Below are 72,089 nucleotides of genomic sequence, written 5' to 3'. Positions count from 1 at the left end.
TGACTGAACCAAGCCAGGCCAGCCCTGGGGAGCCCAGGACTTCATCAGTCCCACTTAATGCAGCAACAAACAGGAGTTCCCTCCCTCTCAAAAGCCCTGCTGATGCTCATGGAAATGGGCATCCCAATATTAATACCAGCTGGGCAGCTAATACAACAAATATCAGTTATCCGGGAAGGCCATTAGTATTGGCTACCAGTAGGGAAGGGGACCCAGAATAAAGCAAATAAACCCAAGGGAGGAAAAATGTAACACTTCAGAAGAAATATGAGCAGTATGGGTAATGCTAAACTACTTGATCATTTAACTAGGAAAGAGCTGAATGCAAGATTAGTGAAATTGGTAAAGTGGTGTGTTTATGATTCAAAGGCACATTTTTTTTTCCCAACAAAATGGCACCGGCACAGAATCTTAACTTTCCAATTTAAGGCGGATTGGAAAATACCTTTTTTTTTTTTTCCCAATAGTATTTGCTACAGGCTGAATCACTGTCCTCTCATGAATAATGCCTATAGTTGAGAGATATGGGGCTTCTTGATACTATATGGTTATCAACTTGGGAAGTATCTGATTCTATTATTTACATAGCCTTTAGAGATTTCATGCTGTGATAATTCTCTGGCACTTTGATTCTCTCCATAGATGAGTTTAAATATAAATACACAGCCCAATCCCTGCCACCACCCCCATGTTCAAGAATATAGTAATAGCAGGCAAAGTGAATGTGGAGACTCGGTGGAGAAAAAAAAAAAAAAAAAAGATTTCCCCCTCATTATTCCTAGGGAAAGACCACAGCTTTCTGTTGAAAGGCCCTTGAAACCCACAAAAAAGGGGATAAGTTTCCTTGAACAGATTTTTGTTTGTTTTTGTGTTTTCACAGATTTTTTTTCCAGCTTTATTGAGATACAATCGACATATAATATTCAGTAAGGTTAAGGTATAGAACGTAATGATTCGATATATGTATATGCTGCAAATGATTACCACAATAAGGTCACTTAACACAGTCATCCCTCAGAACAGATTTTAACCATATTTACCCACACAAAAAGAACGTAATAAAAAATCAAACAAAACCATTTTTAGTATCAAACCAAATAATATGATGATCTTTTAAATGTGTTAATTTGGTTATTATCTAAGCACAGACTATGTGAATGATAAAATATCAAAGGGATTTTTTTTTCCTTGCCCCCAAACTGGGCTCTGTGCTCTTCACACCTTGGTTCATACCAGTTTCCACAATTCAACCGACACATTTTCAGCCCAGGATCTACCATTTTATCACTGGTTACACAACAAATCCTACTACCTAAACCAATCTCTGCAGCCTCATGTCCCACATGTACTGTTACAGACCCCACCTCATTCACCTGTGGTCCTGCCTCCGTAGACCACCTGACATTTCCCAGACCTGCCAGACTCTTTGACACCTCCCCGTGCTGCTTTCCACACCAGAAACGTCCTCCACCCACCCTTGAAAGTAGTGAAATCCTAATAAGATCCAGTAGCAGTTACGCAACACAATTTCTTTTAACAAAACCTGGCAGAATGAACAGCATTCTCCTCTCCATCCTTAAAGATGCTCTTCTTATACCTACTCTAGGAAGTACTATAAAACCATGTGCTCCTTAAAGATAGATCATTCTTTAGCCATCATCATATCCTGATCAGCTAAGAGAGTGCTATATTAGTTATCTACTGCTTCAAAAAAGTTACCCCAAAACCTAGTGACTGGCTTAAAATGTCATTCATTATTCCACAGTTTTTGTGAGTTAGGAATCCGGGCATGGGCTCGGTCTTCCAGCTCTGGATCTTTCATAGACTACAATCAAGGTGCTGGCAGGGGCCATAGTCTCATTTGAAGGCCAGCTGGGAGTGGACTTGCTTTCCAAGCTCACTCCAGTGGTTGTTGGCAAGATTCAGTTCCATGTCAGCTGTTGACTAGAGGCCTTCCTCAATATCTTGCCACCTGGGCCTCTCCCTAGGGCAGCTTGCAATATGGCAGCCGGTTTCATTAGAGCAAGCAGGTGAGAAGGGAAGAGAATGTCCGCAAGAAACAGAGGGCTAGCAAGACAGAAGTTAGAGTTTTTTGTCATGGTAGCAACATCCCAGTAGAAATGTGCCTTATTCTATTTCTTAGAAGTGAGTCACTAGGTCCAGCCCACACTCAAGGGGAGGGTATTACACAAGGACATGAATGCAAGCGTTTGGATCATTGAAACCTTTGTCAAAAGCTACCTCCCATAAACATGTCACATAGTAAGCCTTCAGTAACAATTTATTTATAAAAGTAGAAAAGAGACTTTTCTTCATATATCTTTACTTATATGATCAATTCCATGAACTTTAAGTTTACATAATAATAAAATTATGAAAAGTTCATTTACAGAAACACAGTTTCAAAATAAGTACTTGCATGCAAATAATCGATTTTGAAGGGGGGGAAAAAAAAGACTTGCCAATTCTACCAAAATCCTCTTAACCATAAAATTTAGATCAAAACTTTACAGATCTTGATGGCTATGACTGACTTGCTTTCTAGAGGTTTGGAAGAAGAAGAAAAAAATAGATAGCTAAACAGGAAAGATGCTGAAAATGTAGCAAAATATTAACAACTGGGTAATTTAGATGAAGCGTATATGGAACCAGAATCATTGTTTGATTCTTTCAACTTCTCTGTAGGTTTTTGACGTTTTTCAAAATAAAAAGTTGAGGGAGGATTTTCAAGAAATGTTGTATGCATTTCTTTAAATGGCTTCTATAGCTCATGGTTATACAAGCGCTCCCTCATAACCTAACAAAAGCATCTCAAAGGTCATTGAATGAGAAATTTTAATAAGTAATACCAGCTGTTGTAACTAACAAACCCAGCCACTCAATGGCATCACGTGATAAAAGTGTCTTTCTCATTCTTGTTATCGTCAGTGTGGGACAGATGTCCTCAATGACGCCCATCCACACAGTATGACATCTCCAACACATTTCAGAAGAAGGTGTGTGGATGATTACAAAAAAGATTTTTATGACTAGAACTGAAATTGGTACCCATCACTTCCCCTCATATCCCATGGACCAGAAACCGTTGAAATGGACCCAACCCAACTGTAAGCAAGGCCGGGCCATGTGGTCTTTCTGTGTGCCCAGGGAAAGGGGGCAGACAGGTGACTGCCTAGCCAGTCTCTGACAGAAGAATGCGGTCATTCCAGTTACTCTCTTTGTAGATAAAGAACCAAACCTTCTTTAAATAAAGCTTACAGTACAACAAGTTCCTGACAGAAACTAAAATACAGGCATACTGGCTCTCAAGTTAGTAGTTTGACAATGATTTCCCAGTCCTGGTTTGCTTAATGAGCAAACTAGTAGCTTGAATTAAGTTGTATCATGCTCTCCAGGCACTGCTTTCAACTAGTTACAATTAAACCTAAACAGCATCACTGTCTTCATTCAGGTATGTTGCCATTTGAGGAGGTTGAAGTCCGTCCAATTCAATCTTTTTTTTTCATTCAGGCTAGATGAAGCAGAGTTCCATTAAGAGCCTCGCTTTGAAGCAAATCTTTTTTTGCTTATATTGGCTAAAAATATTTAGCCAAGCCAAAATAGAATTCAATCTCTATTGATGAGAAAAGTAACCACTATCTGCTCTGCATTCTGAGTCCAAACTCTCTCTTATTTGTACCAGAGACTCCAGGAGGGGGGGGGGGGGGGGGGGCGGGGGTCAGGGAGGAGATGAGAGGGAGAACGTGTGGAAGGCAGCCAGAGGAATAATTAGAAGACCTGTCCAAATTTACACTTGTCTTTTAGCTGATGTGTTTTCATTTCAGTCCAGATGCTTTTAACAGATTCAAAAAATTTAGCATTCTCATGTAAGTGGGTGGGGAAAAAAGTATGAAAATATTATGCTATGTCTTTTTATATGCTTACGGTAGAAATAGTCAATGCAAAAAAATTCATGGGTGTGTGTCTGTGTGTGTGTGTGTGTGTGTGTGTGTGTGATGTGTCCAACAAAAGAAACCTTGTCTGCTAATATTGAACAGACTGGTGTAAAAAAAGAAAAGCTTATAGATAACAACTCTACCTTATGGATGGTGGACATTAGCACAGCAAGAGAAAGGGAATCACACCTCTGCCTCATGAATAATGGATACAACCTATTGAGCAATGCAATCTTTCTTTAATTGTTAGCATCTCTCCACCAATAGAAATATCCGAGACAACCAAACACATACAAAAAGTGATAGGACTTGTGGTTATACACGTGGATGGTGGAGGGAAGGGGAAATTGGAGAAAGGTGGTCAAAAGGTACAAACTTCCAGTTACAAGATAAATAAGTGATAGGGATGTAAGATACAGCAGGATAACTGTAGCTAACACTGATGTAGGATATACAGGAAAGTTGGTAAGAGAGTGCATCCTGTGAGTTTTCATCACAAAGAGAATCTTCTTCCTTTTTTCCCTTTCCCTTTATTTTCTTCTTATCAATATCTATATGAGAAGATCAATGTTTGCTGAACCTCTTATGGTATTCACCCCACTGTATATGTAAATCAAGACATCATATTGTACATTTTAAACTTATGTGGCAATATATGTCAATGACTTCTCCAAAAACTTGGGGGTGGGGGGAGGGTGAAGAAATATCAGAGACAAAACTCTAGGACCTAGTAAGTACACATTTTGTTACATATGGAAGAATTTGAGGCCAAGGGTATCATGTAAGTATTAATTATGCTTGTACCTTCTCAATATCAAGGGTACCAGGCAAAAAGAAGACTTTAGCAGAAGGGCAACTATAATGTTATCAGTGGGGGTGCCTGGGTGGCTCAGTTGGTTGTGTCTGACTTCGGCTCATGGTTTGTGAGTTCAAGCCCCACCTCGGGCACTGGGCTGACAGTTCAGAGCCTGGAGCCTGCTTCAGATTCTGTGTCTCCCTCTGTCTGTTCCTCCCTCACCCATGCCCTGTCTTTCTCTGTCTCTCAAAAATAAATAAATGTTTAAAAATCAAATAATAAATAAATGAACAAATAAAATAATGCCAGCAGTGTCACTGCATTACATCAGAGCATGAATTCTTTGTCACCGACTTGGATCCCTTGGTTTAAGTGGCCGAACTCCAAGAGGGTTTCAAAGATAAAAAGGCAATCATTTATTCCATATTTTTCTGTGCAAGGCATAAACTGAGACTATTTTGCTATAATTCATAAATCCTTTAATTTGCTCGAGGAGCAAAAATACATATCTTTTTATTCCGATCTGATCACAAGTATACTCCTATTTATTTCCAGTTGTATAGGAAAGAAGGTACATAATTAAAAAGACCTGAGACTCAGAGACATGAAAACCAGGGTTACTTGTAACCGCCATAGATATGACTTAAAATCGTAGGGAAGGTTCCATGCCCCTAATAGTTCTCCCACACTTCTGAGAAGTGGTACTTCATCCCTATGCTTCCCAAATTCCATTTATTTAGAGTAGAGCTTTGTAAACCCATAAATCTCCTGAAATTGTATGCAAAAATGTGTGATTTTTTTATGAGCTTGTGACATTTTCCTGGGGAGAGTATCTAGGGCTCTCATCAGATTCTCAAAAGGATCTCTGAGCCCACTAAAACTAAGGCTCTGGACACTTCTTTGGTTAATAAGCTCTTCAAATGCAAATCACCCTTGGAAGTTTTAGCGATGCCTTTGACACAAGCAGTTCCCATAGGCAGGTCAGCATTTGGCACATGCATGTGGGAATTTTTACCAATCGTCAGCCTCCCTCTTAGGTACATTTCTGATGACTCCAGGTTGGGTGAATGAGGCGCTCAGGTTTCACAGACCTGGATGCCAGCAGACGCTGCATGGTTTTCACTCTGTAGTCTCTTTTCAGAAAATTTGCTGACCAGACACTCTGGTCACATTTCTTGGGTTTCTCACCAACCCTGCAAAGTAGCACAAAAGCACTGGGCAACTTAAAGCCTACAGTCCCTGAGCTTCTCTGATAATTGACCTAGAACATTTCACACAGAATGGACAAATCAAAAAGAAAATTTAAGGCTTTGTCAAGTTTCTCCATGTGAAATTGGATATTTGACAGAGTAGGCTTAAAAATATTTTAAAAGTTCCAGATAGCGTTAAACAGCCTTGGTCTCTTCATGTACATTGTGCAGTTGACAATTTTACGTGTAAAATGGTAGAATAAAAATGAATGTTATAATATTAATGAATTGTATCTTCTAAAAGTATATCCCATTTAAAAAATAAATGTCAGTATGAAGTTGCCAAGTGTCCTGAATTAGGCTGGACTTTTTTTTTTTAAGTTTATTTAGTTTTGAAAGAGAGAGAGGGAGGGAGCGTGTGCTTGTGTGTGCCCAGGCAAGGAAAAGGCAGAGAGAGAGAGGGAGAGAGAGAATCCCAAGCAGGCTCCACACTGTCAGCGCAAAGCCCAGCGAGGGGCTCAATCCCACAAATCGTGAGATCATGACCTGAGTCGAGATCAAGAGTCAGACACTTAAACCACGTGCCCCGAAATCCCTTTTATTGTAAGACTATATATATCATACTTTAAAGGTATTAAGCTGTCCTTTATTTTATGCAATTATTGTGGTAGAAACTGAATAGAAAAGATAGCAATTCAAAACTTTCTAAATTCCCCTGATTCATAAAATTCAAAAGCCTAGCATTGAGTTCTACCATAATGTGACTTTACTTATCGACTGGATTTCCTACTCAGAGGGCTAAGTGCACTAGAGAAGAAAGGGGACAGCAAGGGAAGAAAGAATAAACAGAGGCAGAGATGTTTTGAAGGCTAGAACCCTGAGGGAGGGCTGGCACAGGTGGGGCATTCTTGTGGTGTTAGAGAGGTCAAGGGCAGTGTGAGGGATCTGGGGACCTGGGGACGTGAGTGCCAAAAGGGAGGTGAGATGTCCCCCCAGAACAAATTCTGTCTCTTTTGTCATGTTACCAATGACCTTCCCCGGCCATCAAGGTATATTTGTGGTAATCGCTGCCTAACAAAGGTAAGAGCCAGTGCCTTCATGGCAAAGACATCTTGAAAGTGTTATATTTTATATAAATGTAGAAGTTGTATTCAGAAAAGATAATTTGATCTGTTTATTTATAAAGACTTCTAACAAAATTATTTTTATTTTACTTTCATAGCTCTATCCCTCTGGGGACATTTTAATATCTATAGAGAAACAGAGATGTTGCTTAGGCACAGTCAAATCGAATAGAAACCTAGAGCTTAGCTTCACAGCTTACTTGGGCCCAGAGACATGGCCACATTGCATGGAAAGTCCCCGCAGACATCATCCCTGCCATTCTGAGGATTGTCTCGACCATCCCTTCATTCCTTCAGCAAATAGTTATTTAGAATGAGTTGGATCTTTCCCTACAATTCAAGTGACTCATATTCACCAGCTAAACAAGGCTATTGGGTCTTTAAATATCAAAGGCTATATTTATATTAAGAGGAAAATATATTTTTACATTTTTAAAAGAACAGGCAGAGGCCCGGATTTTTTTTTTTTTTTTTTTTTTTTTTTTTTTTTAAGAATTGTGACCATCCGTCTGGGAAGTAACCGATCACCCAGTGGCCTGCTATTGAAATCTCTCTGGGACACTCAGTGCCTTTGGTTTACAACAAAGAAAGCCTCATTCTACCACTACATAAAAGGATCTTCTAATAAAAAAAAGTGACTTACCTGTCTCAAAGGAATATTGGAACAATGAATTAGATAATACCCTCAAAAAAATATGTTTAAACAGTGCTATAGAAATAGAAGATGCTATCACTATTGTCACTTTTTTATAGACAATGTTACTTGTTTTTCTTGGAAAAGCTGCTTTTCATCAGAAAAAGTCAAAAAGAAAATATCCTTAAAACAGCCATTTTATGGACTTAAAAATGAATTTGTGGCTGGATGGATATTTCCCTTCTCCCTTTCTGCCCTCCAAGTCCAAGCAACCCCATGGGACCTAAGATTTCTACAGTCAAGGTTGGGAGAAGAATTGAGACAGGCGATAAGCAACATATAAGCCAAGAACAAAATTACAGAAACTTCTCATAAGAGATCTTTGACAGTATATCATTCAAACTCTTTGCTATACTAGTGAAAGACTTGAACCCAGAAAAGTTAAGCAGCATTCTGAACATTTCACAGCTAGTTAAGAACAGACCTGTGGTAGTTCTTTAACATAACCAAATGGTTCGAAGGAGAAAAAGCCGTCTCCAACGTCTGTTCCAGCATTTCCATGGTCCCAGAACCTGACTCAAGCTCAAGTTCATGAAGAGAGTTGGATGAACCCCTAGGACCCAACAGCAGGGGGATTAGGAGTTAGGATGCTCAAGCCTGGTGACCCGAGCTCCTTCCTAACCCCACCCTATTCCCTGACTGGATAACCTTAGGCAAATAATCTCTCCAAGCTTAATTTCCCTCAGCTGTAAAAGTGGATATTACCAGTATGTACTCACCATAGGGTTGTTGAAAGGATGAAATGAGACTACATAGACACTGTTTAGCACAGTGTCTAATGATAATTGTTGCTTTTAATGTCTCTAGATAGCAAAATTAAATGAGGGTTAAATGAGAAAATGTATATAAAGTGCTCAGCAGGATGCCTGACACTGTAATAAGTGCTCAACAAATACGGGGAAGTATTATTACTTCATACTCCCACGCAAGCATTCATTTAACAAGAATTTGTTGAGTCCTTCCTAAGCGCCAGGAACTCTGTTATGTCCTGGGGATGCCACTCCTTGAGCTCAATGTGCTTACAGTCAAGTGGAAGAGACAGACACGTGGTCAAATACGGGCTCTGTAGCAGGGGTGGGCAACCTGAATCCATGCCTGTTTTTCACATGGTCCTTGAGCTGAGAATGGTTTTTACGTGTTTAAGTGTTTGGGGAGAAACACCAAATAAAGAAAACTATTTTGTAACATATGATGAATGTACGTAATCCAAATTTCAGTGTCCATAATCAAATTTTATTGGAGCGCAGCCACACTCATTCATTTAGATGTTGTCTATGCTTACGCCCTACAACAGCCAAGTTGAATAGTTGCAACAGAGACCATATGGCTGGCAAAAACAAAAATGTTTCCTATCTGGCCCTTTACAAAAAATCTTGCCAACCCCTGCCCTATATCCTGGTAAGTAATATAATATATATGGGCGCCAAAGGGTGCTGTAGAATCACGTGGTAGGGGACAGGGTGCACCGCACTCTGTCTGGGAACTAGTGGAATCTTCACTAAGAGCTAAGTGTTAAAAAATGAGTATATGTTTTCCAGAAGAAAAAGGGGACATGTATGGATAAAGGCTCAAGATCATGGCAAGCAAGGGAAGTTCTGGGAAAATACCAGAACACGGCGTGCTTCTTTAAGCGAATCCTGACCTCATTGTCCTAGCAAAACCCACAAATGCCATTGCTGTTCATTCCTCTGCAGGAACACACTAGGTTTTCAACCGTCTCGTCATCTCCGGAACACTGCCCTGAATGCCAGAACAATCCTCTTCCCTCAGAAACATCACACAGAACTTTTGATCCCTCTGAAGTTTTCCACTTTCTGATGGAAATGAGATTTAACGGTCTCATTATGAATTTGCTCCTTCCTGGTGTCCAAGTCCGGCCTCATTAGCATGTGTCACAGGACTAATCTGTAACTGTGACTGGTTCTTACTGCCGGTGTGAAAACCACCCTAGGCTATGGGATTTTAAAGAACCCTGAGACATGGTCCATGAAAAAAGGAGAGAAAAGAAAACAAACAGAGAAGGGCAGGACTTAGCAGGTGGTATCAATATAACTACTGGTAACATGGGAACAGCCGGCAAGAGGAATGTGAAAGTCTTCTGCTTCTGGGGCCAGAAAGTGAGCAGCACTGACAACCAGAGACATTCCTGAATCTTGAGACACGGAGAAACAATGGCAAGTGCATAAGTGACTTCAGTCACCGAGGCCTGGGGCATGGCACTGGCTTCACTCAACAAGGTCATTCGAAGGCTCTGCTCTTGCAAACTCAGAGGCTGCCATAAATGTGAATCCACATAACAGAAACTAAGACAGACTCTAAGTGCGAAATGCACAATAAAACAATAAAAAACAAAAATGAACAAATAAACAAAAAGCCCAAGTATCAGTTTACCTTGTCATCTCTGACTTGGAAGTGTCAGTTAATGGTTGGTGGACAGCCCAGGGTAGCTCTACTCTCCGGTCCTCCCCACTCCCGTACAGTGAACATGAGTTCGCCCCCAGCTCTTCCAGGAACCCCCAATGTAGCTTTAAGCATTATTTCATTCTTTCACCCAACCTTCATCCATCCAACAGCATGTTAACTGAGCTCCTCTATGAGGTGAGCCCACTAGTGTTGGTGATACTGTAGGGAACAAGACAGGAGTCATCCCTGCTCTGTAGAGCTCTATGGAGCTTTCTGTAGAGCAAGGATGACAGAGGTGATGGTCAATGGACTGAATGTTCTAGAATGAGATAATCAAAGGACCTAATAGAGCCAAGCTGAGCAGTAGCTTACAGTGAGAAGAGACGAAGAATGGATAGCTTCCCTCTGTGGATAATCCCCTAGAGATGCCTAAGCGGTAAGACTTGTGTCCATTATTTGATAGTGTCAATTAAACAAATCTGGCTTTCATTTACAGCCACAAGGTCACGGGGGCTGTGTCAAGGAGACAAATCCAAGTCATGTGCAGCACACAGTACTCAAACATCTCCATTTTCTCCTGACTCACCCTATCATGTCTGGCTCTCTTCTCACTTAAGACAGGTGCTTTGCCAGAAGTCTCTCCATGGTCCCCTGCAAATAGACTTCAGTGGGTGTCTCCACCAGGTCAGCAGACATGCCCAGACACATCAGCACAGCAGCAAGGGGCACTGATTTTGTTCCTTCCTAGGAAGCTACCGAGCCCCTGAGAAAATGAATCGAAGACTTCAATCTGTCCAGCCCCTGGCTTGTTAGCTATTGTTGGACATGTCTAAATCACACATGTAGCAAACCAGTATCCCGACCGTGAGCACACAAGTATCACTTACCGAGTGACCTTGGATGCAAAGAAATTGTGTGGTTTGGATGGCTGGGATGAACACTGAATCCACACTGCATATTTACATCCCCCAAACAGTATGCACACATAAATCAAGCTCTCGCGCTTTGTAGAAATGCTTTCAGCTACAAAGTCCCTCATTGTTACATTCTTCACTCACAAACTGAGTATCTTCTTAAATACAGAGACAAAGGCAGAAAGCTGAGGGACCCACTTATAACCTCTCTCACAATAGCTATCGAACAAACTACCTGCTCTTTGTAAAGAGTGACTACCTATAAATCTCTTTCAATCAAAATGAGTAATATTGTTCTTTTAATATTTATATGTGTGCCCAAAGTATACACAGCCTTATACAATAAATAAGATTGTACCAAACAAACAGTAAAGCCTCTGCCCTAAGGACCTTCACAATCAAATGTATAAATAAAACAAAAGGAGGAAAACTGCAGGTAACGCCCTGAGCTAGAAATGGGAATTGAGGGTGGAATGCCTCAGTCAGTATGTGGGCTGCCTCTGGTTTTGAGAATGTACAAGGAGAGACTGTTAGAGAAAGAAGAACAAAGAAGAGTATAAAAAAGAGAAAGGAGACGGTGACCACTCGGAAAATGAAGTGCTGTCTCTCTCTCTGGCCTCCATCACTTGGGCTACTGGTCAACAGAAACGCCTTCAACCAGGTGACCCAGAGCAAAGAGCTTGGAGCAAAAGAGATTTGTTTCAGGTTGGGGTTGAGAACACGGTCTCAGAGATAAGACTAAGTTGCAATCCTGGCTCTCACAGGGTGTGTGATTTGGATCAAGGTCCTTAATCGCATCTGTAAGCCTCAGTTTCCTGATCTGTTAGATAGGGGAATGATAGTATAGTAGTTGGATTCATAGGGGTTCAGGAAGATTGAATGAACTAATGGAGAAACTGCAGTGCCAACATACAAAAAATTCTCAATAAATTTTATCTATGCGATTGTTTTAAATAAATATATTTGTCTTCATCCTAAAAGAAAAAGGAAGTGGTTGACTGGTGTGGTGAGAGAAGGGCTGGCTGGCATCTGAAAGGCCTTGGTTTGGGCATCAGCACTACGCAAGTCATGGAGCCACTCTAGAGCCAATTTCTTACAGCATACAAAAATGTTGGACTAAACTATCCTAAAGCTCCCTTATATCCCTAAAATAATTCCGTAACTCTGAGATTAAAACCAGTAAGTTCATATCTCACATTTCTTGCCAAAATGCCAGACACCATATGGGCTCTCTTGCTCTCTCTAATCTGGATTCAGTGTTGCCACAAATCAAATCGTGTCTCCTAAGACATAGCTGACAAATTTAGACTAGAGTGTGGGTGTTTGTCCTGTTTCCCAACAAGAGCTACAAGAAGGGGTCAATCTCTTCTTATGCTTCAGCATCAGTCACAAGAAGACCAGGATCTCTTTGTTCTGAAAGCCAGCTGACTTGGGCACCATTACCTTCTTCCTCTGGAAAAAAAAAAATACCCCCAGGCCTGAAATTATGGAAATATAGCCAGTTGACTTTAGGACGTTTTCCCAAGTTTGATACCACTGAAATAAAGAATACAATGCTGACTCTGAACAATAAAATGAGGTTGGAATTGCATGAGGAACTACAATAAAAGGAATCAGGGAAATGCATCTTTTCTAGGAAAATAGCTAACAATGGGTGCTTTCTGAAGCCCAGGGTTGGGCTTCTGAGTGGCATACGTGCAATTTCAAGATATCGCTTCACTCATATTTCTCATAACCATCAAGGCAATACTCTGGCTCTTTTGATAAGACTTAGGTATCGTTTCATTTCCTCACTGTTTCACGAGCATTTTGAAATCCTGTAACAAAGGGTGATACGAAACGGATGTGTGAGATTTATCTAAAATCCAACTGTGCTTAGCAATAATGCTGCTTATGGAAATCCTCCTTGTATAAGATCATATGTGATATATTTATACACCAATATACAGTGGCCACAATAAATGATGTGAGTGATTACCTAAGCTGCAGGTATTAATGTTGCCCTCCTTTCCCTTTCCTCTGGCTATTTGAGTCCCTTTTGAATGTAGCTCATTTCCATGTAATCCACATCCCTTTGTTGAATGTGCTGCTTCTCTCACATCCAAATTAAATTAAATTCCTAACAGCTAAAGACAGCACAGAAACCAAGAGAAAACCAACTCTGCATGCCATCCACTGTGCTTTTAATAATAAATGCTGATTTTTGTTCAGTTTGGTTACTGAAGAAAAGTTCCAATTTTTGAGATATAATACAGAAAATAAAAAAAAATAGTCCTATCATACCATATTTGATCGCAGTGACAAGCTACTTGGATGGCATGATATTGGTAATATAACGTGGGTTTAAGTCAGAAAATCTGGGTTTCCATCCTAGCCCCACTGCCTATTATACATGTTTGAGGCCCAGTTGGCTCATCTGTAAAATGAGAGATGGGATGTTCCCCTCATAGGACCATTATGAGAATTAAATAAAGTAATTTAGATCAATGAGAAAAACACTTGGCCAATATTAGCTCTGATTCTGTAATTTAATCAATGCCACCTCAAATCCTTTGAGGAAAGAAACAGAATGTAAATGGAGATGATAGAAAGGTAGATAGATAGACACACGGATAGATGATGGGTAAAGATAGAGATAGAGCCAGAACTTAATAATAATTCTCAAACACGTATGATCTTTATCATTATGAACTAAACTTTAAAACTCATGGAGTTTCTGCATACAGCTGTCCAATGTGTGGCCTGTACCTGAGCATCCTTCCAGCTGAGAGGGTAAGTGAGGGGATCCCAGCCCATTCTTCACTCACATGGAACATATCCCAGCACAGGCCTGTGTCTCCCTGGAGGTACAGATACCTTTTTCTAATTTTCACCGAGCTCTCCTATGGACCAGCAGTGAACCTGGCCAGAATTATTGTATTAACTCCTCAGACAATTCTGAGAGATATTATTGCCTCACTCTTAAAGTCAGAAAGCTGAAGCTCAAAGAACTGAAATAAACTGTCCAATTGGCCAAAGGGTTGAAGCAGGAATCAAGATTCTGTGACACTTTAGCCAATGCAATGTCAAGCGCACAATGGAAACCTAAGAGCAAAGGAACTCCCAAGCGACTGTGGAGCAGGCTTATATAAAGACGGACAAGACACCACAAAGACTCAGTCACAGAGGTTAAACTTCCCCCACTTATTTCCATCAATAGATCCTGAATGCACAGAAAGGAGAAATGATGTCAAGAACCTGCAAACCAAATCTAGGACAGACAGACAGACACAACCTCCATCACATACAACACAAAACATGCAATTCTTTCCATCAAAATGCTTTTAATATAATCAGAGGAAATAGACCACAATGAAGTGTTAATAGGAACCATGATGGAGATACAATATGATGTGTTTTCTAATTTGTATCTATAAACTGATGGAGGATTCCAGTGAATGCTCCCAAGTTGGGGTGGGATGGGTCTCAAAACTGATAGGATCAGAGTTTGAAAGGATGACTTTGAGGTATGTGTTTTAGAACTGCTTGTGGCAAATCTGTCAGAGCATACTGGCTGATAAGGGTCACCAAGGGTAAGGCAAGTGACTCCATCATCTGCATTCTGCAGGCGAAGAAAAGCAGAAAAGACCCAAGGACCTGAAAGTTGAGCAGAACAGTACCAAACAGCCAGAACTGGAGAAATGGATATCAATGACTCACTGATGGGAATAAATGACCAAGGAAGGTTGAAAATGAGGAATGATGGCATGTAAGACAGAAGTCCAAACAAGTGGCAAAAAAAAAAAAAAAGGTGAGCTCTCTGTGCTCTTATGTATATTCTTACTGTGCATGAACTAATTTCATTTAAATGATCAAGGTCAGAAGGGACATGAGGACCTAAGCCCTGGAGTTCTAGAAGGTCAAATAGTGAATAAATAAAATACTTGTATGGATAAATCTTCAGCCTGATGCTATGAAGGAGTCCAGGAGCCCTAGTAGGGCTGGGGTTTTCCAAAGCTAAGGTGAATGGAGCTGGGAAGTAGAAAAGTTATAGGAACATATACCAAACAGAAAATCTAGCACACAGTAGAGTACCATTCATTCATTCACTCATTTATTCACTCAACAGACTTCACTGAATGCCCATTAATAATATGCAGTAGTGGGCACCTGACTGGGTCAATCGGAAGAGCATGCAACTCTTGATCTCAGGGCCATGAGTTTGAGCCCCATGTTGGGTGTAGAGAATACTTAAATAAATAAAACTTTAAATAACAACAACAACAATAATAATAATATGTAGAAATAGTAGAAATAGTAGCAGCAGCTAATACACGGCACATCTCCTATGCCACACATTGTTTTAGGGACTTTTTATTTTTTTTTTTTATTTTTTTTTTTCCAACGTTTTTTATTTATTTTTGGGACAGAGAGAGACAGAGCATGAACGGGGGAGGGGCAGAGAGAGAGGGAGACACAGAATCGGAAACAGGCTCCAGGCTCCGAGCCATCAGCTCAGAGCCTGACGCGGGGCTCGAACTCACGAACCGCGAGATCGTGACCTGGCTGAAGTCGGAAGCTTAACCGACTGCGCCACCCAGGCGCCCCTGTTTTAGGGACTTTTAAATCATTTAACCCTTGCCCCTTTATGAGGTAGGAACTCCTATTATTATAGAGAAGGAAACTGAGGCACAGGGAGGCTAAATAATTTGCCTGAAGTTACTCAGCTAGGGAGTGGTCTGAATAGGATTTAAACCCAGGTTCTCTGGATCCAGAGTTGACACTCACACCCTTAACTATGATAACCTGCTATGTTCTGGCTCTACCAGATTCCAGAATTGTAGCAAGGCCTGCCTCCTTTTGTTAAAGGGCTTGACCATCCAATGGAAGTTCCAAAAGAGCAGTAAATAGGAACATGGAGGAGAAGGTCCTGTGTAAAGCTTCAGGCAATCACAATTTCCTGGGTAGACCCAGATTTTCTTGCTCTCAGTTGGGTCCCAACCATGGAGAGCTTGGCAATTACAGGAGCTTACCAGCAGTATTAATCAGAGCGAGGAGAGAGAACCAGACCTCCCAAACAGTCCCCTACCCTTCTAATAATAGATTTGAATTAAGCACGTATAGTTTGAGCACTAAGCAAGTATCTGGAATTTATTTCTGGTTTACCGAAATCCTTGACTGAAAAAGGAAGTCTAGGACATCCTATTGATTACCACTAAAAAAATATAAGCCTATAACAGGAAACTTTTATTTAAGATGATCTCAGTGCAAGTTAAATGGCCTTTAAGAAGAAACTCTGAATATGGGTCTCTGTTAAAAATTATCTATGAGTTGAACACATTGTAGGCATGCCATTAAGAAGAGTGACACATGTTCCTGAAAACATGCAGGAAAACTCAGAGGCACTCAAACTGCTTTGTTTCAGAACTCCATATAATTGTTTCACTGATAGGCTCTGTGCCTTCTGGCTTCAGCCAGTATGGAGGACCCATGAGGAAATAGTCCTTCACCCCACATGTGTGTGCACACAGATGTCAGAAAGGACTATTGACTGCAGTTTTTCAGTTCTCTTTAATAAACTGTTCCAATTATTTACTGCTACATAACAAAGCACCCTAAAACACAGAGCCATAAAGGAACGAATGAAACTTATTTTTGCTCAGAAATCTACAGCTGAGGCAGTGCTCTGCAAGGACAGCTCATCTCTCCACTCCGCCTCAACTGGCTGGGTACTTCTCTTCATCTCCACTATGTGGTCTCTCCAGTATGGCATCTCAAGGTGGCCAGACTTTTTACATGTCAGCTCAAGGCTACCAAGGCCTGTGTCCCAAGAAAGAGAGCCAGGAGAAAGCTGTATTGCCTTTTATGGCCTTGCCTCAGAAGTTATGCAGCCTGACTTCCACCATAGTCTATTAATCAAGTTTCAAGACCAGCCTAGATTTAAGGGGAGGGGAAAATTGACTCACCTCTTTTGTGGGTTTTTTTTCAATATTTATTTATTTTGGGGAGAATGTGAGCGGGAAAGGGGCAGAGAGAGGAGAACAGAGGATCCGAAGCAGGCTCCGTGCTGACAGGCTGACAGAGCGAACCAATTTGGAGCTCGAACTAACAAACATCAAGATCATGACCTGAGCCAAAGCCAGACGCTCAACGGATTGCCCCCCCTCAGGTACCCCTAGACTCCACCTCTTGTATGGAAGTGATGAGGTTTTGGAAAAGCACATGGGATGGAAGATATTTGTTCCTGTGATTTTTGCTGCAGTCTACCATAGGAACCCACAGGAAAAATCTGTTTTAGATCCTATCCCAGGAATTACTGTGATATTACCCAAGAAGATGTTGGCTGAGCTTATGAAACTGTGGGTCTTGTTTCTCTTTTTTCCACTGGCTTCCAGAAAACTCAAAGACAAATGTGTTGCCTTCCTCTAGCCAGACCTCTTGGCAAACTTCATATATAATAATTTACCTTGTCTTCATTTTTATTTTCCTACCATTATTTTCCTTTTGCTCGTTTGCCTCACTTTTAAAACATCCTGTTGTTATGTATGTATTTTGCTAAGCTGCCTTAAACAAAGTGAGATATGAATTTTAAAATATTCTAAGAAACAGGAGAATCCACACAATAGGAAATGTATCTAGTAAAAAATATATATATCAAAAGAGGATAAACCTCACTAATAAGCAAAGAAGTGCACATTAAAACAAAGCACCATTTTTTACTTATAATTTAATGTGGATCCTAAGCTTAGTGCTCAGTCCTCCACTAAATGCTATGAATTATTAAATTGATTTTCTTTCCTGTAGTCAGAGTCAGAGGTCAGGGTATCAATACTTCTATATGTACCCAGAAGAAATATGAACTTACGCAACTGTTTTCACAAAATAATTTGGTGATATTTATTAAATGTCATAAACTTTGAGTAAGAGCTTTTCTATAAGAACAAGAAAATAATCCAAAGTCTAGGAAATCTGTATTACACAATGGGAAAAATGCATTTCCTGTATACATTAGGACATCATCTCAGCTTTCCTTTGTTTTTTTTGTTTGTTTTACTGTGGTAAAATATATATACACAAAATTTACCATCTTGACCTTTTTTTTAATGTTTATTTATTTTTGAGACAGAGAGAGACAGAGTGTAAGCAGGAGAGGGACAGAGAGAGAGGGAAACACAGAATCCGAAGCAGGCTTTGAAGCGGGGCTCGAACTCACAGACCGCAAGATCGTGACCTGAGCCAAAGTCAGACGCTCAACCGACTGAGCCACCCAGGTGCCCCCCATTTTAACCTTTTTAAAGTGTACACATCAGTAGCATTAAGTATATTCACATTGTTATGCAACTGTTCTCCATCTCCAGGACTTTGTCATCATTGTCCACGTAAACTCTGTACCCATTAAACAGTAACTACCCCCAGCCCCTGGTAACAACTATTCTACTTTATGTCTCTATAAGTTTGACTATTCTAGGTACTTCATAAAAGTGGAACTGCACATTTGTCCTTTTGTGTCTGGTTTATTTCACTCACCATGATGTTTCAAGGTCCATCCATATTATAGCATGCATGAGAACCTCATTCTTTTTTAATGCTGAATAATTTTCCATTGTGTATGTATACCACATTTTGTTCATACATTTGTTCATTGATGGGCATTTTGGTTGTTTCCACCTTTTAACTATTGTGAGTAATGCTATTCTGAATGCTGGTGTACAAATATTTCCTCAAGTCCCTACTTTCAGTTCTTTGAGGGATTTACTTAGAAGTGAAATTGGCTTTGGCTTATTCTGTATCAATGAAAAATTGGAAGCAATCATCATGTACAACAAATAAGGGAATTGCTAACTAAATTATGGTATATACCCCTGATATCTGTCTCCTTTTAAAATGAGAATTGTAGAGGGGTGCCTGGGTGGCTCAGTTGGTTGAGCGTCTGACTCTTGATTTTGACTCAGGTCATGATCCCACGGTATGGGATCAAGTCCTACATCGGGCTCTGTGCTGAGCACAGAGCCTACTTAAGATTCTCTCTCCCGTTCACTTGCTCTCTCTCAAATAAATAAATAAACAAATAAATTTTTAAAAGGACTGCTTCCCCTCCTGGGCCCCTTGTTCTCCACACCCTGCATCTGCCTCCATCACAGCACTTGCCCCGCCATATTGTATCTCCCTTAAATGTTTCCCCTACCAGGGTTCTATCAGGACAGAGATATTCTCTTCCATATCTGGCCTCAGTTCCTCAATAAGTGGCACATAATACAAGCTCAGGTAGTGTTGATTGGATGAAAGATGGATGAGCTAGAAATGGGAGGTCAGAAATCACCTCATGGTAAATATGATTCAGATGTTTACCAGCAGATTGTGAAAGCCTTATCAAGGACATGAACCTAGACCCTAATTGGGGGAATGCAAAAATGAAAATCTTAGAAATGATAGGAAAATCTCTGGAGTGTGAATATACCTAGAATCTGAAGGCACTAACATGGGTTGCTTTATTTTAGCATCTAGTATACAGAGAGAGAGTGAGATTCTTGAAAGACCTGGAATCTTTTAGGAGGGCCAGGCAAATCTTTCTCACACAGAAGCATTCACATGTACACATTACTCTTTCCTGTCTATTCCAATGAATGTGCACACAAATACACACACCTATATTCTAAGATAATAAATGTGTCCAATATTCTAAAATGCCAGAGCTAGCAGAGATTTAATAGCCATAATATATCTAACCCACTCTCAAGTCTTAAAGAAATAAATTGACTTTTAGTAGTATATATCAGTAAATCCAAAGTCTTATTCAATCTAGATCTTCCCTTTCCCTCTTTTCATTTAATAGCACATCCTCTGGAGAGTTGAGTCAGAGCTTTGTTTAATGTCACTTCCTCCAAGAAGCCTTCCCTGATCCACCCCTTCCACAAGCACACTCATCATTCTCCTTCCATGGATCTATTTACACTTTATGTCATTGATTATCATCTGACATACCATGGGTTAATCTTTCTTTTACATCTTATCCCTCATTTTATAAGGTACCGTCCTTGAAGGCAAAAGCTTTTATTTTTATTATATTTTATTATGTTATTCTAGGTGCCTAGAGCACCACCTAGCATATAATAGCAATTCAATAAAAATTTGTTAAATGACTATTTATATAAAAGAAATTTAAATTTTAAAAATCAGGAATTAATTATGCATACATCATACACACACACACACACACACACACACACACACCAGTTATATATAAATACACCAGTAGTTACCAGTAACATTGAAATTGTAACACTGGTGGCATGAGACTGTTTTTTTTTCTGTATTCTAAATGCTCTTACGTAGTTAACATTACTTTTATTGGTGGGCTATGTACCTGGGTAGGGTATGGTCAGAGTAGGGAGTTTGCTACCAAGAATTCTCATGTTACCACTTAAATAAATATACAGTGCTGTAGAATCTTTTGTTCAACTTGGCAAGCTCAAATAGTGGTTTGGTGTTTTTTTTTTTTTCCACAACCTGAGAGATCTTTCCTCTATGGATGCACTCACATTAACCTCGCCTACAGAAGACTGATACATAAACCCAAATGCAAATTAGGTCTTTAAACTATGAAATTTAACTTCCAAGGTAATCTTCTTGTAACCCGTTGACTTAATGATTATAGAATCAGATCAACAGTATTTGGTTTTAAGATTCTGATCTTGAACGTGATTGATTGTTCTTTATGGGGACTTGTTGACGGCCTCACCTCAAAAAGCTGTTCCTGTCCCCAGGCAAATGAAGCCTGCCAGCCAGGGGAACCCCTCTTAGTCAGGTCTAGTATCTTGCCTCTCAGACTTTACTAACTTCCATTACTGCCCATCTACTTCCTTTTCTGACTGACATGCTTTTCCTTATGACATATGAATACAACTTAACCCGTAATAGCTTTTTGACGTGTTAATACAGCCAGTTTTGTCGTATTTCCTGCTTCTGGATCTGTGCAATATCTATATTTAAGTCATTTTTTGCATATATCTGACATCATTATTATGCTTTGATTTTATAGATAATTCCCAGAGACTGAGGAATCCCCTCTTTTCACTGCTGTTTGTGTTACATTTACAAAAAATAATTTCTTTTTTTTTTTTTTTAATTTTTTTTTTTTCCAACGTTTATTTATTTTTGGGACAGAGAGAGACAGAGCATGAACGGGGGAGGGGCAGAGAGAGAGGGAGACACAGAATCGGAAACAGGCTCCAGGCTCCGAGCCATCAGCCCAGAGCCCGACGCGGGGCTCGAACTCCCGGACCGCGAGATCGTGACCTGGCTGAAGTCGGACGCTTAACCGACTGCGCCACCCAGGCGCCCCACAAAAAATAATTTCTAAAGTGAGAAAGGTAAATAATCTACATTATGAGAAGTTCTTTTTATATCATGTTTTTTTAAAATATAAATACCCCACAACCCCAGTTTCCATTGACTGATGAATGGATAAAGAGGGAGTGGTATGTATAAAAAATGGAATATTACTCAGTCACAAAAACGACTGAAATTTTGCCATTTGTGACAATGTGGGTGGAACTAAGAGTATTATGCTACATGAAGTAAGTCAGAGAAAGGCAAATACCCTATGATTTTAAGAAATAAATTTAAGCAATTTCTCATGTGGACTTTAAGAAAGAAAACAAACAAGCAAAGTTGGGGAAAAGAGTAAGAGAGAGAGGCAAACCAAGAAACAGACACTTAACTATAGAGAACAAACTGGTGGTTACCAGAAGGGAGGTGAGTGGGGGGATGGGTGAAATAGCTGATGGGGATTAAGGAGGGCACTTGTGACGAGCACTGGGTGATGTATGGAAGTGTTGAATTACTATATTGTACACCTGGAACTAATATAACACTATATGTTAACTAACTGAATTAAAATAAGCACTTTAAAATTTATGCATATAAATGCTTCAGAACTTATAACAGGGCCCCATCTTGAATCTGAGGTACGCTCCCCTCAAATTTAGTGTATCTAGACATTACAAAGGGACTGGTGAAGCAGGTTCACCAGAAATCTCGTTTAATGATGATCAGTGTCTTTCCTAGAAAAAAAACCATCCTAAGGATAAAGTCAATGGCCCTCACTTTGAAAGGAGAAGTGAATGAGAGCAGAGCATGTGACTGTCACTCAAATTCTCCTCCAGGCCACACCCATGGCAGGTTGCGTCCATAGGAGCCAAAATACTTCTTTCTCTGGAGGCTCCATGTGACCTTCAGACTGTGAAATACCAGCAACACCGATGCTAGTGGTGGCTAGGTGGTGACAGCAACAACTTTGTGCACATTGTCACCACAGATGGCAATAGCTTCAAAACCCTACATATCAAGGGCATGGAGGTCAGTGGCCTCATTGCCAGGCATTGAGTAACATGAAATCGGCCACTGGTGACACGGCTGAGCGTGGCATCTGCAGTACCTGGAGTTGTCACTACAGCAAGCCAGGAGAGGAAACATTTTTGAGGTTTACATGACAGACATTTCTTAGAGACCTGTAGACAATTTCACCAAATCTGAGAGAGCTGAACTTTCTGCAGACCAAGTGAGAACAGATATGCAGAAATACTGCTTTGTTGGGACACCTGCATGGTTCACTATGTTAGGCATCTGACTTCAACTCAGGTCATGATCTCACGGTTTGTGAGTTTGAGCCCTGCATCAGGCTCTGTGCTGACAGCTGAAAGCCTGGAGCCCACTTCCAATTCTGTGTCTCCCTCTTTCTCTCTCTCTCCCCCTCCCCTGCTTGCGCTCTGTCTCTCTCTCTCTCAAAAATAAATAAAAACATTAAAAAATTTTTTTAATTAAAAAAAGAAAGAAATACTGCTTTGTGACTGTTGTTTTAGCCTCCCTTACCAAGGTAGATATAGCCTGGGATATAGATATAGTTATGGTTAACACACCTAAAAGTTCCATTTCAGTTGGATAGAATCATTTCACTTATGGAAAATGACTCATTCTCAGATGACAGAAGACCAAATAATCACTATGACTCCTACTAAAATAACACCATATCTAGCTTTTAAAAGTGGTTGTTTTAAAACTTGAAAAAAAATTATTTTAAAAATGCAGAAGAATACAAATGAAATAAACACACTTCCCACCACTCAAAATGAACATTAATATTTTGTCATATGTGCTGTAGATCTTTATCATGTAAGAGGAAAGCATCACCATCAAGGATACTGTCTCCTACACAATCTTCTCCACTGCCTTTCCCATCCCTCACCCTCCATCTCAACAGGAAATTATGATGAAATTTTTAAACACACAAATAATATAACACATTACTTATGGATACATAAATACAGAGCAAAAGTATAAAGACAACATACCAAGGTAAAATTTTTAAAGTAAGGGATGGGCACAAAATGCTTTACTCTTCGTATCAATGTTGTCAACTGTGAAGAACCTGATTCCTTTTGAATGCAAGGAAAAGTAACCAAGGATGTGGAATACTTTATAGAAAAGAATTACACAAGTCATAATCTCACTCCTCCTTTTCAACTGAGTGTGAGAAAATGATAGAAGGAAGCTGGGAGCTGGGAACCAGAGATAAAATAGTTTCTTCCTTTGGCAATTCTTCCTTTTCAGAAACTGGAAGAGGAGGAGACTAGAAGAGACCCGCAACTGATCTCCGAGCAGTGTGTAGCTGGAGGCACCATGACACCAGCCAAGCCTAAATGATAAAGCAAATCCCCGGGGAAGACTTTTGATTCCAAGCTATGAAATTCAAGGTAAACTACAAAAAGCATTCTAATCAAGGCCAACATGTGTTTGATTACCGTAAACAGGTACATCAGTAAAGTTAGTTAAAAAACTACTCAGTTTTTTCAGAATCTTTCCATAGTCTTTATTTGCTTTAAGAGTGACTATAAACCTTCACTTAAGCACAAAATAGTCATTAAAAGTATTTAATAATGTTTTCTATTGAAGACCAAAAACAATGTACAAATTGAGGATTATATATCAGAGGTCAGATTTCTAATTAAACAAGGAGATTAAACCTATTATTTATCTCTGCTCCTTCCTAAAACCCAACCAAGATTAACATTAAAGGGGTAAAAATATATTAACTCTCATGTTTTCAGAGCCTGAGCAAGGGCTTGGCATCTGCCTCTGGATTGGGGAGACACAGCGCAAGTCTCCCAGAAAGCAAAGCACAGGAAACAAGAGGGTAGACAAGAACAGAAATATCAACAAAGTTCTGGAAGCTAGAAAAGAGGTGGTCTTGTGGTAACTGAGTTAGAGAAGGCTGGAAAGTACTGTAGTGGAGGATATGGGAAGAGGATAGGGAAGTATTATCTCTTTTTAACATTTATTTATTATTGAGAGACAGAACATGAGCATGAGCATGGGAGGGGCAGAGAGAGGAGGAGACACAGAATCCAAAGCAAGCTCCAGGCTCTGAGACATTAGCACAGAGCCTGACATGGGGCTCAAACTCACAAACCATGAGATCATGACCTGAGCTGAAGTCAGACACTTAACCGACTGAGCCAACCAGGCGCCCTGGGAAGCATTATCCCTTCACACCATAGGATTCCAGAAAGATTCAAGATTTGGAAGTGCTGGGAGACAAAACTAACTGATAGATAACACCCCCATTTTTTTCTCAATTGAGTAGATAACCATTTAAGACCTCAAAGCAGGAGCTGGACAGCAGGGGATCAAAATGTCATGTTGATGAATAGACACTTCTCCAAAGAAGCCATCCAGATGGCCAACTGACACATGAAAAAACACTCAACACCACTCATCTTGAGGGAGATACAAATCAAAACCCAATGAGATATCACCTCACACCTGTCAGAATGGCTAACATTAACAACTCAGGCAACAGCAGACATTGGGGAGGATGCGGAGAAAGAGGATCTCTTTTGCACTGCTGGTGGGAATGCAAACTGGTGCAGCCACTCTGGAAAACAATATGGAGCTTCCTCAAAAAATTAAAAATAGAACTACCCTACGACCCAGCAATTGCACTACTAGGTATGTATTTATCCACGGGATACAGGTGTGCGTTTCGAAGGGACACATGCACCCCAATGTTTATGGCAGCACTATCAACAATAGCCAAAGTATGGAAAGAGCCCAAATGTCCATCAATGGATGAATAGATAAAGAAGATGGTGTATATATATATATATAATGGAGTATTACTCGGCAATCAAAAAGAATGAAATCTTGTCATTTGCAACTACGTGGATGGAACTAGAGGGTATTAGGCTAAGCGAAATTAGTCAATCAGAGAAAGACAAATATCATATGACCTCACTCATATCAGGACGTTAAGGTATAAAACAGATGAACATAATGGAAGAGAAGCAAAAATAATATAAAAACAGGGAGGGGGACAAAACATAAGAGACTCTTAAGTATGGAGAACAAACAGAGGGTTACTGGAGGGGTTGTGGGAGGTGGGGTGGGCTAAATGGGTATGGGGCACTAAGGAATCGACTCCTGAAATCATTATTGCACTCTATGCTAACTTGGATGTAAAGTAAAAAAAAGTGAACTAAAAACAAACAAACAAACAAACAAAAAGCCATCATGTTGAATGTGGAATCCTGGATTGGATCCTGGACTAGAAAGATTTGAGGGAAAGCTAACAAAACCCAAATAAGGCCCGTGGATTGTTTTATTACAACGTATTGTGAATCTCCCGCTTTCAATCTTTGTACTGTGGTTACATAAGGCATTAACATCAGGGGAACCTGGGCAAAGGTATACGGGAACTCTGTACTATTTTGGCAACCTGCCCAGAAGTCTAAAATCATTTCAACAGTTCAAAGTTTTTTTAATGTCTCCTTTATTACTGACCAAGTGCTTACTAGAAAACACAGGTTATTCTCCCTGAATCAGATGAATTTGCCAGCTACGCTCCTGAATGAGATCTGCCCAATCATAATCACAGGCAGTGATGGGTCAGCTCCAGCCTCACCACAGAGTAAGCCAGCAGGCCCTAAGCTGACCTGTAGCTGAAAGCTGGTGAGAAAACATTCCCTATAGATGAGCAAACCTTAAATTTAAGATCTTAGGATCTCCTAAAAGAAAGGGGAGAGGAAAGGACTGAGTGGGTCTGCCTACTTCCCCCATATGCTCCAGTTATGTCACTCTTGCCATCTGGGGAGGAGTAAAGGAGGGAGAAGGCAGAACCCAGGAGTATCATTCTAATGCTGTCATCTCAGACTTTTGGGTCTCAAGACCCTTTTACACTATTAAAAATTATTGAAGACCTTGGGGCGCCTGGGTGGCTCAGTTGGGTAAGCGTCCGACTTCAGTTCAGATCATGATCTCACAGTTGGTGAGTTTGAGCCCCACGTCAGGGTCTGTGCTGACCGCACAGAGCCTGGAGCCTGCTTCGGATTCTGTGTGTGTGTGTCTCTCTCTCTCTGCCTCTCCCCCTCTCGTGTTCTCTCTCTGTCTCTCAAAAATAAATTAAAATGTTAAAAAAAATTATTGAAGACCCAAAAGAACTTTTGTCCATGTTGGTTTTATATGTATAGATACAGGTACAGAGATATTTACCATCAAGCTGGCATTTGTTTTATATTTGCTTAATTCATTTAAATATTAATAAACCCAGCACATATTAACACAAATAACATATTTTATGAAAGATACATATTTAAAAACAAAAAAACAGTGAGAAGAGTGGCTTTGTTGGACATTTTTACAAATCTATGTAGTGTCGGGCATAACGGAAGACGGCTAGATACTCTTATCTGCTTCTACATTCAATCTGTTGTGATATCACACATCATGCCGCCTCTGGAAATTTTTTCCATATGTTTATAGTAGAATGTGAATGAAAAGGGCAAATAATATTTTAGTATTATTATAAAAATTCGTTTGACCTTGGGGTGCCTGGGTGGCTCAGTTGGTTAGGCAACCAACTTCAGGCTCAGGTCATGATCTCACAGTTGGTGAGTTCGAGCCCCGCATCGCGCTCTGTGCTGACAGCTCAGAGCCTGAAGCCTGCTTCAGATTCTGTGTCTCCCCTCTCTCTACCCCTCCCCTGCTCATGTTCTGTGTCTCTCTCTGTCTCTCAGTAATAAATAAACATGAAAAAAAATTTTTTTAGTTCGTTTGACCTTTCAGACACCCAAACCATACTCTGAGAACCGCTGTTTTAATAAATGCCCCTCTACGTGCAATAATGCAAAGAAAATGTTCCCCCAAGGAAGACAGTGATGACCTGTGAAGGCTGGAGGAACGGTGGGTGAGTCTGAATCAAAGCAACATTGGTTGAAAGTCTGCCTATGAAGCAGTTAAATCCCTCCTCCTAGGTCCCCTTGCTTAGCGGGCACAATCAGGTGATTATCTCTTTCTACGCTGGCAATTTACTGAGAGATGAAGCCCCGACAAGCTCCAGATTCAGAGATGCCAGCCAGAGCTGGGGAACACCCTACTAAAACAGGAAGACTGAGTGAAATCATGCATAAGGTGTAATGAGATCCCAGTTGCCTTAGCCCCATTTGGTTTTTAAAATCCTGGCAGCCTAGTTTGTTCTCTATCCCCCAACACACAAATCCTAAGCAAGAGATTGGGTAATTTTTCTCTGAGGATATCGATCAAACCAAGAAAAAAAGACCTATAAATACCAATAGTTGGGATATCCATCAGTGAAACAGCACCAACCAATTACCCTAAATTAAACCCCACATTTTGACAAGGCCTGCCTCTGCACACCATTCCAATCAGCTTTTGATGCATCATTCTTCAGTGCTATTAGACAGTCTAGGATTACTAAGCCAAACATTTTCAGAAAGCATCCATTGGGAAGAAAAAAACAGACCAAATGATATAGTGGAATCAAAGTGCAAAAAAAAAAAAAGAAAAGAAAAGAAAGAAACACTCATCAAACAACAAAGACCTTCTTGAAAGTTAAAAATATCAAAGCAGAAATTTAACAATCAATAAAAGTTTTATAAGATCCAGCTGTATAAGTATAAGATCTACTTCAGAAAGTAGATCACAGAAAAATTGATAGAAAATAGAAACAAATAATACTAAGGAAACCAGGGAATCAATACAGGTTAAACATGCAACAAATATGACCCCCAACAAGAGATAACTGAGAAAATTATCAAATACATAAAAATTTCACGGAATTAAAGAGCTTGAGTTCCCAATATGAAAGAGCCCATCACACATCCAGAAAAGTCTGCCTATGAAGCAGTAAAATTCCTACTCTTAGGTCCTCTCTCTTAGCTGGCAAAATCAAGCGACTATCTCTATGTTGGCAATTTAGTGAGAGGCAAAGCCCAGGCAAGCTCCACAATGAAGCTTGGTATATGAAAAACACACACACACGCACACACACACACACGCACATGCACACGCATGCACCCTCAGGTACGAAGCTCCAGAATACAAAGGATAAAGGCAAAAGATTAAAGCTTTAAAACCTAAGAACAGGGGGAACACACAACAATGGAGATTCAGAATGGCATTAGCTTGACAATCATAACGCTGAAAACTACAATAATGATAATGGAACAATGCCTTCAAAATTATGAAGAACAATAATATCAACCTAGAATTCTAAACCCAAACCATCATTCAGGGATGAGAATAGATTAAAGACATGTTCACAAATGCAAAGTCTGAGAAAGATTACTTCCCAGCCAAACTTTTTCAGGATATTGCCTGAAAATGGAATCCACCAAAAGGAATGAGTCAACCAAACAGAAAAAAACACAGAATCCAGGATAGAAGATGTGGTAGCCAGTCTTCAAATTGGACCCAAATGAGCCCCTCTTCCTGGGATTCACATCCTTGTACAGTTACCTCCCATGTTGGACAAAGATTAGTCTGTGTGACCAACATAATAGGGCAGAAGTAACAATCTGTCACTTCTGAGATTAGGTTATAAGAGACACTGAGGCTTCTATCTCGGTAGCTCTCCTGGGCTCTTTCTTAAGCCAGTCACCCTGGGGAAGCCAACTACCATGATGAGCAGCCCCTATAGAGGTCCATCTGGTGAGAGATTGAATCTTCCTGCCAAGAGCCACAAGAGTAAGTTTAGAAGCAGATTCTCCCACCCTAGCCAAGCTTCAGATAATTGCAGACTCATGAGAAAGCCTGAACTAGAACCATCTAGCTAAGCTGTTCCTGGATTCATGACCCACAGAAACTGTAAGAAAATAAATGTTTATTGTTTTAAGCTGCTAAGTTTTGGCATGATTTGCTACACAGTGATAGACAACTAATATGCAGGGAATCCAACCCAGAAGAGAAGTGAAAGAAATTCCAAATATAAGAAAGCCCCAGCACAACAACCCTGTAGCAATCTTAGCATCCAGCCCAGGTTAGAGCAGGAAGCCATAGGACTCCAGGAAGGATATCTCCCTGTCCCCTAAAAAAAATCGGAACTGATATTATTGTCTTATGCATCTTTTTTGATAGAGAAATGTGAATTCATTTACTTCAATGTGACTATACACGATCACAAACAGTTTCATTTCAGATTGAATTATTTACAGGTACACAAAAAGCTGAGCGGAAGAAAAATTGGAATAATTATTAACTCTAGGGGAAAAAGAGATTATTCAAGAAAGGAAATGTAACTAAAGTACATATGTAGCCCAACTGTTTACCAAGTCATAGTCACGTAGACATCAGATACTGATTTACACCAAAATTGTAATAATTCTACTGAGAGTACAAAGAAATGAGAGTGTGCGTAGCAGGGAGTGGGTACTGGTAAGATGTGCCATTTAAGGAAGCTGAAACTTAGCTTCTGTAGTAGGAAGTCAATAGGTAATGTGTCAAATATAAAGATCAAAACATTTCAGTGCAAGTATGTTACAGAGAAATCCAAAGGTTAATACCAAGATAAGAAGAGCTAACAGATTTGGGAGCAGTTGACTCTGGGGGAGCAGAAATTAACGGCATGGGGTATAGGGCTCTTCTGCCATAAGCCTTATCATTCTCCTTGTCTTAAAAACAAAGAAAACACTTCAATTAAAATAAAATTTTACTTCGGTAGCGTTTGCTTACCATAGGATAAAACCAAGATACAATATGTACAATTAATAAATCACAAAATAGAAAATGCCTTTAGCTATTTGTCAGCAGCCACCAGAAAACACCAAAAAGAAAATGGTCAAATGTGCTTTCCTCAGGGAGGCAGGACTGGGAATGGCATTCCAATATTTCTTGCCACATTACAAACCACCCCAAAACTTAGTAGTTAAAAAAAATGGGGACCAGCAACAAAAACAATGCAGAGCTTGGTAGGAAAGGTTTGTCTCTACTCCATGAGAGCCAGCTGGGATGGCTAGTGGGGGCTGAGTGACCCACATCCCTAGATTTGTGCCACAGCCTTACAGTCTCTGAGCACGAGCACTTAGATTCTGACTCCTTGTGTTCTACCCTAAGCCCACACTACATTTCTAATGTGACTTTATTCATTCATGCTGTTTTGCAAACTTGCTGTCAGCCTCTAGGAGTAAGACAGAAGATCATCAAGATTAGAGAGACGAAGGGCCACGGAACACATCTGGAGCCCTGCCAGAAGAGCTCCACTCTCCCCAGAGCTGAGGTTGGGAAAGCAGCAGATTTGGAAACCGTTAGTTATGTGACGGTATCCCCATCCTGAAGTAGCGACCCTCAGTCTTTGGGTTTCCTCTCTGAGCCAACCAGACATGGGTCATTTATACATTTCAGGATGAGATGGTAATGAGACAGCCATTTCCTTTGTTTCTCCTGCATGTTTTCAAAGAAAAAGAACTGCGGCTAGCCCTGTCCCTTTACCTCACCTCCACCAAGCCCAAGTCACATGCTTGAACAACCAGATGGGTGACAGAGAAGCTGTCTGTCATACAGTCCTGCCAGAAGATGAACAATTCTAAATGAAAGAATGAAGAAAGAAATGCCATTTGCAGACCTCTTTGGAACTGCCCCAAACAGAAGCTTGACTCCTTTGTGTATGAAGTCAAGTGACAGAATCTGGTTGGATGACTTTTAAGTTTGGAGATCGGTGACATTTTTAAGGGTTGCATCTGAAAACACCCCATTGCTTTGACACTGGGTAGTGAAAAGGAAAACAATACAGCCCAGGTGTAATAGGTCTTTATTTTTGAAAAGAGCCCATCATAAAACTATTTGACTTTGTGCAAATTATGGTGATTTTGAAAGCCAGCTTCCTTTTTTTCTTTCTTTCTTTTTTTTTTTTTTTTGCTTTTTGCTTTGGTTTACCTTTTCCTTTTTTTTTTTTTTTAAGTGTTTTCTTTTTTTTTTTAATTTATTTCTTTACTTTACATCCAACTTAGTTAGCATATAGTGCAACAATGATTTCAGGAGTCAATTCCTTAATGCCCCTTACCCATTGAGCCCACCCCCCTCCCACAACGCCTCCAGTAATACTCTGTTCTCCATACTTAAGAGTCTCTTATGCTTGGGGCGCCTGGGTGGCTCAGTTGGTTAAGCTTCCGACTTCAGTTCAGGTCATGATCTTGCGGTTCATGAGTTTGAGCCCCACGTCGGGCTCTGTGCTGACAGCTTGGAGCCTGGAGCTGCTTCAGATTCTATCTCTCCCTCTCTCTCTGTCCCTCCCCTGCTCACACTCTGTCTCTCTCTCTCAATAAATAAATAAATAAATAACACTAAAAAAATAAATGTATTTTTTTAAAAAAAAGAATCTCTTATGTTTTGTCCCCCTCCCTGTTTTTATATTATTTTCCTTCCCTTCCCTTATGTTCATTTGTTTTGTACCTTAACGTCCTGATATGAGTGAAGCCATATGATATTTGTCTTTCTCTGACTGACTAATTTTGCTTAGCATAATACCCTCTAGTTCCATCCACGTAGTTGCAAATGACAAGATTTCATTCTTTTTGATTGCCGAGTAATACTCCATCATATATATATACCACATCTTCTTTATCCATTCATCCATCGATGGACATTTGGGCTCTTTCCACACTTGGGCTATTGTTGATAGTGCTGCTATAAACATTGGGGTGCATGTGTCCCTTCAAAACAGCACACCTGTATCCCTTGGATAAATACATACCAGTAGTGCAATTGCTGGGTCATAGGGTAGTTCTATTTTTAATTTTTTGAGGAAGCTCCATACTGTTTTCCAGAGTGGCTGCAGCAGTTTGCACTCCCACCAGCAGTGCAAAAGAGAGCCTCTTTCTCCGCATCCTCGACAACATCTGTTGTTGCCTGAGTTGTTAATGTTAGCCATTCCGACAGGTGTGAGGTGGTATCTCACTGTGGTTTTCATTTGTATTTCCCTCATGATGAATGATGTTGACCATTTTTCATGTGTCGGTTGGCCATCTGGATGTCTTCTTTGGAGAAGTATCTATTCATGTCTTTTGCCCATTTCTTCACTGGATTGTTTGTTTTTTGGGTGTTGAGTTTGATAAGTTCTTTATAGATTTTGGATACTAAGCCTTTACCTGATATGTTGTTTGCAAATATATTCTCCCATTCTGTCTGTTGCCTTTTAGTTTTGCTGATTGTTTCCTTCGCTGTGCAGAAGCTTTTTATTTTGATGAGGTCCCAATAGTTCATTTTCGCTTTTGTTTCCCTTGCCTCCAGAGACGTGTTGAGTAAGAAGTTGCTGCAGCCAAGGTCAAAGAGGTTTTTTCCTACTTTCTCCTCAAGGATTTTGATGTCTTCCTGTCTTACACTTAGGTCTTTCATCCATTTTCAGTTTATTTTTGTGTATGGTGTAAGAAAGTGGTCCAGGTTCATTTTTCTGCATGTCGCTGTCCAGTTTTCTCAGCAACACTTGCTGAAGAGACTGTCTTTATTCCATTGGATATTCTTTCCTGCTTTGTCAAAGATTAGTTGGCCATACATTTGTGGGTCCATTTCTGGGTTCTCCATGCTGTTCCATTGATCTGAGTGTCTGTTTTTGTGCCAGTACCATACTGTCTTGATTACAGCTTTGTAATACAGCTTGAAGTCTGGGATTGTGATGCCTCCTGCTTTGGTTTTCTTTTTCAAGATTGCTTTGGCTATTCAGGGTCTTTTCTGGTTCCATACAAATTTTAGGATTATTTTTTTCTAGCTCTGTGAAGAATGCTGGTGTGATTTTGACAGGTATTACATTGAATATGTAGACTGCTTTGGGTAGTATTGACATTTTAACAACATTTGTTCTTCCTATACAGGACTATGGAATATTTTTCCTTTTTTGTGTGGGTCTTCTTCAATTTCTTTCATAAGCTTTCTATGGTTTTCAGTGTATAGATTTTTCACCTCTTTGGTTAGATATATTCCTAGGTATTTTATGGGTTTGGGTGCAATTGTAAATGAAATCGATTCCTTGATTTCTCTTTCTGTTGCTTCACTATTAGTGTATAGGAATGCAACCAAATTCTGTGCATTGATTTTATATCCTGCAACTTTTCTGACTTCATGGATCAGTTTTAGCAGTTTTTGGTGGAATCTTTTGGGTTTTCCATATAGAGTATCATGTCATCTGCAAAGAGTGAAAGTTTGACCTCCTCCTGGCTGATTTGGATGCCTTTTACTTCTTTGTGTTGTCTGATTGCTGAGGCTAACTTCCAATACTTTGTTGAATAACCTTGACAAGAGTGGACATCCCCATCTTGTTCCTGACCATAGGGGGAAAGTTTTTCCCCCATTGAGGATGATATTAGCATTGGGTCGTTCATATGTGGCTTCTATGATCTCAAGTTATGATCCTTCTATCCCTACTTTCTTGAGGGTTTTTATCAAGAAAGGATGCTGTATTTTGTCAAATGCTGTCTCTGCATCTATTGAGAGGATCATGTGGTTCTTGTCCTTTCCTTTATTGATGTGATGTATCACATTGATTGTTTTGTGGATATTGAACCAGTCCCACTGGTTCAATCCAGGTATAAATCCCACTTGGTCGTGGTGAATAATTTTTTTAGTGTATTGTTGGATCCAGTTGGCTAATATCTTGTTGAGGATTTTTGCATCCATGTGCATCAGGGAAATTGGTCTACAGTTGTCCTTTTTAGTGGGATCTTTGTCTGGTTTTGGAATCAAGGTAATGCTGGCTTCATAGAAAGAGTCTGGAAGTTTTCCTTCCATTTATTTTTTTGGAACAGCTTCAAGAGAATATGTGTTAACTCTTCCTTAAATGTTTGATAGAATTCCCCCGGAAATCCATCTGGCCCTGGACTCTTGTTTTTTGGGAGATTTGTGATTACTAGCTCGATTTTTTTTACTGGTTATGGGTCTGGTCAAATTTTCTATTTCTCCCTATTTCAGTTTTGGTAGTTTATATGTTTCTAGGAATTTTTCCATTTCTTCCAGATTGCCCATTTTATTGGCATATAATTGCTCATAACATTCTCTTATTATTGTTTTTATTTCTGCTGTGTTGGTTGTGATCTCTCCTCTCTCATTCTTGATTTTATTTATTTGGGTCTTTTCCTTTTCCTTTTTGATCAAACAGGCTAGTCGTTTATCAATTTTGTTAATTCTTTCGAAGAACCAGATTCTGGTTTCATTGATTCTTCTACTGGTGTTTTTTCATTTGTTTGTTTGTTTGTTTGTTTTTTGGTTTCGATAGCATTGATTTCTGCTCTAATCTTTATTATGTCCTGTTTTCTGCTGGTTTTGGGTCTTATTTGCTGTTCTTTTTCCATATCTTTAAGGTGTAAGGTTAGGTTGTGTACCTGAGACCTTTCTTCCTTCTTTAGGAAGCCCTGGATTGCTATATACTTCCCTCTTATGACTGCCTTTGCTGCGTCCCACAGGTTTTGGTCTATGGTGTTATTGTTTTCATTGGTTTCCATGTGCTTTTTAATTTCCTCTTTAACTTCTTGGTGAGCCCATTCATTCTTTAGGAGGATGTCCTTTAGTCTCCAAATATTTGTTATCTTTCCAAATTTTTTCTTGTGGTTGATTTTGAGTTTCACAGCATTGTATTCTGAAAATATGCATGGTATGATCTTGATCTTTTTATACTTGTTGAGGGCTGATATGTGTCCCAGTATGTGATCTATTCTGGAGAACTTTCTATGTGCACTGGAGAAGAATGTATATTCCGCTGATTTAGGATGAAATGTTCTAAATATATCTGTTAAGTCCATCTGGTCCAGTGTGTCATTCAAAGCTATTGTTTCCTTGTTACCTTTTGCTTTTGTCTGAAATTCTACTGTACTAATAATATAAAATGTAAAATAGGCTAGAGCTTTTCTAGTCCCTGTGTGAGTCATGATTAGCAATTAAACTAGGAAGTAATACAGCAAGGATAATAGCAATCAACAGTTATACAAAGACCTTAGCTTTTTGATCATGAAAGCCTTTTTCTAGACTTACTATCATTCTCTCTGTTGAAGATGTATATGTATATAATGGAATCTCCAAAAAAAAAAAAAAAGGCGAGAAAAAGACAATTTGTTTAAGCCTCCTCTTAAGTTTACCTTCCTTTATTCAACTCTTCTAAGTTGTCTATTCTTTTATTTATTTAAAAATTCAAAGAAAAATTGCTAACTTGAAATTTCCAAATACACAGAGGATGAACAATATGTACATCAATTAATCAAGAGTTACCATTCAGTTAGAGAGGACTGAAAGAAGTCTCCAACAAGAAACCAGTATACTTTCAGTTCGAGTTCCGCACCATTGGCTCATCAGAAAATAGTTATTGGGGAAGTATGTTTCAGGCTCTATTCTAGGCTATGGGGATATAAGAGTGTTCTGGATGTCTATCACTGCTAAATGAGATATCCCAAAATATAGCGGCTTATAAAATAGCAATAATTTTATTATTACACAACATAGTTCTGGAGGTTGACTAGGATAACCTAGGTAGTTGTCTCTTGGGGTCTCTGATACAATTTCAGTCAGATGGTGACTGGGACCTGGAGTCCTCTCAATGATATGAAAGCCTTCTCAAAGCCTTCTGAATGATATGTCTGATAATTAATGCTGGACCTTAGCTAGGGGTGTCACTGTATCAATTAAACATAATCCATTTCTGTAGTCTGGGTTTCCTCACAGCATGGCAGCAGAGTTCCAAGGCTAAGGATCCCAAAGGACCAGGAGGAAGCCATATTGCCTTTTATGAGTTAACCTTGGAAATCACATAGCATCACCTCAGCCAGTAGTCACAGTCCTGCCAAGATTAGAGAAGAAGAAGCATAGACACACACACACACATCTCTCAATGAGAGAATGTCAACATCACGTTCTAAAAAGACAAGAGCTTTTGTGGCCATCTTGGGAAATTCAACATGCCATGAAAAGCAAACAACAATATAACATCTCTGCCCTTGTATATATGTTTAGGGGCAAAGGGAGCCTGGCAATACACAAATCAAGGGATAAATACAGGAAATATTAGGTGATGATAATTCTATGAAGAAGAATAAGGGAAAGGAACGAGTATTAAGAATATCATTTATTTTATGGCAAGTGGTCACAAAAGTCTTCTCTGATAAGAGAGGCCATTTGTGCAGAGATTCTGGAGCAAATGAGTCATGGAGAAAGGCAAGAGCCTTCCAGGTGGAAGAAATAGCAAGGACAAAGATCACAAGGGAAGAGGGTACTTCATGTGGTCAGCAAATGACCAGGAAACCAGTGTGGTTAGAACAGTGGCAAGAACTCAAAAAGAGGGCAAAGAATTTGCTAGAAACCAATCTCACAAAGCCTTTGGCAATAGACCAAAGAAGACCATGGTCTTTACTCTGAGTAAAATGGGAAGACATGAAGAATTTTTCCATGTAAGGAAATGACAAAACTGACTTGCATTTTATAGAAAAACTCTGGCTGCTGTGTGAAAAGCAGAAGCACCACAGCCAGATGGAGGGTGGAAGCGGGAGACTGGTTTAGAGACTTGCAATGATACAGGTGTGAGACAGTGGTTCCTTAAGCAAGGTATTGGCAGTGGACATGGTACAAGGTGGTCAGGTTTTGCTGCTAAAAATATTAGACTCCATTTTTTTGTATTCAGATAATAAGCCATTTTTTATTTATGTATAGCCATTATTTATTTTTTGTTTATTGATCTAATATTAAAACCTGGCCTTAAATAATAACTGTTGAAAGATAAAAATGCATCAGTTGTCATTGGGCTGCATTTCACAAGCAAATTTTCTTTTGTACTATGGATTATCTCAAACACTTTGGAAAATGTTTCCTTCTATAACTTTGATATATTTCCCTCCTCGGACATAGTCTAGTCCCCATGTTCAAAGTGAAACACAAAATTAAGGTAATCATCACTCAGGTCAGAACCCATTTGACTGAAATGTCTAAACAATTGAAGAAAAAGTGTTTTAGGGGTCCATATGATCTAGGTAATTACCTCAAATTTCCACTTACTTGTATATATGCAGATAACAGTAGCAGCTAGGGTGAAATTCATGGGTAAGAAAAATGTCACCCCCCCCCCCCCCCGAGGTAAATGGCTTTTTGTAGGACAAGAGAGTAAATCACTCTTCAGGGTACTAGGTGCCCTAAAGGAGGTCATTCCCTCTCACACATCAGATCACTTTATTCCCAGGGAGTTTTACATTCATGCCGGCTCATTGACCACACAGTCAGGATGGTTCGGCAGCTCTTAATAGATTATGGGTTATTTCCTTATTATGTTTGCTAAATGGTGGTACATGTAATCATTTTTATCATGTAAGGAAATTTCATGAGGTCTCTCTGGTCTGGCCAAATCCCAAACAGGATTCCCCATCTATTCCCTTATGCCGTAACTAAAAGTTAGTTGAACCAATTAAAGAGTACATAATAAGCCAATTACTTGTTCCTCACTTTTCTTAATGAGTGTATAATGTGTGCCTGCTCAAATTGCAGCTCATTTGATAAGATTCTTTGCTACACTACTACTACAATTTGGCATTATTTCATTTCTTTCAGTATCCACGGCATCAATCCAGTAGCTGAGATTCTCCCTTGAGAGTCCATTGGAATTAAGCTTATTTTTTACAAGATAATCATTCACCCTGCAAATTCAGCATCAGGACCAGCAATTTGAATTGCTGCAACATGGCCTCTCAGCAAAACTAAGCTGAAGTCAAACCACATCCTGAAGATGAGACACTTTCCTGGGGAATCAGCCTACACTCCAGACATAAAGAATTATTATTTCCAAATGTACACTATTATTTTGCTGCCACCAGAGGTTAATCACCATGTTCTGTTAAGCTCTCTTTGCCATGATCCATCCACCAAGATCAAGCACGTAAAACCCATCCAAGGTCAAGATCCTGTCCATAGATTATGAGGATAGAGAAACTCTTGGATTATTGTAAAGCAGCCAACTCTGGTATCCAAAGAGAAAACAAGCATTAGAAAAAAAAGAAGAAGAAAGAAAGAAAATTTTGTAACTTTGTCAACATTTATTTTCACCAAACAACTCATTAAATCACTATAAAAGTCAACGCATATGGTTGGATATGACAGTTTAAATTCCAGAAAGAGTTATAAGTCAAGTTAAACTCATAATACATAATGCAGTCTGGGTGTCTCGTCCATGAATTATAACATTTTTATTACATCCCAACTGCAAATTATCAACTTGTTCCCTGTCCTGCCAATCTCTTGATTAAATGGGGGACTGTTAGGCATTATGAAAATATATTATGGTAAAGGATGACTCCATCATTTGTCTCGGTGATTTCAATATCCTTATTTAAAGCTTTATCACTAGAACAGCTGGCCCAACTAAACTGTTGATTTAACAGAGTGATAGCAGCAGGGATGAAATAGGAAACAAAATTTTTGGCCTAAAAGGCCCGTGTTCCATAGTCATTATCTTGCTGTGTCTCCTCATCTCTTTTTCTAATATTTGTGTGCCTTTGATACTTTGGTGTCCATTTTGGTCACTTTGGCTCCTTCTCTTCAAAGTTATTCTTGCTCTACAGGCCTCATTCCCATGGGCCCAACTGAAAGGTATTTTATTCTGTGACTTACACTGATAATGGGGCAATAACTTGTACCCATCAAGTTTCCCCATAAAATGGTTTAATGTCTTGAAGCAGTGCCAATATGTCAGCTGAGGGAGTGAATCAAGTAGATATCATTTCACATTTATCAGAGAACCACAGTGCATTAGGTTCTTGTAAGAAACTTGCTTAAAAGCTACCCTCTTTTAGAAGTTTAGATGCTAAAACTAAAGGATACATAAATATTTCAAAATATAAATAAATATGTATATATTGATGAATTTTAATAATTCTCCTTTCATTTGTATTTGTTTTGATCAAAGTGGCGTATTTACTTTTCTCTAGTTGCAAAGAAACATATTCATTATAGAAAGCTTTAAAAATAAAAAGTTCTTAAAAAAAGAAAGAAGAAAGAAAGAATCCACAATCCAAATACCCAAAGAATGGAGTAGTAACATTTTACAGTTTTCACAATTAATTCTGATTTATGTTCTCCATTCACAGAAGATAAAAAAGCTAATGCATTGCTAGCAGAACTTTTCTCAAGGAAGAAACCATCTTTGTTTAGGAACACGCCTAAATAGACATGTTTGGTGATAAACTTGAAGCTCACAGGCTTGGCCTGAATCCTCTTACACAAGACAAAAGAATATCTAAATGGTTTTCCCCCAGAAATGGACAGGAATCATAATCGAAGTGGAAAGAGAAGAAATTAAAGAAGAGAATGATGTTCCTGGCATGGTAAAAGAAATGACCAGTAATTTTTTTTAAGACAGATATATCTGAATGGTAGAAGAGGAACGTCTAATATGCTTTTAATAAAAGCAATGAACACAGACCCTCTCTCTTACCTTCCGGGTCAACGACCATCAACTCCCAAATTTTCAGTAAAGTCTGAAATACACAGCATCTTAATTTGGTGGGACTTTGGGGAGAAAACACATTGACTAAGAGTAATATGCAGCAGGATAGGGGCGCCTGGGTGGCTCAGTCAGTTGTGCATCTGACTCTTGGTTTGGCTCAAGTCATGATCGTGAGCTCAAGCCCCACATCATGCTCTGCACTGGCCGTGTGGAACCTCCTTGGGATTTCTCCCTCTCTCTCTCTCTCTCTCTCTCTCTCTCTCTCTCTCTGTCTCTGACTCTCTCTCTCTGTCTCTGTCTCTGTCTCTCTCTCTCTCTCTCTCCTTCCTTCTCTCTCTCTCAAAAAATAAATAAATAAACACATGCAAAAAAAAAAAAATTTTAAGTATACAGCAGAATAACATTGTTCAGGGGGGAAAAAGCATCCAAGAGGGCAAAAATGCAGACTGGAAATCAAATAGGAACTCAAAGCAAGAACTCACAGCCAGAAGCAATTACGAAAAATGTCACTTCCCTAAAATCCCAGAGATAATGGAAGAACCATTGAGTTTCTCACTGGGATGGGCACATAAGCCAAATTTTATTTAAATATCAAAACAGATGACTCTCAGCAGGCTGGAAGCTTCAGACCCAGTATGTGGGTTACATTTTTAAGAAAATACTGGAAACTTTAGATAATGATGATGATGTTTACATACTTAAAGTTAGATGTGATGGAGAAGACAATGGGAGTATTCTAAAAAGACTATTCAATCAAGTAGCCAAATAAAATTCCAGTATTTGCCAAGCACTTCCAGAGACAATTTGCTCAGATAGGTAGAACAAAATCCTGACTGCATCCAGGTTTCAGATCTAGTCCCATTAACAGCTTCTAAATCCACTCTCCCTATCCACGGTTACCTCTTTAGAGACTCTTTGGCATTGGTTACATGGTAATGAGGGAGGAATATAGAATGTTGTAGAGAATGGGATTGACTAAGTATAAACCCATCTGCATTATAACCTCGTGCTATGTCCTAAATCACAGGCAAAAAGGGCAACGGGGAGATGATAATGTTCAATTCACAAAGAGAACACATAGGTAGTGCCAACTATGGTTCAGTGATCAGGTGAGGGAAAGCCAGAAAAGGGTGGGGACGTGGAGAAAAAAAGGGAGAGAGTAAGAGCGAGAACAAAAGAAAAAAGGAAGGAAAGGGAAGGTAAGGAAGAAGGAAGGAAGAAAGAAAGAAAGAAAGAAAGAAAGAAAGAAAGAAAGAAAGAGGAAGAAAGTAGGGGTGAGAGAGAGAGAGAAGTGAAGGGAAAAGAAGGGTAGGGAAGGGAAGAAGGGAGGGAAAAGAAAAGAAAAGAGAAAAGGAAAGAAAAAAGAAACAGGCTGGACAAGGATTTGTTATGACATAGGAGATGGGAGAGAAGAGTAACCCAATCAAACAGAAAGTTTAAGTTCTGGTTGGAAATACAAAGTAGGATCACATTATGAAGGCTCAAAAGAAGACTGAGTCTCTGTTAATTAGGAAATGGAGCAGTGTAGATTCTTGATCAAGGATTGCATGACGAAAGTGGCACATTAGAAAAATCTGTTGTATGTGGCGCCTGGATGGCTCAGTCAGTTGAACATCCAACTTAGGCTCAGGTCATGATCTCGCAGTTCGTGAGTTCGAGCCCCACATAGGCCCTGCTGCTGTCAGCACAGAGTCCACTTCAGATCTTCTGTCCCCCCTCTCTCTGCCCCTCCCCCACTCACACTTGCTCACGCTCTCTCTCTCTCAAAAATGAATAAACATTTAAAACAAAAAACAAAGAAAAACCTGTTGTATCTAGTTAGGGGGATAAAATATAGAATGGAGAACACTGAGAAGGTTGCTACAGTAATCCAAGTTCAAAGTGATGAGAGATGTAACTTAAATGGGCTCAATAGTGCCATCTTCATGGTGAAAATGGCTACATTTAATAGGAACCTGAGAGCAATTACCCAAAGAAAGAAGAATTTAAGTGCCTATTTCTAGTTTATTGTCTAAAGTTCTAATGGATTCATAAGAAAGACTAATAGTCCTCATAGCACAAGGTGAAGGGGGGAGAAGAGGGAGACACTGAGGAGCTGTGTAGAATAGAGAGGTTAAGTAGGAAAACAAGCAAACCTAGTGTGTTCGTTTCCTGTTACTACTGTAACGAGTTGTCGCAAACTTAGCAGCTTAAATAACACAAATGCCTTACCTTCTAGAAGTCTGTAAACAGCATCCTCTGTTTAAACTCATTGGCCAGAACCTTGTCACACGGTCACACTCAGCTGGGAGGTGGAGATATGTGGATCTGGGATGGGCCAGCCAGCCAAAAACAGCCAGTTTTTGTCTGTTACCTCCCAAAAACTATTTCCTTAGTGGAATCAGAAAGCTTGCAAATGGGAACTAATCATTGCTTCATGATTAAGCACCAAGAATCAAAAAGAGAAGAAAGAAGAAAAAGAGCGATGAAGATATAAAAACATTGCCTTATAGAGAAGAATTTCTTAATATTTGAAAGCATTTATGGAACATCAGAAACTATTTCCTGGTAAGGTGGTAGCATGTTTTTCCCTGGAGATATTTAAGGATTTTCAATTGCAATCAAGTGAATGGAAATGTTTTATGATTTCTCTCCCCTTAGAAAGCAAGGAAATGGACAAAATAGTCCCTTGAGTTGCCATTTAATCCCAATCTGTGCTTCTGGAATGTTAGGTTTCTATCTTCTCAGTACTGTTTCAGAAAGTGTTCCTGGCAATAATCCAGAAGCTTCAAGTACAGGAACGAGGTCAGGAGATGGGGAAAAAAGCCAGATATTTAAAAAATAAGGACGCTGAAAAATCCCCAGGGATACATCAAGGTTGTGAATGGTTTGATATAATGTCAGTTTTTGTCTGAATGATTATTTTAGAGTCATGTCATTTTAATGAGTCAAATTCCACACACCAGCTGCCTCCATATCTTCAAACATGTATATCCAAGATGAAAGTTTAAAAAAAAAATCGCAAAATCTTTCAAGAATCTAGTCACTTAGGAGAGGCTATTATCATCCCAAATATTCAGGGAGGACTATCCAAGTGAAAGAGACAATGCATGTCTGTGTGAGTGTGTAAGTGTGAGGGAGTGTGTGTGAATGTGTGTGTGTGTGTGTGTGAGTAAGAGAGAAGAGAGACAGAAAGGGAGAGAACATTGGGAGCAGGAGCAGCACAAAGAAATAGAAGTATTTTTTTGTTAATAAAACTCTGAAAACGCTGCATTCCACCTGTGCAGAAATGATTGAGGGTAGTGTTATTTTGCTGACCCAGCAAGATATTTGGTTAGCAAATCTCCTGACTACCAAAGAACACATTGTCAAATTATTTAACTTGTTAAGAACTTCAGAAAACGGAAGTCCTTGGCAGTCTCTCTGGTAGGGAGGCACATTTCTGGGCTGTGAGCTCTCATTCACTTCTCTTGCTGCAGCTACTATCATCCCTCCTCTCTGATCCGGCACAGTCTTCCTCTTCCCACCCGTGGCACCAAATCCCATTTTACCCGCTCCTTTTTGTCCAAGAGCCTGCATCGCGGTCCTGCGATCTCACGTGTACTTGCGCAGACTGAGTATATTCATTGGTTCCCTGCAATAATCCTCTTGTCTAGGCTTGCATAATTTATGAAAAGAAAATTTGTGAAGGTTTAAATGTAGTCTGTGCCATATTCGATTTAACTCAATGAATATTTATTGAGGGCCCACCTAGAATTGTGCTATGCACTGTGGGGAATATAAAAGAAATATATAGCACAGTCCTTCCTGTCGAGCAGTTTGCAATATTCCTGGGAATAAACCTTGGGTGCTGAAGTAATTACAGGATACAAGACAGTATACGGCAACACAACTGAATTATGTAACCAAGGCCGAAATATAAGGTGCGGACAACATTATGTTTGGTTAGGGCAGGCAGGATGGAGCTATGGGGAATAGTTCACAGAAGAGATGGAACTTGAGCTTGTCCTTGAGAGATGTATGGATTTGGCTGGGTGCAGCAGGAGAGAAGGGCACTTCAGGCAGTGGAAGGAGTGTGAGTAAAATCGGAGATCAGAAACAGGCATGATGTGTCAGAGGGCACGTGAAGACGCTAGTCTAACCAAACAGAAGGGAAATGGATGTCTCAGAGTTGTGTTGGAGAAAGCTGGCTGGAAAGAATATAATGAAACTACAGAAAGCCTTGAAGGGCACAGGAATGCATTTGAACCTGAATCATACGCTCTTAATGTCTCTATATCCCTTTCTTGATGCCGATTCATTCATTGCCATCGGAGAAGTCACTCTTTGACAGCTAGCGTGCCGTGTTGAGAATATGGGCTACAGAGAAAGAAAGCGTTGACTCGGCCTCATATATGACCTTAGCAAAGTCATTTAACTGCGTGAGCTTCAGTTTCCACCGCTGCAAAAATTGGGCAAATCAATGCCAGTAATTCAGGGTTGTTGTGAAAAACAGAGACAATGTACCTTGTGGGTATAAATAGACGGAGTCTTTTATGAGTTTCATTCATTCTGTAACTACCTGTTGAATGTCTACCCTACCAAACACTGTGTTCAGCAGTCGGAAAATGAAAACAAAAACACACAGTGCTTATTCTCCACGCATGAGCAGATATAGTTTAAAACAATGGGAAGAGCAGCAGCTTGGAGGTGAAGCCCATTACCACCGTTTACTACATGTATGAATTTGGGGAAACTATTTAATCAGTCTGAACCTTGGTTTCATCATCTGTACAAATGGTCTCACAGTATCTATCATACAGGCTAACTTGGGAATTAAATACAACTATGTAAAGAAACTAATACAGTACCTGACAGTTGGGAGCTCTCAGTAAATAACATTTGCATCGGGGTGGAAAGGAGGCATGAAAGAAAAACAACAACAACAACCTTAAAACAAGTAGTAAATGACTGGAAGAGAGTTGGAGACATTTTTACAGATAACAAAGTCCCTGCACTGAGAATTAAATAGTGAATAGAATCTGCTGAGGGAGCATGTATTGGGAGAACATTCCTGGAAGAGGAAACAGCATGCAAAAAGGCACAGGAACATTAAAGGACTAGCATCTTCTAGGGCAGGCAGGTCATTCAATATTGAGGGATTGTAAGTGCAGGAAGAGCAATAAGAAAGCTATTGAAAAGATCTAGGTGGGACAAGGAGATGGAGGAGATACTTAGGAATTGGTTCCAACAAATTTCGTTTTGATTAGATTTTAGAGAAGGGTAAAAATGAGCAAAGCATCTCGGATGCTTTTCTTCTCCTGTTGGAAGATGGTGCATTTCTTCAGGATGAAAATACAGATGGGAAGCAGGTTTGGAGTCGACATGATCTATCCTGTCTGGGATATGGATCTGAGGGGCCTGTGGAATCTCCAAGTAGAGACTTGGACATATGGTTCTGGAATGGAGAATACAGGACTGAGCTGGCTGCTTATATAAACCTGGAAGTTGTTGACATATATGGATGAAGGTTAGCCTTGAAATAGACTTGCCCAGGGAAGAGGCAGTTCTCAAGTCAGGCCGTTCCCACCTGCTCTCAATAATTGAGCTGCTCAAATAGGTGACACTCAAATCCTTGAGGGCAAAAAGATAAACCTCGGAACTAGAGTATGCTGTGGTATAGCCAAGGTCAAAGAAATCCATTTTCTGGCTTACCTTTTCTCTACAGAATGTAAGTTTCATTTGTCGGAAAGAAATGAGAGGGAGCACATGGAGAACAGCTCTTGGATATTGAGGGACTACGTACAGAATGACAATTATAAACAACACTGTCTCTAGAAAAGCACTTCATTTACAAAACAGATTTGACAGCTCCAGTTGCTTTTTGGCGGAGCAATCCTGCCTGGCCCCTGTGCGACCTGGTGAGCTTCGATTACAGCTTTGATGCTAGCTCTACCACAGAGACCCCCTAAAAGGGGAGTGATAAATGAGGTCCTGTCAGGCTTCATTCCCTGGGTGGCCTTGAATCTCTGCCATTATCTGTTACCCTGCCAGTACTGACAGTGATGAACACAAGGCAGGCAGCTAACGACACCCCGATTCATTACCCAAAAAGAAGGGAGAGCAGAAATAAAGGGAAGGTGACTGCCATGTCGAAGCTTCACTCACGTGCCATCTTCCTCCTACGGGCCTGAATGGTGAAGAAATGATGGAGCCCATTTGTCTCAAACGAGGGCTCTAATGATGCTCAGAACAGAGCAAGACACAACGAAGCTTGCCCAGGAAACAGTACACTGGCCTCTTCATGGTAAATCTCTTCACGAGCCTTACAAATATAAGAAAAAATATTTATGGGGCCTGATTTTTTCAGTCCACTCTGACTCTAGAAAAACACGAAAAAAATCAAAGACACATAAAATCATCAGTCCACACTGCTTGCCCATGCCAAATTGTTATGCATTCCAGGAGAGCACACGGTTTCTCTCTGGAAGATTAAGCCCGTGACTCTTCAACAGCAAACATTTTAGGCAGACCCAACCACTGCTTCCCATAATAGACATTTATATTTCAAGATGTATCTGGTTCCTCTCAAAGCAATATTTCATTGACATTTTTGTTTCCACTGATTTTTTTCTGACCTCATAGGAAATGAAGGTTTTGACTTCATTGGCTACCTTTTCTTACTAATGGGGTTTCCTGTGATAGCTGAAGGCACTGTGCATGTTCAAAATAAACACATCTTGAATCCAGTTCCCAAAGAAGACAAGATTTTCCAATCTTAATCCAATCTACCTTAATCCAGGACATTAATCAGAGCATGGTTCTGTGAGACTTTAAGAGGAGGGAAGTTTCGAAAAAGAGGAAAAATAGTTCCACGGTCAAATAGATTGGAAACACCTTGGGTTTATTCCTGTCCCACAGATTTCTTTCCTATGGGACTTTTTCACAGTCCTTAATATACTAATGTATATTTTGACTCCCCTAAATCAAATATAATACGTAATGTTTTTCCATCTGTTTTCTCCTACCCAGAATTTTTTGTACAGAATACTTTCATGAGGTATATATCTAGACTAGGGTTACACAGAACCACACTCCAGAAACTATTGGTCTAGACTTGCCCACAAATCCTGTCTTCTTACTCATTTATCCCATCAACAAAATCAAATGATTCTGATTCAAGCTGCTGTTCTAAATATTTGGCAAAGTGAGACAGGCTGAGACTGGAATCCATGCTAAAGAAGATATGGTTCCTGCTCCTAGAGAATGAATACATCTTGCCCTATCATTTGTCCCCATATATTCTACCCTTTATCCTTATTTTTCCCTGTCTAAAAGAAGAAGCATCAGTTAAAGAAGATGTTGAAGCAGAGAGAGAAGCAATAATCTTAAATTTGGGACAAAGGCAGTGGGAATGATTAATACATGGATTTTATCCTTGCTCTTTGCTAAAGATCAAATTCTCTTTCTTAAAAAAAGTAGCATAAAACATTACCATTTCTTTTGGGGAGCATTCCAATTTTTTTTTTTTTATGTAAGTATGAATGAAAGTGGTCAGAGCTTCAGAATACCTAAAACTACAGCCTACATTAAAAAACAAAAAGTGCCAGATCCAACAGCAAGCACAAAAGGATAACCCGCCTCAATATTATAAGACACTTTATATGTTTCTTGCTAACCACCCTATGTTCTTATTATGTAAGACATATACGTATTAGCAGTCTTTCTCATGTTGCCTATTTAGTTTCTTCTAATAAAGTAAGCCACTAGTTATGTTCAAAAGAACTTAGTTGAGGAGACCTGAAATCTGGGCTTCGGCACAAACAAAATTTAAAAAGAGATATGAACTAGCCAGCTTTATTTACAAGCATTTGTTTGTCAATCAAGCTATGAATCAAAGAAAAAAATAAAAACCAAAATTTTCATTATTCAAAGAAATTTAAACTAGTATCGGAAGCCATGTGTACGTTGCAAACTTGTAATGACTAGAAATTGACTCTATAGCCTCTGTGATCTTTTTCATCTTTAAAAAGCAATCGGGATTCAGGTGGGGAGAAGCGATCATCCAAGAACTAAAGTAATATCTGGAAGAGATGAAACCATCATTATAAATTAGAAGTAGCCCATCATTCATTTTTTTGCTCTCTGCTCTTCGGGAGAAAGTAGACTCTCTGAAAAAGCTTACTGCCTTCTTTCTTTGTGTGTTCCAGGAGTTCAAAAGCCAATTATGATGTTTCCTAAATAATGTACAAAGGAAGACATTTTCATTTTTTTCCCCTTGCTCCCAGTGGCAAATGATTTGGATCCAGACCCCACAGAATTTTACCAGTGATAGGATGAATATATTTTCACTCTTATGTGGATCCTGAGAAACTTAACAGAAACCCATGGGGGAGGGGAAGGAAAAAAAAAAACAGAGGTTAGAGTCAGAATGAGGTTTATCTTTCCACCATATCCATGCAAAATTCCCTCTTTCCAATTTCCTACAACCCACTGTGCGCCCTCTACTTTTCCTGCAAAGGCATTTATTTCTGTCTAGCCAATCTGAATTGTTCCACTGCCTTGCTACCCACTGGTGACAAATATACTTCTTCATTTCTAAGGTCTCTGAGAGCTGGAGGATTGATGGGAGTGAAGGAAGACCTGGGATCGCCAATGCAAGGAAGGAATTCATCTTATTAGCCTCTGATTTGAGTTAATCGCCAGGGAGATAATATTTTAAACTGCAAAAGACTTCTTGGAAGTTTCCAGAATTTCTCCAGAGACACAGATCAATAGACCAGAATAATCAAGAAAAGGGAGTGAGTTTGCCAAATGCCACTCACTTGGTAGGGTGTTTTACTTGAGTAAGCAAAAGACTTTTAATGGAATTATTCCAACGCAGTAGAAAGAAGGAGCAAATCAACCCTCCAGGGAAGTGCCTCCAAACCACAGCTGAAGATAAAAGAAAGGGTGACATTTTAATTCCAATCTCCAACCCTCAACACAGGGATGTAGGTGGCACTTAATTTTTATGTTGCTCAGTTGATAAATAGCTTTCCCATAGCACTGCGCAATCAACACCCCGTCCATGCACAATAATGCATGATAATATGGGGGTCCAGGGCCCCATAATTTTGCAGAAGACTCCTCTCTTCTCTTTCAGTTAAAATAACTGAAAATGAAGTCTGCCTGATTGCTATGAGGGCTCCTTGTCTTCTTTGATGTTTAAATATTAGCCCCCAGAGCTCAGAGCTAAATTCTCACCAGCATAGCAGAGTTATCTGCCCTGCTACCCTGAACCAGGCATAAAAATTCAAATTTTTTAAAGTAAAGCCTAGGGGCGCCTGGGTGGCTCAGTCGGTTGAGCATCTGGCTTTGGCTCAGGTCATGATCTCATGGTTTGTGAGTTCGAGCCCTGTGTCAGGCTCTGTGCTGACAGCTCAGAGCCTGGAGCCTGTTTTGGATTCTGTGTCTCCCTATCTCTCTGTGCTCCTCCCCTGCTTGTGCTCTCTCTCTCTCTTTCTCTCTCTCTCTCTCAAAAATAAATAAACATTAAAAAAATGTAAAGTAAAGCCTAAATTTTTATTTATTTTTTTAATGTTTATTTATTTTTGAAAGAGAGAGGAAGAGTACACGCGGGGGGTGGGGGGAGCAGAGAGAGAAAGGTGACAGAGGATCTGTGCTGACAACAGAGAGCTCAACGCAGGGCTCAGACCTACAAACTGTGAGATCATGACCTGAGCTGAAGTCGGACGCTTAACTGACTGAGCCACCCAGGTGCCCCTAAAGCCTAAATTTTTAAAAACAAGGAAGGAATCACATACGGTAAGATACAAATAACGAACAAACCTCCTGCTCCCCAAAACATTTCAAAACCTTCTGTCTTCGACTTGATATGCTCTTTTCATTTTCTTTTCGTCTCCTTCTGTCTCTGCTCCACCTTTTTTTCTGCTCCTCTTTATTCCTCTCAATCTCCCTCTAGGTGCCTTTCTTCTATGGTTATGACAGCCACTTAAGCATCCGTGGGTGCTCACACTTGGCTTGCCTGGCGGGGGGCCATGGAGGCTACCCAGGAGAAAGGAGACACTAAGAAAGTATAAAAATCTGAGCTGGAACAAAGCATTTCTTTAACATGAAGTCAAAAGTATTTTCCTTAGCCCGTGCTGCATGGGCTGTATTGTTAACTTCTATCAAAGGGGTTCATATCTCAGGAATCACGGGAAAGTTTCAAACATGACTGATGGCTGGTCAAAAGAACATCTACAGCGCGATAAGCCGCAGAGAGGGAATGTGCTGAGCCGGTTAAGGATTGCCTGGCTGTGCCTTTCAAATTCCTTTCATCACAATCGGTGACTGTAAGCACTGCAGGGTGAGAACAAGCCAGGACTTTGTGGAATATTCTTAACTGCTGATATGTAATCCATACAGCCACTGGTAGCGGCCCGAGGATAAAAGATTTAAAGAAATGGAGACACAAGGACTGATTTTTTTGAAAGGCAACTTGGAAGGGGGGAAAAAAGAGTGAGAACAGTAAGATTTATGTTAACCCATTGGGAGTGCTCTGGAAATCTCTTTGATGAAGGATTGAGATTGCTTTGAAGCAGACTTTATTGAAGCAAAAAGTAAGTGTGGTGCCCAGGGACTCAGGTTGACTGGGTCACTTATCAGTCTTCCTGACTTTGAGTTTCCTTTTTCTTGCAAATTCTGCATGCTACCAAACTCCTAAATGCTGCTCTACAAAAATATTCTCCTTCTGAATATGATTGAGCCTTAGTAATTAGTAGAAACTTGACCGATGGGGCACAAAGTAAAAAAACAAGAATCCAGAAAAGAGAATACACATACACACACACCGCAATACAACATATAAAAGGTTATTACAAATCTTAACCATTATGCATGACTTTTCTTACTATGAGTTCAGATTTCAAATACAACATTACAGGAAAGTAGTGGCAAAGTCAGTAAGTATCATGAGGAAGCAAAGTGGTTAGCCGTTTCCACTGATGCGGAAGAGTAGCTGGGCTAATAGGACTTCAGGAGCCAAAAGTAAAGATGGTCTTGGCTAGAAAGGAGAGAACAACAAATAAAGTTTGGAACCACCAAGGAATTTGCATGGAACCAGGAATATAAAAGATTCCCCTAAATAAGCGAGACTACCAGTTCCGGGATCCTGGAAGAAATCCTCAACAGAAAGATTTAAAAAAAAAAAAAAAAAAATCAAGGCGGAAAAGAAACAAGTACTAATGCGTGCAGTAATGACTGGAAAAGAAGAGAATGCTGATGACGAAAGAAAAGCTGAAAACTTCGCACTGTCCTTTCTAGCACAAGCCATTGGCTATGGCTGTGTTATTATAATTATTCTTTTCTATAACTTGTCAGCTGTGACCATACAGTAATGAGGCTAATTTTTTTTCAAAAACAAACTACAGCGTATCCATTCAAAGTGTTGATTTTTCAAAGAGATCAATACAGGTGTTAGATTTTAAAGTTCCCAATAATCAGTAAACTCTTGTCCATGTGACCAGTGTTTTGCCTCTGAAGACAGTTTCCATTCTGGAAGTCCCAGAAATGGTTCGAGCAATCATACAGCAGTGTTTGCAACATCACTGGACTTAGTGTTTAGCCTTCCCAGAAAACTCTTTGGAAGAATGGTACTAATTTGGGGATACAAGTTCAAAAATCAGAACATTGGTCACAAGATGAAGTTACAGGATTATTGGAGCAAGGAGGGATTGATCCTTCTCTACAGGCCTTTTGACAGATACTAAGAAATAAAGCAATCTGGTTACTCTGACAAATGAAGAAACCACACTAGAAAATATGAAAGCGAGAGCAGTAGAGGCTCCACCTATTCGATCATCATAGCCAGAAACAAAATGAAATCCTTATCCTGCCATTTGCCCTGATAAAGAAATATAAACACAATGTACTTTCAGATGTTTAGCATACCAATACGTTCCACAGTGAGTCACAAACCCAACACTCATGGCCAAGGTGATTCCTGGGGAAATCAATAATACCACGACTTGGCAAATGCGGAAACCCACTGCCTCCCCTTAGAATTTCCACCAGAGAGCAAGAATACTTTAAGACACAGAAACTTTAATATCGTAAATGAATAACTATCTGCAAGCAACTCATCCTTTATAGAAGGAAACGGTCCAGGGTTATAACAGTAAATGGATATATCTCCTCCATAGGAGAAGACCAAGCAGCACCTCCCACCCCAAAGACTGTCAAAATGACAAATATTATGCTGTTTTGTAACATCTGGGCCAGTTTCCTGTGTTTTATTACAGTGCCCACCATCGGTGGAGTTCCTTCGGGGTGGTCGACTCCAATGTCTTAGAATTATGGCATTCTTATTTGGTCTATGAGAAAATAAATGTAGTGAACACGTAAACTTTGGGAAATGTTTTTTCTACCATTTTCCGGCTTCTATAAAATCTATTAGTTACATGAAGCGTTTTCCCAAATGTGAGGCAACTGACTCAGTATCAAATGTTGAATTTTGGTACTCAGAGGAAATCCAAAATCCAATATGACAGACTGACATATTGGTAAATGTGATGAGTTCCAATGTGGCATCAATTCCAAGTCTCTGAGAGATGAGCAGGGCCAGGCAGCGGAAATTTTTGAGGCTGTTGCAGCAGCTAGAGTCAGAAAGTTATCATAGGTGATTTCAGACTTAAGGATAAGTCATCAAAGTCCAAGGAAAACACAAAAACAATTTGAGAGGCACCTGGCTGGCTCGGTCGGTGGAGCATGTGACTCTTGACTTCAGAGTTGTGAGTTCAAGCCTCGTGTTGGGTGCTGAGTTTACTTTAAAAAAAATAACATTATAGGGGCGCCTGGGTGGACCAGTCAGTTGAGCGTCCGACTTTGGCTCAGGTCATGATCTCTCTGTCTGTGAGTTCGAGCCCCGCGTCGGGCTCTGTGCTGACAGCTCAGAGCCTGGAGCCTGTTTCGGATTCTGTGTCTCCCTCTCTCTCTGACCCTCCCCCGTTCATGCTCTGTCTCTCTCTGTCTCAAAAATAAATAAATGTTAGAAAAAAAAATTTTTAATAACATTACAGATTTAATTAATTAATTAATTAATTAATAATTTGAGGAAGGAAGGAATAGTTTCTTTACCATAACTGGCTAATTTTTCTAATAAACCAAGTTCATGTTTTCTGTTCAGCTTAAATTGGTGTGTTAATGCACACCAGTGGAGGAAGAACAGAACAAAATAACACTGAGCCTCTATCATGTGCCAGATACTTTACATCACAACAATCCAGTGTGAGAAAAATCATCACCCCCGTTTCTGCACATGAATCAGTTGAAGACTCTGAAGAGAAGTGATTTATCCATAGTCACAGAGCTTACAAATGGTGGACGCAAGATTCAAACCTGGTCACTCTGGTATCCAAAGCCAAGTACTTTTCACATCCCTAAGCCAAGCTCAAGTGATGTCTAACAAGGTGTCTTATAGTTGTTTCCTGTTTTCAGGCAATAAGTACCAGGAAAATCCATTTTTAATTAGGAAAAAACTGTTTTACAAATAATTTGCCATTCAGTTCCTTTAATAAGGGCTCACCTGGAATATCTTAATAAATGAAAAGAATTCATTTTTGCATGAAGTACATGTATTAGTGTAAGCATGGGGTCTTTTTTTCATGATGCATCATAAGTCTCCTCTTCCATCTATCCCCTCACCTCGCCCCCCACCAGCACCACTACCAACAACCTCCAAGCAGTAACAAGCATTTACCCAAGGCTGGGCCTCAGGGGAGCCACAGCACAAGACATTTAACAGGTGAAAATAACTGAAGAGGATGAACTCAGTAATGACAGGACAGGGTATATATTTCCTCCACTTCAAGCTCCCCTCTGCTCTGATGTTCTGACTCACCTTCCCCAGCCTCCCACTAGAAAGCTGTATGGCATCCATTTTTCAGTGTCAGGCACTCACTAAATAAAACATAAACACAATACTCCACGGGGCCCCAAAGAAAACCATAATTTGAACAGCACTTAAAGGCCCTTGGTCGCCATTCTGTTTCTCCCATAACCAGCCTGGTTCAGAAGCCTCATAACTTGTCCTCCCCACAAGTGACTTGGCTACAAAGCAAGTTGTTTAGAGTGGCAGATAACAACCTCCCTTGAAAGAAACTAGAGAAGCATTTTAGAAAATAGGGTCTATAGCAAATGTGGTCACACAGCAACCTCTCAGGACTCGTTTCCTTCAGCATCACCCTAATGATGCTGCTCACGGTCTAAACGATGGAGAACGGTGCTCCTACACCCCCTAAGGGCTGTGACGCCCCAGTATTTCCTCTGCATCTGATGCAGGGAAAACTGAACAGATGACAGTGTCAGGGGACTTTCTCCTGGTTAATAGAGAGAATTTGAGATCACCTGGAGAGGCTCAGTCTATTGCAAAGACTCTTTGGGCAGTAATGAGACTTGAGAGATTGATCTGCCTTCAGGCAAGGCCTCTCCTAAACTACCCTCGATGAGACTCTAGCCTATTTGAAAGACCTCTTAAGAAAGGAGATTCTTAACTCTTCCCTTCTACACAGGAACGGGGAAAGAAATGGGAAGACCATTCATTTACATCTCAAATAAGCATTTATTTGCGTCAAACAATTAATTGGCCATACGAAACTGAATCCCATGACATTGGGTAAGTTATTCTTAGATCATTCATAAGGAAAACACCTTCCTACCTATTGCCTACAGGTAGGATCTGAAAGAAGAAAATCCAACCAAATCATTTCCTTGATCAAAATTCTTCTATGATTCTCCGTAATCCAAGGAATCTCATGCAAAGGAGAAAGAAGAGAGAAACCCTCTTCTCCCGTGCCAGGCATGCTTTCACTTAGGGTGTTGTACTTATTGTCCCAGATGGCCTATGGCTCGTGCCCTCACTTTCTTCAAGTCAATATGCAGACACTTTCTCACTTAGACCTTCCATGACTACCCCATTTAAAATTGCAGTTCCACAACACACACACACACACACACACACACACACACACACCCTGTACTCCTTTCACACTTTTCTCTATAGACCTATCACCATCAAACATACTACATAACTTATCTTTTTTTATTGTCTATCTTCCCCTATCAGAATATAAGCTCAGTGAGGGAAAATATTTTGAGCCATTTTGCCCATTGTTTTATATCCCTAGTTATTAAAACAGAGCCTAGTACATAGTAGGTACTCATTACATGATTGGTAAGAGAACTGAATGAATATATAGCTTCTTTAAGACTTAGACTCTCATATAAGCTCACGGATCATTACTTTCCTCAAACAGGATGCGGACTAATGAATATGCAATAGCTATTCCTAGTTGGGATCTTAATTCTCTTTAAGAGTCTGGAATGAGGGTTTTCAGCTGTGATCCCAGGACCCTTGGCACTCTTCTGAGATGTGTCCTCTCCCCAGCCCTTACCCCTACCACAGAGTTCAACCTTGCTTCAACCAAGACAGCTCTTCTATCATCTTTCTCATGCACTGGAGTTTTCTGTAAATTGTTAGTGATCAAGAAAGTGTCCCATTGCTAAAAACATAGAAAAAAATCTAGCCTGGACCACGAGAGAGAAAAGCATGAAACAACACTGATAGAGTCTCACAGAAACACAAGCTCAATTCATTCAACAAATATTTATAGAACATCCATTATGTTCCCAGATTGGCTGGACAGTAGGAATACACTGGAAAGCAAGACATAGTCAAACTCACATTTAACTGAGTTCACACAACAAATCATTATAATATCCTTGGAAACTTTGGAAAATCGAAGGAGAATTGAGGAAGGATGTCAGGGATGTCTCCTGCCAAAAACATCTACTAAGTCTTAAGAATAGTTGTTAGTCAGATGAAGCATAAGAAGACCGACCTTCACTCTGTAACCTTAAAAAAGATCTTAACCTTTTCAGGACATAGTTTCCCCAACTGTTAAAAAAAGGGGGGGGGGGGGTGTTGAAAATTAGCTGATAGGTAAAATCCCTCGCAAATAGAAAAACTATGGATCTAGGGTTTCCTTACCTAGAAATCCTACTTGCCCTACAACCAGATATCAGAAATCATTTGTTTCAAGTAATATTGCTAAATATGGAATATTTTTGCCACTTCATTTGATCATTAATAATTTATTTGGCACAGAATGATGATCAATAAGTCCCAAGGGGCCTTTTAAATTAATTGATATTTTCTTCCATATATGAGAGACATTCATTGCAATGTCCAACTTCAAATTCAACAATTCCATTTTTACTATGCTAAACACCAGATATGAATAACCTTAAAATAAGCTATGGGATCAGAAATTTTATTGTTCACCCTTAGCATCATTTGTTTTTACACTTGAGACATTCTCCCACATTTAACATATTGAGCAAGGAAGCAGAGCTCTCTAAATCTGTTAAATTTGGAACTAGGAAAAATTTCAAGACATTTTACTCCTCCCTGCTTTCAAATCATAACTAACATATCAGCCAGGAATTTGTTCACTGTCATCAACTACCAAACTGTCAAAAGTTAACAGGTTAGCACAACGATAATGAGTGGGATTCTGAAGTATATGCACTTGGAGAATATCTGTGTTGAGCTTTTGATGTATATAAATCTCATTACACTCATGGTGCCCAGGAAGTTGGTCCCTATCAAGGGGGATCAAAGAAAATGACTTAGCATCAAAAGAATCAAGTTAATAGCAATATTCCTAAACATAAATATTGGCGTATCTTTAATCTTAAGAGGAAACGAAATGAAAGTGAAAGAAATGAAAGCAGATATTCTTAAATTATGAAATGTGCATTGGATTTAATCTACAGTTCTGACACTGGCTGTGTGAGAGTGGATAGATCGCTTGAGTGCTTTGACACTGTTTTTTCATTTATCCAATGAGGATAATAACACCTATCAGACTGGAGACAACTCAAATTTTAATCAACTGATGAGTGGATAAACAAAATATGGTATATCCATGCAATGGAATATTATTCATCATTAATAAAGAATAAAACACTAATACATGTTAGAATAGGAATGAACCTTGAAAACACACTAGATGAAAGAAGCCAGTCACAAAAGACGACATATGGAATGGTTCCATTTACATGAAATGTCCAGAAAAGGCAAATTTATAGCAGCAGAAAGTGGATTAATGGGGGTCTAAGGCTGGGATGGTGAAGTGACAGCTAAGGGGCATGGGGATTCATGGAGCGATGATGAAAATATTCTAAAATTGATGGTGGTGACAGTTTCACAACTCCATAAACATACTAAAAACCACTTAACCGAATCCTTTAAGTGGGTGAATTGTCTGGTATTTGAAGTATATCTCAATAAAGCTGTGGTTTAAAAATAATACTTTTCAGGTTTATTGTAAGGACTAAACAATATAAGACATATGAAAGATCTTCATTAAAAACATCCAATATAATATTAGCCATATAGTAACATTTAAATTTTCCTTGAAAAAGATGTTTTCAATGCCACCCAGTCAATCCACCGATACCTAAAACAAGCCTAAAACTACCAAAGTGGCCATGATCTGCCACATGCTCTTACATTAGTGCGTGTACCCTGTATGGAGGCTGGCCCCATGGCACAGTGGTGTGGCAGGAGTCTGTCCATCTCATTAAGATTCCATCTCCATTGCTGAAAACTTGGGCAGCTGTCACTTTAGACCTTATCAAACTTCTAATTGTCTCACTGCTTGATATCTTACCAGAGTAAGATATTAACAAATGTTAATAAAGCAGACAAGGATAAGCGTTCTGGAAGGTGTTTGGATATAGAAAACCTACCGTAAAAACAGAGAGTGGCAGGTGTACATAAAGCAGGAAAGTTGGAGAGAAATTTTTCTCATGTGACATAACCGTGTTGATTCCAATTCCGAAGCCATTTTCCCTTGCAATTGGAGTACATCTTGGTGAACACAGCTTTCTCTTGTTTCATTTAACAACTGCTGTTAAAATTTTAGTGACAGAATGAGAAAGCCATTTAATGGAGATTGCCAAATGTCTGATTAGATGATGGTGGAAATCAAAGGAGGGGAATCCAACTGCTAAATATAATAAGCTCAGGCATAAAATCATTGATGAAAAAAGAAAATGGTACCCTTGCTTTTTTTTTTAATGGGGTACATGTATTAGATATTTTCTGCAATTCTCCATTAAGTTCATTAAGTCTAGTTATTGACTAGCTGAATTTCAGTTCTACGTTGATTTCACATCTGATCAAGCCAAGATCCAGAATTACTGCAAACTCATTGTGACTAAAAGGAAAAAACAAAACAAAACAAATCAAAACTTGTCTTTCTAAACTTAGAAAAAAGTAAAAACCATAAAAGAAAATTATAAGTAAATTTGATTACCTGAAAATTTAAAATTTTTTTAATCATTTATTTTTGAGAAAGAGACAGAAATGGAGAGTGAGCAGGGGAGGGGCAGAGAGAGAGAGACACAGAATCCAAAGTAGGCTCCAGGCTCTGAACTGTCAGAGCCTGACATGGGGCTCAAACTCACGAGCTGTGAAATCATGACCTGAGCCAAAGTCAGATACTTAATTGACTGAGCCACCCAGGCACCCCATTTTACCTGAAAATTTTAAACTACATTTAAACAAAAAAAAGACAAAAGCCAGATTTTGAAGGATATTTAAAACAAATATGAAAGATAAAATATTTGTATCCAGAATTTAGGAAGAAGTTATACAAATTAATAAGAAAAAGACAATCAAATAGGAAAATAAAGAATATAAATAAGCAATTCACTGAAAAGGAAATACAAATGGACAAGAAACATATGACAATAGGTTCACTCTTACTAACAAACAGGGAAATGCAAGTTAAATCACTAATGACATTTTGCACCAATCAGGTAAGAAGAAGTGCTAACATTTGAAAATACTATGCATTGGGAAGGTATTTCAAAGAAAGGGATCTATTCACTAGTGTTGGCTGTGGAAATTAGAACATTCACTTTACACCACCTGTTAAAATAAAAAATGTCCAGGGGCGCCTGGGTGGCTCAGTCGGTTAAGCGGCCGACTTCAGCTCAGGTCATGATCTCACGGTCCGTGAGTTCGAGCCCTGCGTCGGGCTCTGTGCTGACAGCTCAGAGCCTGGAGCCTGTTTCAGATTCTGTATCTCCCTCTCTCTGACCCTCCCCTGTTCATGCTCTGTCTCTCCCTGTCTCAAAAATAAATAAAATGTTAAAAAAAATTTTTTTAAATAAAATAAAAAATGTCCATATTCATGACGCAGCTTTTAAACTTCTAGATATCATTTTTAATAAAAATTAAAAAAATTTTAAACTGCTCTAGGCATATGCAAAGATGTTCATTGCAGTAGAAATCATGGAATTGTTAAATAAAATGTTGTATATTCAAGAGATGAAATATTATATAGTGGATAAAATGAATGAACTAAAGTATGAGTGTGTACATATGTGCACATAGCTATAGATAATTTTGTTTAAAAGTAATTTGCATAGGGGCACCTGGGTGGCTCAGTCAGTTAGGCGTCTGACTTTGGCTCAGGTCATGATCTCATGGTTCATGGGTTCGAGCCCCATGTGGGGCTCTCTGCTGTCAGCACAGAGCCCACGTCAGATCCTCTGTTTCCCTCTCTCTGCCCCTCCCCTCTCTCTCCCCCTCTCTCTCTCTCTCATAAGTAAACATTTTAAAAGAATAAAAAATATACAAGTAATTTGCATAAAATTACATAAAATATAATGGAAATACATTTTATTGTAAAATACATCTTAATGTACAAACAATACTGTACATTTCATAGAAATACATATATATGTATGTTAGTGCAAAACAACAAAAATCTGGAAGAATATAAACCAAATTTATGAGCATGAATAGCATTTAAAAGGCAGCACTCAAAAAAGGGAATGCCGCTAACAAAAGAGAGGGCAAGGTCTAGATGGTAGTTTAAGAGAACTTCAGCTCTATCTAAAATATCTTAATAAAAACCACAAAAGAGGGGTGCCTGGGTGGCTCAGTCAGTTAAGCATCAACTCTTGATTTTGGCTCAGGTCATGATCTCACAGTTCCTGAGATTGAGCCCTGCCTCGGGCTCTGTGCTATAAACCTGCTTGGGATTCTCTCTCTCCTTTTCTCTCTGCCCCTCCCTCCCTTTCTCTTTCTCTCTCTCTGTCTCGAAATAAATAAATAAACATTTTTAAAAAGAATAAAAACACAAAAGGAGAATATAGTCATGTATTACTTGTATATTTTTTAAAGTATATGCTTAAATAAAAGCCTGAGAAGTCTATCAAAACATTGAAGTGGCGGGGCGCCTGGGTGGCGCAGTCGGTTAAGCGTCCGACTTCAGCCAGGTCACGATCTCGCGGTCCGTGAGTTCGAGCCCCGCGTCGGGCTCTGGGCTGATGGCTCGGAGCCTGGAGCCTGTTTCCGATTCTGTGTCTCCTTCTCTCTCTGCCCCTCCCCCGTTCATGCTCTGTCTCTCTCTGTCCCAAAAATAAATAAACGTTGAAAAAAAAAAATTAAAAAAAAAAAAAAAAAAAAAAAAAAAAACATTGAAGTGGCTTGCTTGAAGATAGATATATTGAGGATTGATATTTTTACATATATGGGGAGCGGTGAGTATGAGTGTGTGTACGTATGTATGTATGCGTAGATGTGTTTTCAAAATTCCCCCATGTTAAAAAAATGGAAAATGTGACTACTATATTTTGATATTCAGTCATCACAAGCCCAACTGTAAGAGTGGCCTGGATTTCAATGTGGTAAAAGCACCTTATATATTATATAGAAGGGATAACCCACTAACTAATCCACTGGTATCCATTATATTAAACATTAGATTAAAATCTTCATTAAGCTTAAGCTTTCACCTTGGAGATCAAAGAGAAGAACTTTGAAGAAATGAGCAGAACAAGTAGATTTTTGTGATTAAATATTACTACATAATTTGTCTTAAGCACTTTTCCTTTTTAAAATGTCAACATAATTATATGATAAATACTACCTTAATAAGCCCTAGAAATTCAGATTTTAATTATAGAAACTTGGGAAACATGAGCTTCTAGCCTCACATCATTTAACTCTGGCCCCATGGAATTTGCAGGTTATGCCAGAATCCTTCATTACCTGGTTACACACTAGTGGACAATATGACATTTTGCTTGGAAATGATATAGGATAATATGGTGGAAAATAACTGCACTTTTTCTATTGTGCTTCTTCTGTAAGGCTATAAATAAGTTGAATTGTGCTCCCTTGATTTATGTTTATGACTATTATTATGATGATTTATTTTGGGTTGAGTGCTGACAGTGTGCTGAGTGCTATACCAGACTCATAAGAAGAAATGGTTATGCCCCAGAGGCTTACATACCAAGACAAACAATTCAGCCATAAAATACACCAGCTAAGAGATGCTTAATCTCAGCAGTGCAATGCTTCTTGGAGTTTATATGTAGGTGGAGAAAATTTCCTCCAGCTGGAGGAAGAAGGTTAACACTCTCTGAAAGACTTTGAGGACCAGTTTTCAATAGAGATTTCATATAGGCATAAAGAAACATCAAAGTGCATGCTCTTAGCCATAGCAAAAAGGAAGGTTGATTGAGGGTTCCCCAGCAAACAGTTTCAGGCTTTGAGTTAGATATTGGGGGTATAAGATTGCCCTTCAAGGGCTTCAGTCTGCTAGCCATACACAACTCTGTGATTCCAGGTAGGTTCAATGTGCTACTTTTATATTACAACCACCTTAAATCTGTTCTGAAATAATATTGGTTATGGACATCTAACTATCTAGACCAGCGTTTCAAAATGTACAATTTAAAGAACACTAGTTTTGGAGGTTGTTTTTAGCTATGACAAAATGAAAAAAAAAAACCTGTGGACAAATAAACTTGAGAAATTCTGGGTTGAACAAAGTCAAACAAGTATCTCTATTGCAAGAATTCTCAGTCATCAATCAGGCCATGAAAATGGTGGATCTCTGAGTCTGACTGCAAAATAATTTTTGGTAGAGCACTTCACAGGACTAGTACTCTGGGAAATACACATTGGGAAACATCGAGGTTTGATAACAAAGGAACAAAAGAATAAATTAAACCCCCAATTTGTTTTAACCATCATGGTCATTGGAGTCTTTTGTTTTCTGGTTTGAGAGTTCAAAGGACATAATGTGCCCTGAGCCTCTTTCAGCTGAGCTGAGCAAGGCACAGTCATCCCCACATTTCAAGCCTGGTTGGAAAGATAACGAGAGTAGCGCGCGAGGCACAATAAAAGAGTCTGCACTTTTGTGGTAGACGGCCTCCAAGATGGTCCCCAGTGATCCGTACCTCTCTGTGTTCTTGTCCTTGGGTTGTCCCCTTCCATAATGAATTGGGCTGACTTTTGGAATATTACGGAAATAAAAGGATAGGATATTGTGGAAATAATAGAGTGTGACCTCCAAGGCTAGGTTGTAAAAGACATTACAGCTTCTACCCTGCTGTTTTGGATCACTTGCTCTGGGGAAGGCAGTTACCATATTGTGAGAATATTCAGCAGCCCTATAAAGAGACCTACGTGTGAAGAACAGAGTCCTGCCTGCAGCCATCTCAGTGAGTCATCATGGAAGCACCATGTCAAGCTTGCAGATAACTGCCATCTCAGCCAACATCTTGACTACAACCACATGAGACACCCTGCACCAGCTAAACTGCTCCCAAATTCCCGACCCCCAAAAACTGTGTGAGATAATAAATGTTTATTGTTTTAAGCCACCTCAGTTTGGGGGTGACTTGTTACACAGCAATAGATAACTAACACAACAGTCTAGATTTTTCAAGTTTTCAAGTATTCTGTTCTGCTGTTCATCCATGTGTCCTAATTTGGGGGTTCAAAACATTTGATCACAGAAAGAACTGCTTGCCTTGTGCACAGGATTGGAGTCACTGAATCTCAATCAGTACCAGAACCAAAAGAGGACTCAAGAAAAATCTGTATGGAGCTCTTTGAGAATATACCACTACCACCCAGCTCACTAACAATTTCTATTTCCTAGATGGGGCAAGCCAACTTCACGATGAACTGATAAAATCCAAGAAATAACGATCAAGTCCCTTTTGGAAAATTGGCCCACTGACAGGTTATTGAGAGTCAGAAAGTAGCCTCTACCATCAGCAAAAATTGATATTGCCCAAGCTCCACTATGGGGTAAGACAGAAGGCTCAATCTCTTATGCTAACTGAATTGAGGGGGTAGAGGTGAATCCAGCTCTCCCAATGTGCAACATTAGAAAGAGGCAACTGAATAGTGTCCAAGGATGAGGGCAAGATTGGGAATATGAGACACAATACAAACGGTCCAAACAGAGTTGTGCAAGAGGTGAAAGCATGGTAAGGGGGCTTAAAACCAAGATAAGAACACAGCAAGGGGGTCTAGAGGGGCATGCCCTATCATATTAATAGGAGCGCTATAGAAAGGAGCTGTGGAAAGATGCTAAGCAACTTGGGAAAGATGGTGATCCAACCCAGATGCATGAAAACTCCCAGATCATACAGGAGAAGCAGACAGAAAGGAATAAACACATGGGTTGGGCAAGCTTCACAGAGCCACAAAGGAGCAGCATGTGCAAAAAAGGCGATGAGCTGTGTGACAGGGTACACATCAGTGGAAAGCCCAGCATTAGGAGAGGGTCCTGTCTGAGCTATGACCTCAGGGTCATACCCAAAAACACGTGAGAGGGAGAAGAAAGGGGGAGAGGGAAGGGAGGAAGACAGGGAAGGAGGGGAGAGACAGAGAAGTATGTGGACTTTGTTCTCATTAAGGAAGTTTGGGAAACTTTTGCCAGCTATCTAGCTGAGTATGGATTTCTGGGCAAAGAGGTAACCCATAAGAAAATAACCCTGGGCCATTATGACCACAGGTCCAACTTGGACCATTTGGACCGACTCAAGTGGGTGGGGTATTGTGTGTGTGTCCGTTGCCCTTTAATGGAATGGTAAACTTTTAAGGAATTCTGCACAAATAGGTTGGAATTATTTTCTCCCATTGCACCAAGTCCAGAAATAGTCCATGACCAATGATCCATTACAGCTGCCGGTAGAAATAAATTTACTTGAAACTTTGCAACAGGCTCAATACACTGTCTTGCCCATGGAAACGCACGTAGCGGTAATCAGTATTCCTCTCTGGCCCCAGACCTGGTGGATAATTACAATTAAGCTTCAATGGATTAGCTGCCAGCAGGACAGTAGACAGTGAGTGGTATTTTACATCTCTACTTTTTTAGCAAATTTGGGCATGTGGGTTTATTTCCTTCTCCATGGAAAACAAAAAAGTTATTTCCAATTAATTCAGGACACCATCAAAATTACTGAAAATTGTACTGTTCCCCCATGGTAGGATGAATGAGGTACAGAGTGACTCTCCTCATTGTGTTAGAAATGCAAGGGTCACTCATATTACTTACAGAGCCCCTAGTTTACATTTTCCAATTAGGAGATAATCAGTGTGCCATTATGAGTAAAAATTGTTGGAATGACCTTTTGGCTGTATATTTTAACCAGCAAATCTTTGGGGAGTGTTTGATTGAAAGCATGACAGGAGAACAAGGCAAGTTATACTGATGATAAATAAGAACAATTATCACACTTATTATCTGATAAATAATTTATTGTGATTTGCCATTAATCCATCTCAAGCCACCTGCTGAATAAAAATAAACCCCAAATACTGACTTCTTCAGCTTTTCCCACATCATGTCAGTAATTCTTGGCTGAAAAGCACAAAGGAAGCATTTACCTGGAATATAAAGAGCTATCACTGCATACTTGATAATTTTAATCAGTGCAGATAAATTATGCCCCTTATATAATGGTAAATCAGTACTTCACTCTCAGCCTTTAAAAAAAAAAGTGAGGGGCACCTGGGTGGCTCAGTCAGTTAAGCGTCCGACTTCAGCTCAGGTCATGATCTCAGGTTTGTGAGTTCGAGCCCTGTGTCGGGCTCTGTGCTGACAGCTCAGAGCCTGGAGCCTGCTTTGGATTCTGTGTCTCCTCTCTCTGCCCCTCCCCAACTTGTGCTCTGTCTCTCTATGCTCTCAAAAAATAAATAAATGTATAAAAAAAAAGTGAGAAGCCATTTTGAGAAGCCATAGCTCAACAAGGAGTCCGTTTTCTTCTTGTATCTCGTCTTCCATTCTTATTAAAAGCCATCAGCCTATGCATTTTCAGTCAATACCTACAGCAATATTCCTAATTGCAGAGTGTACATACTATTATAATAGAATAATTAAATTTTCTACAATTCTCCATAAATCCCGTTGGTAAGGATTGGTTCGATCTATAAAAATGATTCTAAATGTTGGACATTAGGGACAAATGTTGTTTCTACTACCATACTCTACTTGGTAATTCCAACAGGCAGATATGTATTAGTGTTAATCCTGGTACCAGATAAATCATGTAGAACATTTGGACGCTGATCGTATTTCCCTCACGACTTCACCTACTGATGTTTTGAAAAAATTTATATTAATACTACTTTTCCCATCATGTCCTCAAATCTGACCCCACTGGTGTCTCTTACTCAAAAAATGAAGTCTGGATTCTACTTCTTCTCTTTTTTTTTTTTTTTTTTTTGTAATTTGTTAGTTTACAAAAATGGATTTTTTTAAGAAAATTAAGTCAATTTCTTATTCTTTACCTCTGACATTAAATATATAGCCATTATAATATTTTTTCCCATGCTTTTTTCTCTTGACATTCTTGGTCACTGCTAATAATAATAATTATATAATTATTACATAATAATATATTATTAAAAATATTATATAATAATAATAGTATTATTTACTCAGTCATCCTATCTATAAGCTTGGACTCATTTCCCAGGATTCCAGGAACATTTTTTAATCAGTAGAACATTGATATTGGACAGAAATCCATGTATCATTATCAGAAATTATAAATTGGTTTTACCTGTTCTGGTCTTCCCTACTGCAAAACTGAGCTATGGACCCAAGGCCAAAAGGTTCTCTCCTCTGCCTTCAGGTATCTGAAAGAGATTAAAATATTTTTTTAGGGTCTGTTGAGAATGTGATTATACAAACATTCAAGCAATTTGACACCCTCTGCGTCAGGAAATTCTTCCTCATGGCTACCCTAATCTCTCCAGGTACCACGGAAGCCCATTTAAAATTCGATTTGAGGACAGGGAGACATATTGAACTCCTTTATTTCACAGACGAGGGAACAGTGGGAAAGTGCACACCACAGTGCTGCATTGTCAGGGCATCCTTAGGACTGACAGGATGGGGAAGGGAATTTTTGAGAGTCATTCCTACCCACAGTCAGAAAGTCTTTCATCTACCATCATGTGATGAGCGAGCATCAACTTTACGAACCCCAACCAGAGAAGTCCTGAAAGACCCACCCCACATGCCTTACAGAGTAAAGCAATGAAACGGAGAATTATGAGTGTACTTCATGGCATTATAATTTTAAATAATGGGCAAATTTTAGATTATATTCAACTTAAGGACAAAGCTACTTTTCTTAATTTCTAATATATCATACACAAGCCAAGAAACCTCCCTCTATCATAGAAATCATAGAAACTGTGTAAAGAAAGCTAGAAGGACCAGGAAGAGAAATGCAGGCAGCTTTCTCTTGTCTGACATGAGAAATAGATTTCACTAATGCAAATCAGGACAACTGAAGGTCTCGTGATAATGCAGCATGCAGTATTTTAAAGTCACATCATGAGAATTCACAAAAGGAAAATTTTTTTCTCTGTCATGTTTCTCTCGTGTGTGCGTGCGTGCGTGTGTGGTATGTGTCTCAGACCACACAAATACCGATAAAAAATAAATGGCACAAGAAAAGGAGTATCGTACTCCCCTCTAACCAAAATTAGTATGAGTTTCTTACAGGTGTGTTCCTCTTTTAAAAAGATAACCCACTTTTGGGGCGCCTGGGTGGCTCAGTCGGTTAAGCGTCCGACTTCAGCTCAGGTCACGATCTCGCTGTCCGTGAGTTCGAGCCCCGCGTCGGGCTCTAGGCTGATGGCTCAGAGCCTGGAGCCTGCTTCCGATTCTGTGTCTCCCTCTCTCTCTGCCCCTCCCCCGTTCATGCTCTGTCTCTCTCTGTCTCAAAAATAAATAAACGTTAAAAAAAAAAAAAGATAACCCACTTTGAAAACTGATAACCCAGCTCTCCCCAACTCAAAGCTCTCAGGAAAATTAGATAGATGGTATTTGGTTTACAAATGGCTAACAGAATGCTTATGGGCAGATCCTTCTGTTTTAACCAATTCCAGAAATGGCCCTTCTGTGAAGATGCCCGTGATAGAACATTCCAGCACTCCCTACCAAGCAGAACAAAGCTCACATTTCACACAATTCCAGATATCTTCGGGCCTCCTAAGTTACCACCTGTGGTTTGGATCTAAGCAAACAGAAACCTAAAAGAGGAGACAAATCATCAGTAAGTCTCGTAGGTGCTGATCCACAAATACTAGGAGCCAAGGGAAATAACCAGGAAGGTCTTGAAGTGATGCTGCCAGAAAGGGAATTATGATCTGGTTGGCATCAGGGAACCTGTTGAGATAAATCAAATGACTGAAATGTCAATACTGAGGAATGCAATCTGTGAAGAAAGGACAAAGAGGCGGGGAAAGGAGGGCTTGCGCTATAGATCAAAAAGGGTTGGGATGGATGATAAAGAAAGTAGCAATGCTGAACTTTATGAGTTAAGGTAAAAGAAAGATATGAAATAAAGGAGAATTAGCAGTGGGGGTCCTCTGTGCACTACTAAATCAGGATGCGCTCACTGATAAATTACTGTAGAGGGAAAAAAAAAACAGATACCCATGTCCCCCTAAATAAATAAAATGTAGCATGCAGTATAAATCTTGGCATAGATGTCTCGCCTCTCCCTGCTGCTACCCACTAAAATGTTCCAGCGTTCTTCCCTTCCTTTCCCTTTTCCTCCTTCTGACTCCCGAACAAGTGTGGGCACTGAGACCACTGTTTAACTTCTCACCTTTGAATTAATGACGACATTCTTGGTTTCAGTCCTGCAGGTCCCGCGGGCAGACTTTGACCACCCCGGGGTTTAAAGGCACCGTATAAATAAGGCAAACATAAGTAAAACGCTAGATGACAAGATCACAAAACTCTGCTACTCTAGATTTCAATTACGGAGACATTTCTTAAGGGATAATAAAAAGAGCAACATGTAGGTCATCCGGGAATTTTTAGAGTCGCGTTGCTATTAGTCGCTTGTTTCATAAAGTGGAAAGGGCAGCTAGAGGTGAGGCAATTTGGGCCTGCTCACAACAAATAAGGAAGAAACAATCAGGAATCTTGAGGTGAAGGGCACTTGGGAGCATGACCTGATTCCATTTGCAATGCGGAGAGGAGCCTTATTTGTGCAACTCCTCACAGATACACAAAATAGGAAAAAGGTGAAACCATAAGAGAGAATTCTACCCTGAAAGTTAAAACTCACAAGGGAAAAATCTGTGAAGCAAAATTACACTGTGAAATGTCATTCTCTAAAGGGCTTAAACAAGAAGTGTGATAAATGTTATTACTCTGCAGCACCATAAGGGTGTTGAGGACTCAATCACTGCTCTGATTTTGCCCAACAAGTGCAAGAAGGCAGTTATAGGAAAACAGACCCTGTTTCAAAGTGCTTTCAGCCTAAGAGCTGCAGGGAGAGAGGCAAAATGGAAAAACCACTAATACAACCATCAAGCTCATAAATAACTTTGGATCATCACTGTCTAGTTGCCCTCTTGGGTTTAAAGGCACTTTGAGGTCAGAATAAGCAAAGAATGAATAAAGTTAAAGGTCAGAAAGGTCCGGAAAAAAAATCCACTCAAGAACCAAAAGAAAGCCAGCCAAAACCAATTCTCCTAAAGATCTCAGCAAAACAGTTGCAAGAAACCCCCTAATGTCTCTTCAAGATCAGGCAAGTGTGTCTGAGCCTGGAGAACAGCTGCACTTCTAATCTGGGATGCAGATAAAAGAGTATCTAAACAGTTAGAAATTAACATCCATGGGGATAGTGCTCAGATATGTGATCACAGGAACTTTACAAAATGTGTGTGCACATGTGTGCATATCACTGTGTGTGTGTGTGTGTGTGTGTATGTGTGTGTGTATCACATCATGTCATCACGGACTATAGCTGCAGTGCAAAAGAGATAGATTTTTATGAACTAAAAATATTATTTTAAGTATTTTTCCATACTTCACTTTAAGTTTTCAGTGGGTAGGCATTAAGGCTATGTTATCCAAGTTGGGATCAAGCCTTCCCTGGCTACAGCCACTCTAATGTGGTTTTCCAAGAAGGTCCATAAATTAAGAGAGTGACCCAAAGGCACCATGAAAGAGAAGGGCAGAAAGGGTCAAGAATGCAAAGAAGGAGTTTTGGGGGGCACCCTGGTGGCTCAGTCGTTTGGGTATCTGACGTCGGCTCAGATCATGATCTCAAGGCTCATGGGTTCAAGCCCTGTGTCAGGCTCTGTGCTGATAGCTCAGAGCCTAGAGCCTGCTCTGGATTCTGTGTCTCCCTCTCTCTCTGCCCCTCCCCTGCTTGTGCTTACTCGCTCGCTCTCTCTCTCAAAAATGAATACACATTAAAAAAAATTTTTTTTAAAGAAGGAGTTTTGGGGGCACCTGGGTGGCTCAGTCAGTTAAGCGGCCGACTTCGGCTCAGGTCATGATCTCGTGGTCCGTGGGTTCGAGCCCCGCGTCGGGCTCTGTGCTGACAGCTCAGAGCCTGGAGCCTGTTTCGGATTCTGTGTCTCCCTCTCTCTCTCTGACCCTCCCCTGTTCATGCTCTGTCTCTCTCTGTCTCAAAAATAAATAAATGTTAAAAAAAATTTTTTTTTTAAAGAAGGAGTTTTTTTCCCCAAACTCTCCTCATATATTTGAACAACTAGCTATGAACAAGGCCACCTCCCAGCTTTTTAGTGAATCAGAGCTACCACCAAAAGCAAGATGGAAGACTGAACTCCGCTTTGGGCTTCTCCACAGGGATGCCCAAAGTCACCCTCACAGATGTGCAAAGACTGACAGGAAAAGGTGCGAGTGACATACTAATTTTTTTAAAAAAGAAAGTTATAGAACAATATGTGTAATCTGATCCCATTTCATGTTAAAACACATACATTATACATGTATACATTTCATGAGCATAGAAAAGCTCTAAAACAATACATAAAAATCTTTAATGGTGTTTATTCTTGAGTGAAAGTAAGATTAGAGGAAGGACTTTTATTTTGACTTGATTGGTTTCTACATTGTTTCAATTTTTATAATAATTAGGTCTTATTTTTTTAACTTTAAATTTTTTTAATGTTTCTTTATTTTTGACAGAGAGAGAGAGAGAGAGAGAGAGAGAGAGAGAGAGAGACAGAGCATGAGTGGGGGAGGGGCAGAGAGAGAGGGAGACACAGAATCCGAAGCAGGCTCCAGGCTCCGAGCTGTCAGCACAGAGCCTGAGAAGGGGCTTGAACTCACAGACCGCGAGATCATGACCTGAGCCGAAGTCGGATGCTCAATCGACTGAGCCACCCATGCGCCCCTATTTTTTTTAACTTAAAAAAACAACTTTAGGGGTGCCTGGATGGCTCAGTCAGTTAAGCAGCTGCCTTCAGCTCAGGTCGTGATCTCACAGTGCAGGAGTTCGAGCCCTGCATCGGGCTCTGTGCTGACAGCTCAGAGCCTGGAGCCTGCTTCGGATTCTGTCTCCCTCTCTCTCTGACCCTCCCCTGCTCACGCTCTGTCTCTCTCTCTCTCTCTCTCTCTCTCTCTCTCTCTCTCAGAAATAAATAAAACATTTTATAAATAAATAAATAAATAAATAGCAACTTTAATATTCCCAGAGTTCAACCTTGAGGCCTCCTAGCTGCCTTCTATGATGATTTGTTAAAAATAAAGTAACATTTGTCTATTCAACTTACCAGAGATCTCTTAAGGTCAAGAGTTTACCTTCCCTCTGAAAGACAGAAAGATGGGGCTAATGTTCCAGGTTAAGGAGACAAGACACAGGACGACCACATACAATGCATGTGCCTGGTCTGGATCTGGACCAAAGAAACTTATTTTTTGTTGTCTTGTTATAAAGGTCCTACTAAGAAACTTGACAAAATTTGAATGAAGTCCAGATTTATTAGTACTGTCAATTTAATTTCTTAATTTTGACTAATGTGCTCTGGGTACATAAGAAAATATCCTTATAATACTCACTGAATATGTAAGCATGAAGAGGCATCTATCTTGTCTCCTACTCACCCTCAAGTGGGTCAGAAAAAACCAGATACAGATACACACACAAAGAGAAAGAAAGAGGAAGCAAATGTGGTAAGATGTTAACATTTGGGCAATCTGGGTAGAATATGTACAGGAATCCTTTGTACTATTCTTGCAACTTTTCTTTAAATCTTAAATTATTTCAAAATAAGGTGTTTTTTCTAAACCCCGAAGGAAGGGAAGAAAGGAAAGAAAGTTCTTGCTTACAAAGGGCTCTGGTCCTCTCTGTTCTGGTTAGTTGGTTTTATTCATTTACACAGTTTGATCTTATCAGCGGAAGCTGATGTAGCTTCAGAAGGAAAAGTGAGCCTCCACAAATATTTGAGACTAATTTAGCTAATAAACACCTCAACATATTTCACAAGCAAATATTGATAGTGAGTATGATCAACCTGACTTACTAACAGGTCAGAAAATGCAGGGAATTTGGACAAAGTCAGAATAAGTCAGTGGTAAGATTGGCAAAAGAAACCAAGTTTCCTAGCAGCTCATTCCATATGATTTTTTAAGCTAGAGTTTTGTGATGTAGCAGCTATTCTACAGTGGAAAATTGCCCCTGGGAAGCTACAAGAGTGCATCAAAGGCAGAGGGTCAGAGTCCTCTGTCTGCTATGGTGAGACACTGGTCATATTGCTATGCACCCCATAAATCACAAATAATAATATCCCGAGGCATTCTCTCCTGTATTAAAAGATAAGAACTCTGTTTTTGTTTCCAGAACCATTGCTCTCTCTCCCTGCTTCACATGGCTCATGTAATTCAGAAGATAGACTTCATTCAAAGAATGAAAAATAGGTGAGTCTGAATCCCGGTGCCTCTCTCCATCAATTCAGCAAGCTGCAGAACGTTATCTGCCTTGTAAGTAGCTTGGCTCCCTCTAACAAGATGAATTTCTTTTCTAAAACAGGTCTGTACTTAGGGTGTCACCACCAGCAGTGTTAGCACCACTCTGAGAAAGGATGCGTTGCCATAAGAATCCCAAATATGGACCTTATAGAGTGCACGTAGACCTCATCTTTGGAGAAAAAGAAATCCATAGTACTCACAAACAACAAGCCTTAGC

At 39.7% G+C, this 72,089-nt stretch overlaps 1 long non-coding RNA gene across 1 annotated transcript; it reads right to left on the bottom strand.

Moving 5' to 3' along the window:
- Positions 1–45,837: 45,837 nt before the first annotated feature.
- On the bottom strand, positions 45,838–68,178 carry LOC147581752 (uncharacterized). Its single transcript, XR_015249744.1, has 3 exons — positions 67,746–68,178; positions 65,682–65,757; positions 45,838–46,065 (listed from the first exon to the last, which is right to left on the bottom strand). It is a non-coding gene; the product is annotated as an uncharacterized LOC147581752 (long non-coding RNA).
- Positions 68,179–72,089: the final 3,911 nt, after the last annotated feature.

The sequence above is a fragment of the Puma concolor genome, chromosome B1, assembly GCF_028749965.1.
Source record: "Puma concolor isolate L17-30 chromosome B1, mPumCon1.1.hap2, whole genome shotgun sequence".
In the NCBI taxonomy this organism is placed as follows: domain Eukaryota; kingdom Metazoa; phylum Chordata; class Mammalia; order Carnivora; family Felidae; genus Puma; species Puma concolor.
The sequence above is the reverse complement of the archived record's forward strand: the minus strand, read 5'-3'. Positions and strand labels throughout refer to the sequence as shown.